This window comes from Pelmatolapia mariae, linkage group LG2 (genome assembly GCF_036321145.2).
Source record: "Pelmatolapia mariae isolate MD_Pm_ZW linkage group LG2, Pm_UMD_F_2, whole genome shotgun sequence".
NCBI lineage: Eukaryota > Metazoa > Chordata > Actinopteri > Cichliformes > Cichlidae > Pelmatolapia > Pelmatolapia mariae.
Genome location: NC_086228.1, coordinates 29,808,536 through 29,880,624, shown reverse-complemented (window position 1 = coordinate 29,880,624; position 72,089 = coordinate 29,808,536). Strand labels below are relative to the sequence as shown.

The following is a 72,089-nucleotide window of genomic DNA, read 5'->3' as shown; positions in this document are numbered from 1 at the left end:
GGCAAAAGGAGAATGGTTTAATATTCCAACAGCATATGTCACCCCTGAAATACAGACAACAATACCAGCAGCACTGAAGAACAGATCACTGGTTGTTTGTAGACTGTATAACCACTCTGGCCATAATACAATATCTGGGACTTAGTGTTGGTGGCACAGGATACTGTCAAGGTCACAGAAGTGAAAAAGCATGTGCCATAGGGTGTTTGGGTAGGTCAAAAAACCCCTTTTGGCTTCATCATCTGCCAATTTGTACACACATTTATTTGAATTCACTAACTATATATTTGCCTGGGCGCACAATCCCAATAACCAACCTAACATAGGTAGTGTTGCAATGACAAGATGGTGCTTAGAGGAGGATTTAGACCATGTGTAGCACCGACACTTTAGGTCCACTCTTCGTGAACAGTCCTAAATTTATTTTTAGAGTAGGGCTCTATTGTGCAAATAAGTCTTAATACAAGAGAACCAAGTAGAAAATTTATGCCAAATTACACAAGAACTAGGCTGAAATGTACTATTGTTTAATGTGGAACAGCCCAATTTTTCAGCATGAAAATCATCTCAAACACACTGCCAATGGAGAAAAAGTATGCCTGGATAGAAAAGCATGGAATGGAAAATTATCAATCATGGATTGCCCCCCAGAGAAACCGAGACCATCCTTAAGACTGGATGATAAAGGAAGGATAACATAAAGAGATGAAAATGGATGCCCTGCTGGAGTGACTGCAGGAGTAAGAAGAAGATTTTGGATAAGAAGATAAAGTCATAGCAACACATTAATATTCTGTGTAAAAACAAAAGGATGAATTTGCATGTCCTTCTTAACAATGCTGAGTAATCCAGATGTTTAAGACATCAAAGCATTTTAACACAGAGGTGTTTTACTGTGTTTATGCTGATGGATAGTTTAGCCTTTTTCACACAGGAGGCTGCTGTACAACAGGTCGTCCTGTCCAGCCTCCATCAGGACCTCAGTGGGGATGTGGCGAACAACACTGGAGGCCAACTTCAATCCAATACCAAGAGTCACCATCAAGTGCGAGATCTACCAAGGAGATGCTCTGTCCCCCTTTCTGAGCCGTATGTTAAAATATATCTGGACTGGTGGTTATCGTTTGCATTTTCCTTTCTTTTATTTAATTCTGCTGAAGGAACTGCAGAGTTAAATGTAGTTTGGAGGAAGGATGTATTTTAATATCAGTCTTATTAAACTTATTTTGAATTTTGTCTTGGAACACTGTGTCAGACTCAGAAGTTTGTCGTTGTGTCATGCTGCAAAACAGCAGTGGTACACAATAGGTGATCTAATATATGGTCTTCACAGCATACATATTATATGTCTCTGAAGAAGTAAACAGTGGAATGTTTACTTCTTCATGTCTATATCTACCTGCAGATGTAGATATAGAATAAAAACGAGAAATGAAGAAATATGTAAGGTGAAGAGTGGGGGGAGTAAACAATATATGTAGGAAATGCTGTGCAAAGTGCTTTTACTGAATAGAGTGTGCAAAGTTTTAATAGCCTGAGTAAATAAGTGTGTTATTGTAAGACACTAACTGAGCAGTGCCTGGGGTGAGTGGGCGCTGTGCCGTGAGCTGTTGGCTCTGATGGACTGCACCCTCCTGCCAGGCGGGAGTGCCACAAACACTTTATGCCCGGGGTGGGAGGAGTCGGCAGCAATTTTGCTTGCCTGTCTCAGTGTCCTGGAGTTATACAGGTCTTGTAGGGAAGGCAGACTGCAGCCAATCACCTGCTCGGCAGGAGCATAGCAGATGGTGACAGAGGAGGTGAGGATAAATTCAACAATGGAGGAGTAAAATATCACCATCACATTGGCAGGTTGTATTTCTTCAGCTGATGCAGGAAGTACATCCTCTCCTGTCCCATCTGGAGGAGGGAACTGATGTTAAAGCTCCCAGTTAGGTCCTGGGAGATGATGGTGCTGCCTGATTACTGTGGTGTCATCATCACTTAAGGAGTTTGATACGCTGGTGATTGGAGCTGTTGGTGATCCACCTCATGGTGGGAACAGTCACATTCAGCTGGGAGAGCTCGTTGTGCAGCAGAGCTGGGATTTATGGGCCCAAGCTCAAAAAAGGTCGAGATTAAACATGATTTTTTTCAGTTTTTAAAGTTTCAACACTTTGTTTTTATCCATTTTAGTGCATGTTTTACCGGACTGTTAGTATTCAAAGCAAGTGAAATCCGTAAGCTGTTGATTATCTTGTCTAATCAAAGAATGTAGCAGGCTTTAGCCCACATTATAGCTTTTGATATGCCTGAGCTGTAATTCCCAGCATGGTTGGAAATATATGTAATAACAGTGTTTATAAACACTGTTAATGTATAAACTATTAAAATTGTATAAAAAGTTGTTGGTTTAGTCGACAGAAATAATGATTAAAGTTCTGAAAATGAGAATCAGTCAGTTTGGATCCAACAGTCGTCTGTTAGAACAAATAAGAGAAACTTGCTGCTTGTTTCTGCTACTTTTGCCCATCTATTCACTTTTTAGTCAGTTTGTTAGAGTTTATGTTTTCTGTCTTGTAGAAAAAGTATTTTGGCAACTCCTCCTAAGTGAATTCAAGTTAAGTTCTCCACTTTGTGGCCTGTTTCATGCCTTTATACAAACTTCAGCCCAGCTTGGTTTTGGATGTAGAGCAGCTCTGGGACTGAATGATGCAGGCAGCTGACTCCAGATCAGAGAAACGGTGGTCAGCTCCAAACAAAAAGATGTTGATGTGGTGGAGTATGAGTATCCACAGTGACTGCAGGCTTAACACAGAAGCTCTGATGAGCAGGATGACTAGGCTCTGTTTCCTGCAGAAACTGTGATCCTTCACTTTGCTGGAGACTTTCTGTCAGTCCGCTGTAGTAAGCCCAGTGTCCTTTGCTGTGGAGAGTAATATTGGAGCTGGTAGCACTAACCGACTAAAGCAGGTGACAGAACAAAGTGCCAGCCATCATGCAGAGTCCTCTCCACCCTGTGCAACACTTACTGGACAAGCAGCAGAGCTTGTTCAGATCCTCTGTTGTACAACATGCAAGTGTTACTAAAAAAATCATCTACCCTGCAAAGAATTTATTTTTAAATGTTTTATTTGACTTCTCTTATAATACTATTGTTTTTTTATTACTGTTATTATTACAAGTATTACAAGTATTATTATTATTATTATTATTGTTGTTGTTGTTGTTGTTCCGTGTGCTGTGAGAGAGGAGTTTGCCGTGTATCGTGTCTTTTACATTTGAGTGAAGTGGACTCCTCAGTGGTTGGTTTCTGTATGAACTGAGGTGAAAGGATTTCATTGGCTCTGTGCTGTGAGGACATGCTGTATCCTCCTTGTTGGGACTGATGCTAACTTAAACAAGTATTACATCATGTGCCAGTTCCATGCTGCCTGTCACTGACGCTTTAATTCACCCGTTCACTGTGATACCTGCTGCTGTTGGTCACTGCACTGCTGCCCATGTATAATTCACAAGCTGCTCCATTTATTCATTTGCTTTGTTTATATGTTGCAGTGTTGTTAGGTTAGAGTTTTAGATATTTCCTAACGGTCCTGCTGTATGTCCTGTACACGCAGCAGATTGAAAGTCTTTGTCTTTCTCACATTTTCATTTGATTTTTTTCTTTTTTTCTAAATGAGATCAAATGGCTGCTTTAGACTTCAGTGTAGGTAAAAAGAGGAAGGAGATACTGAATGGAAACAGATAGATGCTCTGCTACCACACAGGCTGCGAGACACTGCTGTGTTGTGATTCGACACTGGGGCCCTTTCACATGTGCGCGTTTGCTCTGTCAGTTACCACTGAGCCTTTTGTCTATGGAAAGCTCCTCCACATCATGCAGCCTGTTTGCCACTGTGATTCACCGCCTCCTGCTGTGCTGCGCCAAACGCCGCTGCTCGTTTCTGGGTTCTGATGTGAAAACAGCCACCAACTCAGTGCAGCACAGGAACATCCGTTTGTGTGCCACCCACCAGCCTCAGCCTTCAACACGCAGCACACACACTGCCACTTAGCCATTAGGGAGGTAACTCAGCGAGAAATTGAATTTTGTGTCGTTATCTGGTGAATGCAAAGCGGCTCGTATGAAAGAAAGAAAACAGAAAGGAGAAGGGAGGAAGAGGGAAGTGGACCTGAAGAGCTGGAAATAGGCTGAGAGATGTGTGAGGACAGATAAGAAAGACAAGCAGAACAAAGAAGAGGAGGATATTGTGGAGTTGAGCCTCACCAGCATGATGAAGAGTGTGTGGCAGGCTAGCTGTTTGTCCTCCATGGCCGGCTCTGCGTCAGTCTCCCGGCACATCCCGAGTGTTTGTCTTTGAGTGAAAACGACGGTGAGATCTGTGACTCTTTAGCAGAGCTTTAAATGAATCAAAACTCCCGCATCAGCACTTGGTAAGCACAAAGAGACTGAGTTTGCATCGGTAAGACTGTGTCTGAGAAAGTGTGTGTGGACAGACATGTGCACAGGGACCATGTGCATTAACCTAAAATAGAAGGCAAGTTCTCCCAGGAAGGTTGTCCTCTAATTGACTGGATTCTGTGTGAGCAGCACTTTTAAACACCCTTTGTTGCCCATTTTGCGGTGATTAAACAAGCATTGCTTTTAATTAGCTCATCTTAGTATGAGCTGCTTTACTCAGCAGACAGGAAGAAGAGGCAGAGCACACGGAGAAGACTAAAGCCTGGCAGAGCTTCTCTTAAAGCAGCATGAGAACTTAGGTGAATCCTCAAATATGGATCTGAGGTAATGACCAGAGTTTTTAGACCTGCTGTCATCATTCAAATGGCAAATTAGGCAGCTTTGTTTACCTCATAAAAGCAAACTATTCACATCATATTTCCCATTATTTCAGTTCCTTTAAACACGCTGTTTCAGCCGTCCATAGTGTTGTGCTGCTTCATGTGGACATAATCAAAGCTCTGTCCACAGATAATAGAGCAGGATGGGTTTAGTCTCAGCTGTGGCCGGGCTGATAGCGAGTAAGAATGATGTTTAACAAAGTCATGAAATGAAACTGAAGGTAAAACATATCCACAGATTTCTACGTACCACAGACTTCTAAGGCGTCAGAAATCAAACTGTTACTTCAAACAACATCATTTGATTCAGCGGTCAAAGCTAATTATAGAACGATTCCTGACCTTCCCTTTGTTTCTAAAGTCTGCACAGACTAGGTGACAAACAGTTAACTGATGACTTTAGGCAGAATTGTTTATTTGAATAGTTTAAGTCTGACTCTGTTTGTCCTGCTAGATCTCAGTGAAGCATTTAAAAGCACTGATCTTTATTTAATTACACTAATTATAACACATCATTTGTATTAAGCGTACAGCGCTGCATCGGTTTGGCTCTTATTCAATCCATTTGTTGTCCTTCAGTGTGCATATTAAACAAATATGTAGGACTGTCTTCATTTATTTGTGCAACATTGTTACAATTCGAAACACCCTGTGTCAGAGTTATGCTAGAAACTCGAGTGCAGTTATTACTTTTATCCTAAACGTTCCCTGAAAAGCCTTCAGCTGTTCCCAAATGTCACAACAACAGTACTAACTGGGACAGGACAAACACAGCATTGCTCCCACTTTAGTCATATCCACATCTGAATTTAAAATGACATTCATTAAAAGCAGGCCCTGTTCTGTCTTAAAGACCTTGCAGCACTGTATTCTAATTGAGCTATTGGCTACAGTACAGTGGGAGTCTTCAGCTTCAGGCCTCTCTTCATTAAGTTTACAACTTTGCTTTTTGACAACACATATAGTTAAGGCTGGACCATGTGACCTTAGTTATACTGTAGGCTGCTGGGAACTTCCCATGATGCTCTCAGTGTTTCTGATTCACTTCTCTTCACTCTCTCTGTGTGACTATTTTATAGCATGCCTTTTGTCCTGTTGCCCACTCTCTGCCCCTCCCTGAGCCCGGTCCTGTTGGAGGTTTCTTGTTCTTAAAATTGAGTTTTTCTTCCAGGGTTTTGTCTAATTGTTGGGGTTTTCTTTCTAATGTTGTTGGGTCTAACCTATAGGACCTAAATCACCTTGAGGCTACAGTTGCTGTGATTGGGACACCCATTAACCTGACACGTATGTCTTTGGAAAGCTGGACCGGCCAGAGGAAAGTGGATAAAGTTCAGTGGAAGTCATCACTGCCCCCTGCATTTAGCTGGGCAGCACTGTCACCTCTCAGGCTGGCTGGAGTTTGCATGTTTTCTCTCTGCCTGTGTGGGTTCTCTTTGGGTACTCTGACTTTCTCCAACAGTCAGAAAGAATATATAGGTTAAGTGGTGGCCCTATGATGGACTTTTACCGCCCCCACACACTTCAAGGAATAAACATTCCTCCAGATTAACTTTGAGTTCTAAATCATTTCTTTCTTTCAGCAGGCAGCAAGGTGTCGGTGAGAAGGCCCGAGGAATCCAAGGAATGTGAGAGGAAGAGCGATGGAGGCGTGCAGGTGAGCTGTGAGTGGGCATGCTTCCCTTTGCAGGAGGTGACTGAGTGCTCATTGGGCACTTCTGCCAGTATGAGTATGAGGAATGGTTAAACCACTAAACCAAACGAGCGTGCACTGTCGTGACACACACTTGAATAAAGACATATTTTTCCAAAATAATACACTTATTTGTGTAACTTGTGATATTCAGTTCTAATTAGATGCACACAGTATAACAGCGTAGCAGTAGCTGAAACTATGTGGCGCTACAGACTGTGGTCCATCCTCAGTGAAGTGCTAATAACCCAGTTAAAACCATGACATCATGGGATTGTGTACACGCGCCAGAATAAATCATGTTTATGCATTTTAAGCTTTGCTTCTGTCATTTTACATGAGAAAAGGTCAGAAATCCAGAGAGACACTTTTGTGTTACATACTGTCCTTAGCAAAGCAGATGATGTCATGTGCAAAAACAGAGAAAAGCCTTAATATAAAAGAGAACGATTTGGTGCTTTGGCTTCATCTGTACTTTAATGTTTTGATGTACAAGAAAGCTGCCTGTAACCTGTTCACATGTGGATACATCCAGATAAAATAATAACACCACTGACCGTCTTTCAGCATGTTGGGATCTGTGTGATTTCAGTGTTGTAAATATCTCACTTTGGTGACAGTGGTCAGGGCTCAGTGCTCACTTCACCCACCAGAGTGTGAACTGTGTGTGTGTGTGTGTGTGTGTGTGTGTGTGTGTGTGTGTGTGTGTGTGTGTGTGTGTGTGTGTGTGTGTGTGTGTGTGTGACAGAGGACAGAAGCACTTGTCATACATTTAGCTGCCACCGAGTCCCATTTTCCCTTTTACATGCTCCTGTGTTTCAGCCTGGCAAACTGCTGTGAGGCCTGTGTGTAACCTTCAGACTGTCACAGGCTCTAAGAAGCTCACTGTGATAAAAGTTGTAACTAGATAAATTCAGTTGCGTGTTCCATGTGAAAGTAGCTTCATGATTCAGTACTCCATGCACATTCAAAATAAACGTCCCTGCTGACATTAATGAGAGAAAAGAGTAAGATTAGCACTGATTTAGTATCTTTGCTGGAGAACACATGGTGATGAGGAGATGCTTAATTCTGATGTGATAAATAATATTTCTCAGTGACTGACAGAATGTCAGATCATCAGACTAATGTATGCCAAACACTGCAGCCCCTCGTGTTTAGTCCTGCTGCAGTTTGCACATGCACTGCTTGTTATGTAGTCCATGCCTTTCAGGTTGTGCATGACCTGCTTCTTATGAAAATCACTTACCAGCAGCAAGTAAATTAAATTTGTAAAGAAAGAAAGCAAATAAACAAAAGCAGTGTTGTATAAATAAATATGTAAGTTTGCCTCATTTCAATATCAAAGTGGACTTAAAAACACATCATATAAAGATGCTTAAAACAACAGCTGTGTTTAGCAATTATATTGAAAGTTCAACAGTTAACAATCATTACACTTCATTTGTCAACATCAATGGCAAAAAGTAGACAAATGCTCTGTTATGTATCAATGTTACACAAAGAAAGACGCCCGTTCCCTCAAAACACACAAAGCTGACATTGAAATCTGAGCTTCAGTTGTTTCCCAGTTTAGAGTCATGTGATTTACATCTTTAATAGTGACATATCATTTTTGAAGGTACGTTAAAACAACATTTTATTTTGAGACACACGTAAATAAGCAGCGTGGGAATGTGACGTGTTGTCAGACTCTTGTAGTGACCCCTGCTGCTTCCACTGTTCAGGATAAGAAATCATCTGTCTGAGGAGATGATGCTGTCAGTTCCAGAAAGGTTAATGGGAACATCGTTCCTTCAGCCCACGTGTCTTTTCTTACTACATAAATTGATTATTAAGGAGATACGCCTAACATTTCTGTGTAGACACACACACACTGCCTGATAATGATAACTGGAGCTTCAGGAGGTTCTCAGAGGAGATGAGCTGTTAGTGTGGGTGGCTCCTCCATTCACCGTGACTTTGGTCAGCTCTAATTTGATCTGGCTATGCTGCAAAAATCAGACACTCAGCTGTACATCAGCCACCGTGTTTGGTAAATGCAAACATCTGTGTTGCAGCTTCAGTGTGCACGTTCTTGGATCTGGATTTATACTTTCCTGATTGGCATGCAGCCACGATGTGGAGGCTTCTCTGTATTATTGTTGGGATTGTTCCTTACAGTATCGGGCACCTGGAGGTAGCTGCTGTTGTGATTTGGTGCTATATAAATAAAATTCTAATTAATTGAATGACTGAGTCAATTGTAATTTAGTGTCCGTTTATGCTTCCATGCTGGCAACAGCAGTGACCAGAGGTTTTAAGGTAATCACTTTGTCCTTTTTCCAGTTTTGGCATAAACATTCACTTGGCCTCACAGATGAGACGGTTCAGTTTTGGTGCTCAGTCACGGGGACTGCATTCATGCATCAATTATCATCTTCACAGTGGCATCACAATCTTCTGAAAAAGTACCTGCTGTACAAGGATGGTCAATGCATTAAAAACAGGCATTGCTGCAAAGAGCTACGATGTGGTTTCACACACATAATATCTTCTGACACGGCTGCTACTTTCCAGCCACGATCTGAAACTCAGAAAGTCCCTGTCAGAAAGAAACAACCTGACACTTTAACATCACTCTGGTGTTTCCCAGTATGAGCTGGTACAGCATCTCTGCTCGGTCAACAAAATTCTGCCTGAAACCACAGACAGATTTTTGACATGTGAACAACAACCGAAGGCTGATTTATTTCAACAAGTATCTGATGAGTGGAGGAAACCCATTGTCAGAAAGCTGCTTCCATTCAAGGAAAAGGAGTTAACATGGTCAGTGCCACTGTTTTATTTTTCATTTCACTTTAATAAAGTGTGTATTTGATCCCCTATCACTCCCAGGTATTTTACAGAGGTAACGAGCTGACACTGGGAGCCTTCTCAACTCATTACCTGTATAAAAGACAGCTTTCTATAGAATCAGTCGGTCTATCCAGATTCCAAACTGTGCACCATGGCCAAGACCAAACAGCTCTCCAAGGATTTTAGGGACAAGACACAAGGCTGGAAGAAACATCTCCCTCAGTCTGGAGCTCCATGCAAGATCTCACCTCGTGGAGTTTCAATGATAATGGGAATGGTGAGGGACCAGCCCAGAACTATTTGGGAGGAAGTTGTCAATGATCTCACAGCAGGTGGGACCATAGTCGCTAAGAAAACAGTTGGTAACACACTACGCCGTAAAGGACTGAAATCCAGCCTGAAAGGCTGAAGCACATGTACAGGCCCAGTAGCGGTTTTTGATATGGGCGACATGGGCAGCTGCCAGGGCGGCATCGTGGTGGGGGCGGCATCGTAGCATTGGCAAAAAAAAAAGTTGCTCGCACCCATGCTGCCTCGACATCATGCCAGCACATTTTGGGGATTGCATGGGGACCAATTGGTTTTCTATTGCCCATTTACGGGGAGTAAAGGCGCGTTTGCAAGGTGCGCCTGCTGCTTGCTGCACAGGGAGGAGAGGGGTTTCTCTGGCTGGCTGGAGCAGCATCTAATAACCAGCTCGCAAAATAAAACTAAATAAAAACCAACAAACTGGGCTGTCAATGTTAACGCCGTCATCATGATTAATGCGATTAATGGAGCGCAGAAGGACTCAAAATCCCTGAAATGTCTCTGTCAACGCATTTCGGGCAGTTTGTCCAAAGTTTGTCTATTCTGCGCTCCAGATGGGTCGATTGCATTAAAAATTTGCACCGATGTGTTTTCTAAATTCTATCGCACACATATACGTGAAAAGTGAGCCGAGGGCCCTCGGTGCTGCTGCTGAAGTCTCACACACAACCTGTCCAAAGGAGAGGGGGCGGGCTGCTTCCAAATAGAGCACATTTCATTCATAATGTTGTCAGTCCAAGCTCGTTATGTATTAATGATTTTTCCTGGGTTGTGTGAAATCCCAGAAAAAAAACCCCTATATAAGGTTTATGGTTTATGTTGAGGGTTTGGGTGTTGATACTGGAGTGCAAACTGACCGATGGAAGATGGAGAAGAAAAGGTCAAAGCCATCAGGTCCTCAGTTTGGACAACAGAGAAAAGAAGAGGAGAAACGAGCAAAAGACTCAGGTAAGCAGATGTGTCTTTGGATAATGGCAGGTATTATGTATCCTGAAACAAGATAACATTCATTAGCAGGGATAGTGATACACTTCTGTTTACCTTTGTTAGCCACTTGGCTATGATAGTAAACAGTAGACAGACAGTAGACACTGATGTGGCTTATTGAATCTTTTGGACTGTGTTCAGCACAATACTAATTAGCCATTAGTTGGAAGAGCTGTGTTGCTGATTTCTCTGCTATTCTCAGTGTGTGATTAATTATAATGGCTGTTTGTTAGCTGTTAGCATACTCTCTCTCTCACTATATAAAATGTTTATCTGGTTACATTCAGTATGGTTCCAACAACAGTTTTCACAATAACATATGTTAATGTGCAATCCTCAATATGGTTTATGTGCACAGGCCGGTTTGAAGTTTGTCACTGAACATCTCAATGACTGAGAGGAGGACTTTGTGAAAGCGTTGTGGTCAAATGAGACCAAAATCCAGCTCTTTGGCATCAACTCAACTCGCTGTGTTTGGAGGAGGAAGGATGCTGCCTATGACTCAGAGAACACGTGGAAACGTCATGCTTTGGGGCTGTTTTTCTGCCAAATGTGGTTCCTGACTCTATGTATAATCTTCACTTAAACAAAATAAAAGCACCTTGAGCTAACTGTTTTATTTAACTGTGCCATATTAAAAAAGTAAAAAAATTAAACTGAAACATTTCTTCCTAATTTCATACAGTTGGGTATGTGTGTGAAAAATCATTTTAGCATAACTATGGTGTTTTCTAAACCAAACTAAGTTAAGTGTTAAACCAGGTCAGTGAATACAATCGATGATAAAAAGTGGGTGGATAAAGACAAATCGCAAAACCTAGAAGTTCAAATCCAAATCATGGTCTCCTGGCTGATAAACTTACACCCCTACCCACCCATAGATTTCATGAAGATATGTGCATTTATGTTTGTAACCGAATAAGTAGTTAAACTAATTAACATGTTACCTTAAAGCATGTTAAAAACAAACCAAATTGGATGGAAAGGTACATTATGACATTTTGTAAGTTGTCAATGACAAAACAAGTACAAAAAGCGATAGCATTGTCAGTCGTGAACTTGCTTCTGCTGCCCTCAAATGGTCCAAAAAAGGTAATTGTTGTAGATTTTAGCACATGTGGAGTAGATGCGATCAAATAGAAGATTTACTGTATGACAAGGTGGTAACAATGAAAAATGAGAGGTGTTTATCAGGCACCAACTGTATCATTATTTTCCATATATTATCATTTCTATGGTCTCTGTGTTTGTGTTTCTGGGCAGAATTCAAATTCAAAATTTACATTGAGTTGTGGCTTTTTAAATAGATCTGAGTTCATCTGGTTTGATTGTGGCCTGCAGGCTGGATAGCAGCAGAGCGTGTCCATTGCTATCAAAGGAGAAAACATCAGAGAAGCAAACACAGCTTCCATCATTTGTTTTGTAAGTCAAATTGACTGCACTGCGCTGATTCATTGCTGCCTGCAAGGTGATTCAAGGTACGTTGGAGAATCCACACAAAGCTCTCTGACTTTAATCCAGGTCCTACTTTCACTCCCAACTCAGTGTTCAAGAGGTACTGTCATCCTTGACCTAAATTCCATGCCCCCCTTCCCTCCTATCACCCACCACCTTTCTCTGTGATTTCATCTCAGGCTCTGCTGGGTTTTGCCTCTCTAAGAAGAGGAAAAAGCTGTCGGTTACAGGCTAGCATGCCGTAGAGGGTAAGGAGGGGAATATGAGCTAATGAAGTCTGCCCTGAGTGAGAACAGCAGTGCCTTTTTTCTGAACTTCACTTCAACTTGTTAACATGACATGTTAGACCTCTGCAGCTGCTCTTCTCTCTTCACTTGCCATCTTTCCATTTTGGCGTTCATTATCAATCAGTCCCCAGCCAGTGCCTCCCATTTTCTCCCTTTCCTCCCCATGCCCTGCAGTGCTGTTTTGCTTTCTCCCTCTCCCCTTCCTCCAACACTCCCTGTCATCTCATATATACATCTATCCCCATTAATACAGCAACTGAAAGGGCCCGAAGGTGACACTGTGACAGGCAAATCAAGCTCTTGTTTTCTGGCATCACTCACACCCGTCAGTGAGTTTAATATGATTTCAGAGGCCATTTGCATTCCATTTGTGGCTATTGAAAGTTATCAATCTGCCTTGTTTCCCCTGGTGATGTTGACTGACTACCAAAAATCAGCACAAACAAAAAGAAAATCAGGAAAGAGAAAATGAGCACCCACAGTCTGATCCGAAAAGTCAGTCTAGGGTGGAAATAGCGAATATGTGAAGTGTAGTCACAGAAGTTATTAAGGTTTATTACAATATGACACTCTGAGCGATATGAAGAAAAAAAGATTCTTAAGCAAATTATTCTCAGATTTGGTGAACCACCCATTTACGTTAACCTTCTTTCCTCCAATATCTTCTCTATAAAAACTGTCAGAGCCTTGCAGTAACCCTTTCCCATGATCAGGATTGTTCTGCCACATGTTAGCCAGTCCACATGAGTAACTGCTGTTAGCATCCCCTTTTATTTGTGCTGCCAGACAACCATGAACTGCTGTTAGCTTCTTCACCCAGTAGGTGTGGATCATACCAAGTCTTTGTGCTGTCCAACCGTTAATACTGGAGAATCATTGCTGGATGTCTTTGTCATGTTGACTGCTCTGCGTGGTCTGCACTTAGGTCTATTATTCCTTTTGTGTTCAGAGTACACCATGGATGGATCTTTGGAGAGTAGGCCATTAACTCTCTTCAGTCTAATGGCCAGAGCTTAACCAACATACATCCAGGTTGGCGTCAAAACCAAAGATTCAAGATTCTTTATTTGTCACATGCATAATTTTACAAGTACAACATGCAGTGAAATGTATCCTGGCACGCTCCTCGACTATGCAAAAAGAGAGAGAACTTTATATACATTAGTGAATATATACAGGAGGACATTATGTGCAGTAAGTGAATTATGTACATTAAACTGATTAAATAAAATAGTCAATCTGGAATTTTCAAATGTAAAATCTAAAAAATGTACATCGCGCAAGTGGGTGTTAAAGTGTCAGTCAGGCTGAGATGTGTTAGGAGTAAGTCCTGTCTTAGTCACTTATGGATGCTGTGAGAGGGTGGCGGGGGGGGGGGGGGGGGGGGGGGGGGGGGGGGGGGGGTGTTCTGGTTTAGGGGTAGAAGCTCCTCTTGAGAAATGAACCGTCTCTAATGTTATGGTAGTTTCATCTCAGACAGACCTCAGTCATATAGAAAATCCACTGATGGAGCTGAAGCTTTGAGTTTCTGTAGAGAGGAGTGTGTTGGAGCTCCTCCTTCTGTGGCTGGGTGCAGGGTTAGTCAGATCAATGTATAACCTTCTGTAACGTATTTTTGCAGTTTTATCCTGCCTTTTTTTTTTTTCAAATTAAGAAGCCAAAACAATTGAGCGCACACTCTGCAATTATTAAATGATTGTTTCTTAACAAACAGAACTTAGCAGATTTAAAGTCAGTAACACTCTGTCTTATCTCCTTTGCTGTTTCTCTGCCTTCCCCAACTTCTATGTAATGTGGATTGGCAAAAAGTTCCCGTAGAGCTTATTTGGAGCTTGGACTGGTTTCCATGTTCCACCCAGTATCACTGGTAAGTCATTATACAGCAACTGAGCTTCTCCAACTTTGACTTCATTCATCTGAGCCACCACAGGCCATCACTGTATCATCACCTGGATATTTCATGTTGGGTGGCTGCAGCTCAGGTGGCAGAGCAGGTCAGCCACTAATCAGAAGGTCGGTGGTTTGATCCCAGGCTGCCTCCTGGCTGCATGCCATATTATCCTTGGGCAAGATACTAACCCCATGTTTGCCCACCGGTGGCGCCAGTGTCCGGCAGCCTCGCCTCTGTCAGTGCGCCCCAGGGCAGCTGTGGCTACAATGTAGCTTGCCGTCACCAGTGTGTGAATGACTGAATGTAGTGCTGAAGCGCTTTGGGGGTCCATAGGGACTAAGGCTACGTTCACACTGCAGGCAAAAGCGCATCAAATCCGACTTTTCTGACCCTATGCGACCCGTATCCGATCATGGTATGACAGTGTGAACGGCACAAATCCGATATTTTCAAATCTGATCTGGGTCACTTTCGTATGTGGTCCTGAATCCGATACATATCTGATGTTTTAGAAAGCGACTGCTGTTTGAATGGTCATGTCGCATTAAATCCGTCTTTTACGTCACTGACACAAGACAGACGGCAACTATCAGCTCCGGAGAAGACACCGTGAATGCTTCCTGGCCATCCAGTGAAACTGTTGGGAAGACAGCGTTGGAGAAACCTGAACATTTTATTTGTACTGTATAATCTGCAGATTCTGACAGAAATCTGCAACTATCCTTCAAGCACCGCTCCTCTAAAACAGCAATAAGGATCATTATTAGGCCATATGTAAATAACAAAATAACTTTATAACTTAAAGCAAAATTGGGAAACGTAAAGTCCGAAGTCTTTATATTAAGGGCCGTCAGTCAAACAATACTGTTTGGTCTGGGTCTAAACAGAGCGTGTTGTGTGTGACGTCTTCTTTTGCGCATGCGGGCCGCTTTGAGGGTTCACACTAGAGCGCGTTTGCTGTCGCATTTTATTTGTAGTGTGAACAAGCAGACAAAAAAATCGGATTTGATCAAAAAATCGGAATTGAGCATTAAGACCTGCAGTGTGAACGTAGCCTAAGTAAAGCGCTATACAAAGACAGGCCATTTACCATGTCATCCCCGTCAGAAATACACTCACCGGGGATCTCAATGGAACTAACACCTAACATCAAAATCCAATACAATCAATTCTTCAACCTTCATGGAGATCTGGACAGACAGCTGATGTCAAACAAACTCTCCGTCAGGCTATTTAACGTCGGTTCACTTACCAGTAAGGGTCTCCAAGGAGAAATGAAAGTATCATCTAAAACCATGCCTCAGTATGTTTCATTCGACTCACTGTCTTACAGATCAGTGGTCCTACTCTCACTGTATTTGCTACAGTGTATTTCCCTCCCAAGCTAAATGAGGATTTTTGTTGTTCCGTGTCCTGTCATGTTATTTTGCTGGGTGACTTTAATATACATGTGGACAATGTCACTAATACTCTTATGAGGGATTTCTCCTCATGTCTTTGGTCTACAGCAGTGTTGATTTTCTCTGGCGTTACTCCTCAGAACTGTCAGCATCAAATCAGGAGATGGTAACCTTTGAAGTCCAGTTAATATTGTCTAAGTTCAACTCTTTTCACTCTATAATATTAAAAACATTGTCAGTTCCATGGGAGAAGGCAGTTATGTCAGTCTGCCTAGTAGAGACAATTTATCTACTCCTGATGAACCTGCGTCTCACTACAGTGATGGACTACACAGACTTGCTCCCTGGTTCACCCCAGAGTTACCCCAACTTAAAGGTAAAGGTCATCGCTTGGAACGCCTTTGCAGAAAGACTGGTCTTGCTGTTCATAACAGTCCGTATAACCAACAGATGTGTCACTATAAGGATGCTGCATCTGCAGCCAAATCTGAATCCTCTCCAACATTAATCAGGTGTAGTAAAGGCAACTCTTTTCTCTACTGTAAACCAAATTCTTTGGCCACCTTTCCACCTCAGTTTTACTGCACTCAGCAATCTAATGTTTGTATGGCCCTTTTCAATATTCAATTCAATTCAATTCAATTTTATTTACACAGCAACAAATCACAACAACAGTCGCCTCAAGGCGCTTTATATTGTACAGCAGACCCTACAATAACACATACAGAGAAAAACTCAACAATCATATGACCCCCTATGAGCAAGCACTTTGGTGACAGTGGGAAGGAAAAACTCCCTTTTAACAGGAAGAAACCTCCAGCAGAACCAGGCTCAGGGAGGGGCGGGGCCATCTGCTGTGATTGGTTGGGGTGAGAGAAGGAAGACAGGATAAAGACATGCTGTGGAAGAGAGACAGAGATTAATAACAGATATGATTCAATGCAGAGAGGTCTATTAACACATAGTGAGTGAGAAAGAAACACTCAGTGCATCATGGGAATCCCCCCGCCAGTCTACACCTATTGCAGCATAACTAAGGGAGGATCCAGGGTCACCTGATCCAGCCCTAACTATATGCTTTAGCAAAAAGGAAAGTTTGAAGCCTAATCTTAATAATACTAAGATGGTAATATCCATCATCAGCTCTATAGAATTCCAAATAAGGCACACTGTTTCACTCTGCCAACTACTGAAGAAATATTTGGATTTATGAAGAAATCTAAACTTTCTGGCCTTGACACACTTTCCAGTCAGGTGCAAAAACCCTGTTTATCCTCTCCTTTAATAACTGATAGTATTCACTATTCCCTAATCTCTGGCTTTTCCCTCTACCTCTTGAAAGAGTTGTGATAACTCCAACTGTCCAATTGCTAATTTATCTTTTCCTTCAAAAATCCTTGACAAAACAGTTGCTGTACAGATTTCTTCTCAGCTTAATAACAATTACAGTCTGTCATGATATTCTTTAAAATGCCTTGCCTGGTAGTGATCAGTATGTAAAGTGTGCAAGCCTGGCCAGACCGCAGGGCTCTCTCTTTAGTCACCTTCTATTTATTATTATCTTTTAGCCTTTGGTCACATTTTTAGGAAATTTGGGGTACATCTTCATCCTTATGTTTATGACACACATGTCCATGAAGCCTAAATCGAGCATCACACTGTCTTTTCTGACTCACATGTGATAATCAATCAGGTTTTCTGCGAATTTCCTTAAATGAAACAAAGAGAGGTTTTTCTGGAAGGAAAAGATTAGGCAATTCTCAGATTTCACCCCCATCCCAGGTTCATTATATATATATATATATATATATATATATATATATATATATATATATATATATATATATATATATATTAGTGATGTCAATAGATTTAAAAAAAAAAAACTCATTAACCGCACAATTTCTGTAATTAATCGTGATTAATCGCAATTACTTGATCAATAACCTGGTTGCAATTAAATTTTTTTCAAATTTATATTTAAGCTTGTAACTGACATTTATGCAATATAATTGAAGTAAATGGAGAATAAACAAAGAATGTTAAATGCTTAAACTCAAAGAGAATTTGAATAGTTTTCTTCAGTCTTTTAACACAGGTTCTCTCCTGTGAAATACAACTTTTTTAAAAAAAAAACCTATATACTAATAGGTAATTATACACTATATATTAGTGCTGTCAAACAATTAAAATGTTTAATCAGATTGATCACAGGGTTACTGTGGATTGATTTTGATTAATCACAATTAAATATCATTCATTTTTATTCTATATTAATCACATTTCATTTTGCATGAGCAAACAGACTTGAGAAAAAAAGTTAAAATATACGAACTTAACATGTTTATTGAACATCTTGAACCTTCATGTTAACAAAAAACTGTAAACATGTATCCAATCTCTCTGTCACTCTTGGGGAGGCTTCAAGTCCTTGAAACGAGGAACCAAAGCGATGTAAAGCGCATGTTCTCAACGATATTAACAGGTCTGCAGTTTGTTGCAATCCACTTGGCGTCAGTCAGTATGTCCGAGGTAGACTCACTGAGTCCCCGATGCTCCGTGAGTGGTTTGTCGCAAGCTGGGCGACGCGTTAGCCAAAGTGCTAGCAGCATGCCCGACTAACGTATGCTTCACGTCAATGTGATATTTTAAGCTGGAAGTGCTTCGGTGAAAAGAAAATTCCTTCTTGCACAACGTGCATAATATGTCATAATATTGCATAATATTTGTTTTTTATGTCGGTCGACTGTTCCGTCTTGTTATTTTTTTAATGCTCAAATTTCCCATCGAGAGGGCTGATGTGCGTTTATCATCTTCCATATTGAGTTGATTGGTTCAGCTGCCCGTCACTACCAGATCAACTGCCCATTTGCGCATGTGCGAAGGTGACTCTGCTTGGACAAACTGCCCGAAATGCAGACAGAAACATTTCAGGGATTTTGAGTCATTCTGCAGCCCAGATGCCTTAATTGCGTTAAAAATTTTAATCGCATTGACTGTGATGGCGTAATTTGTGTTAATGCGTTAATTTTGACAGCACTAATTCATATCCTTATATTTTGCAACATATCAAGCAATAAATAATAATTACTGATGATCTGAAATGTATCTATGAATAATATCACTTAGTCTGCATATGTCCAGCTGCATAATGAAACCAGTCTGAAAACACGCTTATTCAGTTTAATTTTATGACATGTTGACCTTTAATTCGATGGTGTTGCCCTACTTTTATTTTATCTTTGCTTGTAAGGTGTCCTCGAGTGTCTTGAAAGGCACCTAAAAATAAAATGTTAATTATTATTATTACTACCAGTTGGATTTTCCATGTTGACAAAGGTACACGTTACTTCATGAACAGGGCTCCAGCTGATCAAATTTCAAACTTAAAAGAATCACATGTGAACACATTCATGAGATCTTTTGTGTGCCATGTTTGCATGTTGTGATCTCGTCTTCACCTCAGTGGCTCCTCTCCCTGGAGTGAGGCACTCTGCACTGCTTCATGTGATTAGAGCCAGCTCCGTCCATTGGCTGTCCTGTTTGTGCACGGATCATCAGAAATGTTTGCGCAAACTCAAACTGTGTCTCCTTCACCCGATGCTGGCCCGTCTCTAGCTCCCTCCTGCCAGGCGCTATCAGATCTGGAATGCTGAAACACTTTTAAACATGGCTACTGGAACCATCCGGGTAATTGCCTTGGCACTGGAACGGGCACCCCACCACCCATGCATAAATTACTATGGCCAGGATGAATATGGTTTCTTTAAGAAGAGTGCCGGGGAAAAGGAAGGGAAGATAAAGGGGAGTAAGAGACTGTCTGAGGACGAGACATCCACAGTGGCAGTAAATTGGACCGAGATCTATTGCCAACCCAAGTGTGGGAGGGAGGCATTAAAAATTCAATCATTTTCAAACGTGGCCATCACTTTGGAGAGATAATGAGTGTCCTCAACACTGGATGACAAACCCACCCCCGACCTGCTCTTTTCTTCCCTTTGCCCACATGAAAGATAACACTTCATTTAACTACAGAGTCGGAGACGCGAGTGATGAGGAGAATTCCCAGCAATGGCTTTCTTCTAAAATGCTCATCCTAATTAGCTCAATGCGTCACTGGGCTGGATAAACCAAATATGCCCCCTTAGTCCTCTCACAAAGGAGCCCTTTGATCTGCACATTGAGATTAATGGCAGTTTCACCTCTGTGTGCTTTAGAAAGCGCTGCCAAATGTTCACAATGCCGCAGCGTGACTTCTTACTGTTCACAAAATTAACACCTTAGTGTACTTCTTTAATTAAGCACTTGACCGCTGCACTCAGAAGAAGCATAATCGAAACATGTGAATGAACCCTGAAAGATCCACCGTCATGGTCCCCGAGTGTCCTGCACCGACCCGCCTTCTGTTTTTGTTTTTCTGTGTTTTTTCCCTGTGTGTGTGCTTAATTACGTCAGGGCTTCATCACACCGGGTTACTGTATGTACATGTATAAAATAACTAATAAGGAATAAGAAGATTTATTCAAGTATGACATCTGTGCATTTTTGCTCTAAGAGTAAATATGCAAAAACATCTCAACATTTCAGTAATGTAATAAAGCAACCTCTATTTAGGAATAAGGAAAAACTGCAACCCCCCCTCCAGCTACATAATATAGAATATTCATGGTGAGAGCAAAAGCCTGTAGTTGGTGCAAATTGTCACAGTGTGACAGAGTTGCTTTGCTGCCTAATAACTTTTTAATCAAAGGTGTTATTATGATGAAAGTGGTCCCAGTTTCCACCCAGGACATTAAGCCTTCTCTTGATCTAGATCTTTCTCTCAGTAGATAAATACACTTAGAGAACGTTATAAAAGTACAAAGTGTGCCAACTAGCTGCTTATAGGCTGATTTCTGTTTCCCGTGGTTGTTGTGAATGTTCACAGGCACAGCTTTTCGACGACATGTTGCTCCCAACATGTCAAAACTCTACAAGTTTAGAGTTGTTCCACAAACAGGGCTAATGCAGTCGGAGCTGACAAATATCCTGCTAGCACGGGAGCACTTTGTCTCGGAGTTATTGAGAGTACTTGTATTTTCCATTTTGATTAGCAACAGAAGAAGAGACAATACGAGGCATGCTGCCTGTAAACTGTCGAGTGTCACGCCCTTCTAATGAGGTTCCAGTGTAGTCAATCCCATCTAGAAAGATGAGAGCTCGTCTCCACAAAGACTTGCATTATTCCTCCATCTCCCTACACCATTACATCAGGTACGATATTTTTGGTCTAAGGTGATGGATCCACCTCATATGATCTTTACTGACAGATGTAAGTGCAGGCACACGCTACATTTCTCCTTTCAGTTCCCTTTGCTTAGCAGCGAGGACACAGAGTGTTACAAATACATTAGCCTGGAATCCAACAGGAAGGAGATCAGGCTCGCAGTATAAGGGGGAAGGATGTAACAGCTAAAGGATGTTGGAAAAAAAGCAACCAATCCTTTGTAGTGACACATGGAACAAGATGTTTCACTAAAGAAAAATGCAAATTACTATCAACGGGAACAAAATGTAACAGTATCAAACGCTCTTGACAATGAGAACTCACACAAGACATGTCCTAATGAGGAGGAACAAAAACAAGGAACCTCAGACATTTTAATCTTTTAAAACCCTGGCAGGCGGTACATTGTTAGACAAACCGCGTGTCAGTGTGTTGATTTTTCTCTCCACACTCCTCTCCCTTTTTCTGCAAGCTTTATTTATTCCCTTCGAGCCCCTGTGGAGTGTTTTAACAAGGTTGTCGCTCTTTGAAGACTTGGGCCTGCACATGTGATTGAGGGCATGCACAGGCTGGAAGAACATGCTCGCTGACAGGCAGGTGTCAAATACATACATGAATAAGTACAAAGTCTATGTGTATGGGATCAGAATGATGCCACCTGAAAATGAAACTGAAAAAAATATTGTAACTGAAACAAATGTGCTGAAAAATCTTGGATTGAAAGTGAAAAATAATTGATAGTGAAAAACGATTAATTGAAACTGTAAATATTTTGTTTTCGTCCGGGGGCGCGATTGAGGGGCGGGGATTCCGACCCACATGTATTTGCATACATTATAGAGGCCAAGCTGCCATGTTTCTCTCTTCCCCTCTTTCAATGGCTGCTTCAATTTCAGCTTGACCCTCTAAACCACAGGTAAGTAATTGTTCTTTTTGTCATCTTTCCTTGCTGTCCCACTGGACTGGACATTAGTTTAGTTTTTTTTAGCTACATCTGGTGAAGTTGTGGTAAAATGCTGGTATTAGCCTATTCGTCGTAGCAAGCTAGCCTGAAGCTAATATTTGCTAAACTTAGGGATACCCGTGTCTCTTTAGGAGGTGGAGGCCGGTGTTTTAGGAGCGGCACAAGATCTCATCAACAGGCAGTGTTGGGGAGTAACGTACATACATGTACCTTCGTTACGTATTTAAAATACAAAATATGAGTAACTGTATTCTGTTACAGTTACCGTTTAAAAAGGTGGTATTCAGAATACAGTTACTTTGTTGAAATAAATGGATTACACAGCAGTCTTTTCCTGTTTCATATGTTAGGCTGTCCCCTCCCTATTATTGGTAATTCCACGGCGGTGGAAACCCAAACAAATAAGGTTCTAATGCCTGTGTCTCAATCTCGCGGCCCATGTCACCCCTACTTACGGCCTGTGAGTGAAGAAATATTTTTAAAAATTATTTTACTAAAAATTATTTAAAATGAAGGCAATAGAGATTGAAAATGTGACATCATTTCCAGGGTAAAACCACAAAGGATTGTAGGTACAAGTGGCTAGTGCGCACGGGCTATTACAAGGCAACAGTCACGCAGAGATAAACAGAGACACAAAGAATGCCAAGAAGCTGTTGTATTATTAACTGCTATAGCCGGTCGCATGACAGCCATGGGAAGCAGACGGCTAAAGAGATCGTTTTTTTTCTGATTCCTTTGTGGAAGAAAAACTGTTCAAGTTATGTTTCCGAAGTCACGAAGAGGCGACGGAGGGCTTGGATTGCGGGGTAAGTCCCCAAACATGCGGTGGTACAAGAAATCCCTTTCACTGGAAAGAACAGTGACTGTCGCTGCCCCCTCTCTCTTCCAGTACTCCGGAGCAAAGAGACAGACAGGACGGCCGGGGACGTCGCCGGCTTTTCTTTGCCCCGCTCCAATTTTAATGCTGTGGCTGACGCCACTGGACTTTGTTTTTATGTTTTTACTGTGTGTTCTCCCTGGCCAGGGGTGTTTTTACCTGTTTTAAATCTTTTTTGTGAAAGGAATTATATTTTAGCAATCGAGTTTTATATTGTTTTATTGCCTTGGCTACTCCACTGCTCTGTTTGTTTTTTGAAGGGTTGCCCTTCACTAAGAATAAAACCTGGTGTCCACCTACGTATCTGGCTGTGTCATGTGTAACATGTCAGTGTCCTGTAACCATCTGTCGGTAAACTGGCCCTGGGCTTGTTGCAGGGATCTGAAGTTACCAAACACTTCATGAGTGTATGCACTCACACTTAAGACCATATAATTAAAAATATGTGCGTGATGAAAGTTGGGCAGCATGCTAACGTCCTTACTCCACTGTGTATGCTCGTATGGGTCTGACTCTTTCACCCCTTTGATTTTTTCCACGTACCTTTTTTTTTTTTGCCTTTTCGTCAACTCTGTCTTTGTACGGACCTGCAGTGTTCTCCTTCGTTTTGTACATAACTGTTTTTGGGCCAAATAAAATGCAAGTAGGGATTAAAACCGCAGAATTAATGGTTACCGGTGCTGGAAATGCCAGCGCTTGATGCAGTGTTTTGATTTTGCTGCCACTCGTACCTACAATGCAATGTGCGGAAGTCACCTGGTCTGTCGATCTCTATCGGCAGAGTGTTACAGGCATCGCCCTAAAGCATGTAGCCTGATGGGCAGTGTAGTCTGTGCTGCAGGGAGAATGGACTGCCATACCCGTTATGTGTCTGTGAGCGAGGGAGGGAGAGAAAGGAAAAGTACGAGCTGTCGCCGAGCAGAAACGGGAGCTGGAAGCATGTAAATATAATAATAACCACTGCAGCCAAAAAGTTTTCGGCTACGGTCCTGACACATAACCCAACGCATTAGCCAGCGGTCCCTTTACTACGGTTCAGAGCCGTGGACCTGCTTTATATATCTTTATCTATAAACAGCTGCAGCTTTCACTGACAGCACATGTGGCACTTTAACCTTTGTACTGTTTTCATCAGTAAATGTTGCAGTTAACATGTGAACATGTTGGATGATCTGTCTGCTGTCACTGGGTGGTGCTGAGATTTTTTTATTTCTATATGATTATTCTGCATTATTAAGCAATAAGAACAAGTAGTCTGATGTCCTGTAATCATTATAAAGCTATATTATTACAATTGCATAATACAATTATATATTGCATTATGAAATACAATGAAACATTAAGTTTTTGTACACAGTGTCGGTATTGGATCAGTATCGTCGATACCACCTTGAATTTTATTTGGTATCGGATCGGAAAGGAAATCAGTGGTATCGCACATCACTAATTCAAAGTACGCATCAAGCCGAGAACGCGAAAAAGTCTCGGATGTGTTCTCGCTCCGCCTGTTTTATCGAGCATGCATCGGTGGTGACTTGTGTGGACTTGGTACAGCTAAATATCCCAGAATGTATTTCGTCCAAAACTCAAACGCGGTAATGGCGGACGAGCACGGCTAAAAAGTTTTAAATATTACTCTTTCTGGGTCACAAAATAAACTTTTAAGTTATTTTCAAGCGAGAATGTAGCTGTGTAATACTGTGTTAATACGTGGAGATTCTGAAGGCTGCTTCAAAATAATCAGATTATATTTTAAATATTTGTTCAGTTCTCTTCCAAACCCCAGCAGCTGCCTATTGTAATTTTTGAGTGTCCACTAAAATAAAAATAAAGGCGTTCTAACATCTCACCTGTTTGTTTTTATTAAGACATACATGTACACTATTTTTATTAATTGAGATTTCGCTCCTGAGGTTAAACATGATATATAAGTCACTTAGATCACTTCTAAATGTTAATGTTTGGTTTATTTCAGTGTTTTATTTGTTCCTGAGTAAATCAGTTTGGCTGAGATTAAAGTTAAGCTTCATAACATGTTACTCACAGTTAAATTAGGAGGGGGTGGCAGTAAAAACTCCGGACCTGTGACATCATCAAGTACGCTGGTGTTCCAATTGTACAAATCGTGAGTGCGTGCTCGCGTTCTCGGCAAGGCCGACTCGCGTACTTGAGAATTGAGAAAGGGCCACAGAGTCAGTGCTAAAAAAAATAATCAGTGGAAAAATTAAACACTGGTGGTGGTCAGAGGGCCCGGTGGCGCCAGTGTCCGGCAGCCTCGCCTCTGTCAGTGCGCCCCAGGGCAGCTGTGGCTACAATGTAGCTTGCCATCACCAGTGTGTGAATGTGTGTGTGAATGGGTGAATGACTGAATGTAGTTTAAAGCGCTTTGAGGTACTTAGGGACTGAGTAAAGCGCTATACAAATGCAGGCCATTTACCATTTTAACTTAGGCTGCCAAGCAGAAGTAGTTGGTTTCAGTACATAAATATCGGGCTTTGCTATTTAATCCGTAGCTACTGACTAATGAAGGATTAATGAAGTGCCAGCGTTTAAAGTTGGTGTTACTGTCTTTACAGATGTGGAGACAGAAAACATGCTGCTGTTTGCACATATTTAATAATCAGCTCTGCACAGGAGCAGAAGCAGAGTCCAGCCTGTTGCTCTTACAGTATAATACTCATAATAAAAGTACAGTAACCATGGTTAGTGACTGAGCAGCCTGGCGCGTTTCTGTTGATTTCTTTAGTCAGGGTAAATTCATTCACCTGCACGGGTTAGCTAAACGAACTTTACAAAACAAGTTTCCCAACAGCCGAGTGCTCATCTTAGCTAGCTAGGTAGCTAGCTAAGGACCTAAGTTACGAATTACCGTCAGGTCCATAAATATTGGGACATCGACACAATTCTAACATTTTTGGCTCTATACACCACCACAGTGGATTCCAAATGAAACGAACAAGACATGCTTTAACTGCAGAGTGTCAGCTTTTATTTGAGGGTATTTACATCCAAATCAGGTGAACGGTGTAGGAATTACAACAGTTTGCAAATGTGCCTCCCACTTCTTGAGGGACCAAAAGTAATGGGACAGAATAAGAACCATAAATCAAACATTCATTTTTTAATACTTGGTTGCAAATCCTTTGCAGTCAATCACAGCCTGAAGTCTGGAACACATAGACATCACCAGACGCCGGGTTTCATCCCTGGTGATGCTCTGCCAGGCCTCTACTGCAGCAGTCTTCAGTTCCTGCTTGTTCTTGGGGCATTTTCCCTTCAGTTTTGTCTTCAGCAAGTGAAATACATGCTCAATCGGATTCAGGTCAGGTGATTGACTTGGCCATTGCAAAACAGTCCACTTCTTTCCCTTCAAAAACTCTTTGGTTGCTTTTGCAGTATGCTTTTGGTCGTTGTCCACCTGCACTGTGAAGCGCCGTCCAATGAGTTTTGAAGCATTTGTCTGAATATGAGCAGATAATATTGCACGAAACACTTCAGAATTCATTGTGCTGCTTTTGTCAGCAGTCACATCATCAATAAATACAAGAGAACAAGTTCCACTGGCAGCCATACATGCCCACGCCATGACACTTCCACCACAATGCTTCACTGATGAGGTGGTATGCTTAGGATCATGAGCAGTTCCTTTCCTTCTCCATACTCTTCTCTTCCCATCACTCTGGTACAAGTTGATGTTGGTCTCATCTGTCCATAGGATGTTGTTCCAGAACTGCGACGGCTTTTTCAGATGTCGTTTGGCAAACTCTAATCTGGCCTGCCTGTTTTTGGGGCTCACCAAAGGTTTACATCTTGTGGTGAACCCTCTGTATTCACACTGGTGGAGTCTTCTCTTGATTGTTGACTCTGACGCACATACACCTGCCTCCTAGAGAGTGTTCTTGATCTGGCCAACTGTTGTGAAGGGTGTTTTCTTCACCAGGGAAAGGATTCTTTGGTCATCCACCACAGTTGTGTCCCGTGGTCTTCCTAGTTTTTTGGTGTTGCTGAGCTCACCAGTGTGTTCCTTCTTTTTGGGAATGTTCTAAACAGTTGTTTTGGCCACGCCTGATGTTTTTGCAATCTCTCTGATGGGTTTGTTTTGTTTTTTTCAGCCTAATGATGGCTTGCTTCACTGGTAGTGACAGCTCTTTGGATCTCATCCTGGCAGTTGACAGCAACAGGTTCACAAAGCAAACAGCACACTTGAAATGAACTCTGGACCTTTTATTTGTTCATTGTAATTGGGGTAATGAGGGAATAACACACACCTGGCCATGGAACAGCTGAGAAGCCAATTGTCCCATTACTTTTGGTCCCTTAAGAAGTGGGAGGCACATATACAAACTGTCATAATTCCTATACTGTTCACCTGATTTGGATGTAAATACCCTCAAATAAAAGCTGACAGTCTGCAGTTAAAGCACATCTTGTTCGTTTCATTTGGAATCCATTGTGGTTGTGTATAGAGCCAAAAATGTTAGAATTGTGTCGATGTCCCAATATTTATGGACCTGACTGTAGCTTACAAACACATTTAACTTACCGCAAATATTGCGGTGGGGCCTCAGGTCCTGCTGTCCGGTAGTCCAATTTACTGAAGAACACCTCAGGCTGTCACTTTGAAATAATTGGTAATGTAAATGCTGGACCTCTCAGCATCTGCCATTCCTGAACAGACACATGCAAGTTTGTCCATGACCGCAGCCGCGTCATCCATGTTTTCTACAGTCATTGGTCAGCACTATAATCTATGCAAATACGTGCAGGTCGGAATCCCCGCCCCTCCAGCTCAACCCCGGACGCTAAAACAGTGCCAGCAGAGTGAAACTGAAAAATGGATTGAAACTGGAAAGAAAAATTGTAAGCGAAAACAAAAAATTTACAGTTTCAATTAATCGTTTTTCACTATCAATTTTTTTTTCACTTTCAATACAAGATTTTTCAATGCATTTGTTTCACTTTCAATATTTTTTTCAGTTTCATTTTAAGGTGGCATCGTTCTAATCCCATAAAAGACTGGTGAATATGGTAGTGGGAGTAGTTTGCCTCCACAGATTTCCAGCACATGCTTTGCCTGTGAATAATTGTCTTTTATCCAAACTTTTACATGAAACTAAACAAACAGTGACTGAAAACCAATAAATCACTAAAAATGTGAAAAGAAAAAGTCAACATTATGTTTTGATTGAATAAGTGACCACCTGCTGTTAAGACAGTATTTATGAGCTATGATCAATTTTTAAGAGGAACATACAGCATGGCTTTGGCTGTATTAAAAGTAAAGGAATGCATCATCCATCTCACCTTCTAAACTTACAGAAATAAGGCCATTTGTGTTTGATTATTTTTGCTATTACAATGCTTCTTGGCAATAAATCTTATACCCCTGGAAAACCTGTTCACTTCCCTTTGAACGGTCCCACTCTTGTCAGGGAAATACATTTGAGCACTGTGACCATGATTCACCTTACAAACCGATAGAGGAGTGTTACAAAATGATCACTGCTCTTTAGTTTTTATTCCTATTAGCAGATAGATTGCCTCTAATTGCCCGTCTATAAAACAAAATATTTAATGGCCTCATTCGATACGTGACCCCAGTTCTCTTATTTTTAAGTCTTAAGGTCCTATCAACTTTTACTGGATGCTACTTTAATAAGTCAAATATGTGTGTGGCATCTTCAGTAACAAAAAGGATCAGTTACCAGGTGAGATCATCTAGGATTTTCATCCCCCCATTTTTTGTCCCTCAGCTCTTTCAGCAGCTCACAGGATCAACTCAGCAATAAATGTTGGAGAAACCAGTCAAACAAAAGTGATGAAAAACAGGATAAACCAGCAGGATTATGAAAGCAAGAAGGAAAAATGTGATCCTCACGTAGCCTCTTCATGCCGAAGTGGAGGAAACTTACCAACCAGTACTTTCTGTCCACAGTGCTCACATACGAACTGATTTTAAAGGTCACTCAGATCTAATGAGGTCATCCTGACACTGGTTAACATTCCTCTCTAAAAAGTCTTCCAGCAGCTTCATGTAAGAGAAAGCTGCTCATTAGACCTCCTTGATTAGGACACATCTGACCCCACAAGGTGGCCAATGGCACAGTCATCCTGACACTTTCAAGGGTTAAGTCAAGGACCGTTTGTGTCATATAACACGTCTTACAACTGAAATGTCTACACTTCGTCTACGAAGAGTATTTCTCTTGGATCTTTACTTTTATTTTATAAGATTTAAATGACTGAACTGTATATACTCCTGACAGGTAACGTGTTTCTGTCCTTAAAATCACAAGGATAATATAGCTGTTAAACTATAAATAAACCATGAGTGTCAAGGTCCCCTGTTGTTCTATTAATGGGTATGATTACACCAATCTTTAAAATAATTCACACTCTAAACAAGAGAATGTAATGATCTGCATTTTGTGCAAACTTTTCTGTAATTCTGCTCAAATACATTATAACATTATACAGTTTGCAATAAGTCCTACAACCCCCGAGTAATGTCTGCTATAGCTGAGCAGATGTGTGTAAATCAGTTTATCTAAAGGTGAAATTAGACTCAGGTGATTTTTTTTAGTACTATGAAACGATCACGTGTGCGTGGGCACCTGGTTATTTGTGAAGAGCAGGGACTGATCAAAGTGTGAGTGTGGAAGTAAATAATAAATATTTGTTCTGGCCATATCATCTGTGCAGTGCTGCTACAACTTAGTCGGGTGAGGACTGAAACCATAAAACCTGTTGTCATGGACTGGTACTGATGCTAGAAACCTTTAGGTAGTAGGAAGTAGCTGCAGCTCATAGAGCATGGTTTAAGCTGTCCCTCACCAGTCGCTCTGTAAGAATATTTAGCAGTTTGATTTAATTTGGTCTTGTATTCTTTAAAGACACCCAATGGGAAAAAACGCAAACAGACATGATTTCACAGTTGTGTTCGACTCCACCATCGGGCCGGGTCCTTCCTGTGTGGGGTTTGCATCTTTCTGGCTTCTGCTCCGTGGCTACTGGGTGACCCCTCGTCTGGGGATCTCCTCAGCCCTTCCCAGGAGGGTGGCACGGATGCCCCTCCGGTGGTACTCCTTGGGCTCTCGCACTCTGGGTGCTTAAAGAATGGAGAACAAAAACTTTGTCTAAAAAACCTCTCATGTTTAGCTGTTTTCCACTTTTTCTTTGGTCATTTTAGCCTTTTTGGCCAGGGTGAAGGGAGTATCTGCCATCAAACAAGAAGACAGCCGCATGTAACTATGACGGTGTTTGCTAGTTCATCTTACATGCATTATTTTAATAACGTAGTTAGCCTACTCAACGTAAATTACACACGAACAATATTAAGCTACTCGCCCAGAGACGAAAGGCGGCTGCTGCCATCATCATCTGTCATCATTTCTTTTCTTTTTTTTTCTTTTTTTTTTTGTCTGTCCCATTTGGATCTTTAGCCATCAGAATTGTTGTCTGAAGACCAACAAGGATACCAAATGAATTTATTTTGCCAAATGGATCATCATGGCATTGCCGTATTGGTCCATTTGATCAACCTTTGTTGTTATTATTTATTTTATTTTCAGTTGTTACAGACGGAACAGACATGACTGGGGGATAGGAAAGGGAGAAAGAAAGAGAGGAAGGAAAAGAAAAACAGAAGGGAAGAGGGACAGTGAGAAAGGGCACTTACAAAGACAAAGAAAAAAAATCTCCTGGATCACCTGTTGAGAGAAAAAGAAGAGAAAACAAGCAAAAAAAAACAAAGCAACATACTAAACACAACACCATCACGTTAATCTAGCTAAGTGTAAACAGCAGTAAATACTAAATATTGAATGTTGTTGTGCAGCACAGACAGCGCACAATGTGCTTTGAAGTAGCAGCTAAGAAAGGTGTAGTTTATGTCTACGAACAGTGAACACCCGTGTGCACACCTGTGTGGATCAGCGCGCTTGTATACAAAAGGTTTCCCCATGTAACAGTCTGCTAGAGGGTGTGGAGGGCCATAGCCCCGTCCCCCAGGGCATGAAGCAGGCATGGAGGAGATCCAGGCTCCAGACATCCAGAGGCCCCAGAGTGCGAGAGCCCAGGGTGTACCACCGGAGGGGCATCCGTGCCACCCTCCTGGGAAGGGCTGAGGAGATCCCCAGACGAGGGGTCACCCAGTAGCCACGGAGCAGAAGCCAGAGGGCTGCACTGGCGTGCCCGCCGGCTGTGCCGGCAGCCAGCTGTGCCAGAGTGAACCGAGCCGCAGGCCCCGAGGCCGGAGGCCCGAGGGCCCCCTTTGCCCCGGAAGAGGCCTGACCGAGCGACAGGCAGGTGCACTACATACACTTTGGATTCTAGCCAATCATTTTACCTTTCCAAGGATAGTAGGCGGGGCCCAGGTACATACGTTCTTTTAGAGCAGAGCTACAGATTAAAAATGCCCAAGGCAAAGTGGTCAAAAGTCTGGCTGTACTTCACAGCAAAAGATGCAAACTCAGCAGCCTGCAACAAGTGCTTTAAGGTGATACTATGCAAAGGAGGTAACACCTCGAATGTGATGAAACACCTGGCGACGTATAGCATTTTGTTAAAAGCCAAGAAATGCGCCGTATTTGATAGCTTGCTGCGAGACCTCACACCGAGCACATCTACTGCGGGTGTGGTGCCTGTTATCGGACCCGGAGTTAGCAACATCCCCCAAAAACCCGAAGAGTAGAGTCCTGGCCCCTAGCCCTGCCAGTGTAGCAGAAATGATGGCGGATGATGATGGCAGCAGCAGCCGTTCTTCTCTGCGTGAGTAGCTTAATGTTGTTCGTGTGTAATTTACGTTGAGTAGGCTAACCACGTTATTACATTAATGTATGTAAGGTGAACTAGCAAACACCGTCGTAGTTACATGCAGCTGTCTTCTTGTTTGATGGCAGATACTCCCTTCACCCTGGCCAAAAAGGCTAAAATGACCAAAGAAAAAGTGGAAAACAGCTAAACATGAGAGGTTTTTGGACAAAGTTTGTGTTTTTTTCCATTGTTTAAGCACTGCTTCCAGCCAAGAGTGATACCATAAATCGCCTATAGCTGCAGAAAAGGCTAACATTGTTATCTTTTTTACAAAAAAACAGCTGAACATGAGAGGTTTTTGGACCAATTTTGTGTTCTCCATTCTTTAAGCACCGTTTCGAGCACCGTTTAAGCACCGGCACAGTTTCAAAAGTACCGGTTTGGTACTGGTATCGGATAAAACCTAAACGATACCCATCCCTACTGGTAGGTTGTTCCAAACATCTTGAAGAACTAAGCACAGATCTTCTGTGGATGTAGGCTTTCACAGCCTTCTGTCTCTTCATGTAATCCCAGACACACTCCGTGATGTTGAGATCAGGGTTCTGTGGGGGCCGGACCATCACTTCCAGTACTTCTTGTTCTTCTTTACGCTGAAGGTAGTTCTTCATGAGTTTGGCTGTGTTTAGGGTCGTTGTCCTGCTGCAGAATACATTTGGGGCCAGTAAACAATCATTTATATTTCTGAAAACTTTCTTTGTTTACTGTACAGGGTGGGCCATTTATATGGATACACCGTAATAACATGGGAAAGGTTGGTTATATTAAAGTCCTGTTTGTGGCACATTAGTATATGTGAGGGGGCAAACTCCTCAAGATGGGTGGTGACCATGGTGGCCATTTAGAAGTCGGCCATCTTGGATACAACTTTTGTTTTTTCCATAGGAAAGGGCCATGTGACACATCAAACTTATTGGTAATGTCACAAGAAAAACAATGGTGTGCTTGGTTTCAACGTAACTTTATTCTTTCTTGAGTTATTTACACGTTTCTGACCACTTATAAAATGTCAATGTGCTGCCCATTGTGTTGGATTGTCAATGCAACCCTCTTCTCCCACTCTTCACACACTGATAGCAACACCGCAGGAGAAATGCCAGCACAGGTATCCAGTATCCGTAGTTTCAGGTGCTGCACATCTCGTATCTTCACACCATAGACAATTGCCTTCAGATGACCCCAAAGATAAAAGTCTAAGGGGGTCAGATCGGGAGACCTTGGGGGCCATTCAACTGGCCCACGACGACCAATCCACTTTCCAGGAAACTGTACATCTAGGAATGCTCGGACCTGGCACCCATAATGTGGTGGTGCACCATCTTGCTGGAAAAACTCAGGGAACGTGCCAGCTTCAGTGCATAAAGAGGGAAACACATCATCATGTAGCAATTTCAAATATCCAGTGGCCTTGAGGTTTCCATTGATGAAGAATGGACCCACTATCGTTGTACCCCATATACCACACCAAACCATCACTTTTGTTGTTCCAACAGTCTTGGAGGGATCCATCCAATGTGGCTTAGTGTCAGACCAATAGCGGTGGTTTTGTTTGTTAACTTCACCATTCACATAAAAGTTTGCCTCATCACTGAACAAAATCTTCTGCGTGAACTGAGGGTCCTGTTCCAATTTTTGTTTTGCCCATTCTGCAAATTCTGTGCACCGATCTGGGTCATCCTCGTTGAGATGCTGCAGTAGCTGGAGTTTGTAAGGGTGCCATTTGTGAGTAGCTAATATCCGCCGAAGGGATGTTCGACTAATGCCACTCTCCAGTGACATGCGGCGAGTGCTACGCTGTGGGCTCTTGCTGAATGAAGCTAGGACAGCCACTGATGTTTCTTCATTAGTGACAGTTTTCTTGCGTCCACATTTTGGCAAATCCAACACTGAACCAGTTTCACAAAACTTAGCAAGCAGTTTGCTGACTGTAGCATGGGAGATGGGTGATCTCGTAGGGTGTCTTGCATTGAAATCTGCTCCAATGACCCGGTTACTGCGTTCACCAGATATCAACACAATTTCGATCCGCTCCTCACGTGTTAACCTCTTCGACATGTCAATGGCTGTGAACAAAGAGAAACTTGTAAATAACTCATGTAAGAATAAAGTTACGTTGAAACCAAGCACACCATTGTTTTTCTTGTGACATTACCAATAAGTTTGATGTGTCACATGGCCCTCTTCCTATTGAAAAAACAAAAGTTGTATCCAAGATGGCCGACTTCTAAATGGCCACCATGGTCACCACCCATCTTGGGGAGTTTGCCCCCTCACATATACTAATGTGCCACAAGCAGGACTTTAATATCACCAACCATTCCCATGTTATTACGGTGTATCCATATAAATGGCCCACCCTGTATATTATGGAAAACATCACATTTCAGGTGAGATGAAGAGGAGACAACACCCCCCCCCCCAAAAGTCAATACTTACATTTAAAAATACTCAACTTTCAATTCAAAAACAAAGACACAATTCATTTTCTAAAATTCAGCAAGGGTGCTACATGTCGCAAACATGTCCACATTTTATTCTTCTGAAATTAATATTTCAGTATCGGCCTGGACAGTACTACAAGAAGGGTAACTTGGAGACGGGCCTAAAGTTTGACAAAGCAGAAGGGTCAATGCAAGAGTTTATCACCAAGGGTTGCACAACAGCAAGTTTTGGGACCACAGTAGAGGTCAAACTACTGTTAATAATGACAAGAAAAAAGTGTTAGGAAAAACCTCTTTAAGGAGTCGAGTGAGAACATCAAAGGGGGATCCTGACGGCTTCATACTGGAAACCAGCTCTCTAAAAAGGAGCAGGAGACAGGCTCAAAGTGATCAAAGAAAGCTGAAGGTGGATGAATCATAAGAGGGTAGTAAAATGAGGGTCCTGCTCCAAAAAGAAGTGAAGAAATATATCACAACCTTCATGGGAGCGTTATGAGCAGGTTTATGAGTATTAAGAACAGAACTCAGTGTGTTAAAAAGAACACACAGAGTTAGAGACGATGATATCACAGAGGAATTTTGACCTAGTGGCTTTTACAGGTTTTTGATAACAGAACTGACTTTTTCTCAACATTTCAAAAAAACTGCAACCTGTCATTTTTCTACCACAGTTCAGCTCTCCTGCACTTCTGTCAAATGGCCCAGGTGTTGTCATTTAACCAAGGCTCTGATCTGGGTTTGGTTGCCTGATAGAGTCCAGAACAGTTTGGCAAGTAGAATTAAATTGAAGGTAGCTCTTTCATATGGAAAACACAGAGAGCTGTGAGGTCACTTTGGTCCTGCTCTGCTGTTAACTACAAACAGTAGTTTAACAGCATGGGAGCATGCACCAGAGTCCACGAGTTCTGGAGATTTGTTCCTTGCTGGTGTAGGGTGGAGAGGGTAGCGGTGCTGAAGTGGAACCACCTGATCTGAGCCACCAATGGGTAAAAGCCAGGAGTCCACAGGGTCCAGACATTGCCACAAAGCAAAGAAGTGGTGAGCCGATGCCTTTTGGGCCAAGAAAACAGGTCTCTACCAGGTGCCTGTCCCACATGTCATTAGCTAGAGCAGGGGTGTCGAACTCCAGGCCTCGAGGGCTGGTGTCCTGCAGGTTTTAGATCTCACCCTGGGTCAACACACCTAAATCAGAAGATTAGTTCATTCCCAGGCCTCTGGAGAACTTCAAGACATGTTGAGGAGGTCATTTAGCCATTTAAATCAGCTGTGTTGGATCAAGGACACCTGCAGGACTCCGGCCCTCCAGGCCTGGAGTTCGACACCTATGACCTAGAGCATTACCTAGTGAAACAGACATATCATGATGAACTATGGTACTACATGATGAAGTCAGGGGTGACAGATTAATATGTGCCAGTGGTGCTGGACATGTACTGAGACAGTGAGACAGTGGCGAGGTGTGTGGTAGAAGTGACAGTGACAAGGTGGGGGTGGGACGACATCAGGGATCTGCTTTAAGCCCCTTCTTGTTTCTTGTTTGTGATAGCGTCAAGAAGGGGTCTCCGTGGGTTATGTTGGGATTGGAGTGCCTGCAGCTCTGGAGGCAGAGCAGCTCATCTGCTAATCAGAAGCTGTGAAGTTCAGTCTTTGGCTGCTTCATTCTCCACTCTCTATGCCTAAGTATCCTTGGGGAACATACTGAAGCCCAGGTTGCTCTCTGTTGCCTGCATCAGTGTGCTTGTGTGAACGGGTTTGGACGGGTCAACGAGGCATGTTGTATGAAGTGCTTTGACGATTCAAGTAGAAAAGTGCTACAGATACAGCCACTAATCAGTGACAGGACCACGATGCATGACGGGAATCCTGACTGACTGCCGGTTGAAGGATGTCCCCGCCCGGTACGTAGACGATGCAACCATGAGCAGTAACGCCCCTAAGTAGTAATTAGGAAAACTGTTGGAAATGTCTAAAAAAATCAAAATTTTAAAAGTATACAGTTCAGAGTATATCACAAACTGTCATTAATACATCTGCAAACTTTGCGACATGATGTTGAATTTATAACAGAGTGTGTTTGTGGCTTGGCCTTATACTCTAAAGCTGGACCCAGGCTGACTCGTTGAAATGCAAAATGGATTTCTTTAGTTTAGCTTGCATTATGTGAGAGTGACTGACACAGTCTCTCAAACACACATGCAAAGAAAGGTGAGCTAAGTTAGTGGCCACCTTGACATGGAGATTATAAAACCTTTCGGCATGACAAACCCCATCTGATCTCTCTCCACGGTGAGATGATTAAATCTTGAACAGTGTAAAAAGCTAACAGAATATTTCCCCATCAAATAAAAGATTCATGGCTAATTTCAAAATGTAAAGCTGCACTATGACATCCACAGAGTCAGAGCTGGTGAAGCCTGTTCTCATGCATGGATGGAGAACAATTATTAGGATGCTCTGACCTGGAGGTACACTGTAAAACAAAATGGTAACAATTTACATTAAGACACAGTTTAACTATAATTATTTAGAACAGAGCTATGCATGTAATTTTCTAAATTTTATTTAATAATATAGGCTGCCAATTGAATTACAGCACTTGCAGTACTTTAATGATTTACTAAGTGTAAGTGTTATGCGTCTCCAGATTGGTTGTATCACGGTAACTAATGATGTTGGTTTGATGTCCTATGGTTCCCTGAAAAAACAGGAGAAACTGGCAACACCGCAAAGCACACTGGTCAGTTGGTTCTGTTTCCATCATTAACTAACAATAACCTTCTGGTTTACAAAGGGTTATGATTAATTACTTTGGCCCTATATCTGTCTATCCTATTATTTACCCTTTACCATTCCCTCCAGTAACAGTGTGAGGAATCTTGAGGTAATTTGTGGCCAACACATGCCCTTCAGTGAGCATGCTAAGCAAATATATAATGCTTTCATTCATTTGCACAGTATGACTAAAATTAGAAACATCATGTCTCAGAATGAATCTGTAAAACTCCCTGAAAAGCTTTCAGTTGAATTAGAACACTGCAGCAAGAGTACTGACAGGGACGAGAAACAGTATTGGCTTCTCTTCACTGGCTCTCTGTTAAATTCAGAATTGAATTTAAATCTTTCTTCTCACATATAATTTGAATAATCAGGCCATAGCTTATCTTAAAGACCTCATAGTACCACATCACCCCAATAGAGCACTTCCCTGTCAGACTTCTGGCTTCTAAGACATTTAAAAGTAAAACGGGTGGCAGAGCAACCTTCAGCTTTAGACAGTTTTCTGTGAAACCAGCTCCTAGTTTGGAGACAGGCACCCTCTCTACTTTTAAGATTAGGCTTAAAATTGTCCTTTCTGATAAAGCATTTAATTAGGGCTGGATCAGGTGACCTTGAATCCTCCCATAGTTACATTGCAGTAGACCTAGGCTGCTTGGGGATTCCCAGGAGTGTTTTGTCTTGACTCGTATCTTTTCACCCCATAACTCTGTCACCAATCCAAGTATAAACAATTAATAAACTCTGGCACTTTCTCTCATAGGTTGCCTTCTGTCCTCTCCTCTCTCTCACCGGTCATAGCAGATGGCTGCCCCTCCCTGAACCTGGTTCTGCCAGGTGTTTTTCATCCTACTGTGGACAGAAAGAAACCCCAGTAATCACATTTGATGAATCCTATGAACAAGCACTCTAATATTATAGGGTCTTTAACCTACAGTACCTTCAGATGGTGTCGTTGTGATTTGGTATTTCTCCCTGGCCCTTCCACAAAGCAGGAGAAGAGTTTATTTTCATAAATAAAAATGACAGCTAACCCCAAGTTTCTCACTAAGTATGTCTTAATGCATGCTCAATTACCCAGGTAGGGTTAGGGTTACGGTTAGTGACGGAACGTTTCTCCCACTGAAAACGCTACATCGAGAACAGAATCAACTTTTTGGGGCTGCTCACTAAGTACTTTAACCAAACAGCAAAACCAACTAGGACCCACAAAGGTGCCACCTGTATCTTCCAATAATAATCAAAGCAAAACAGCACTAACACAGCAGGCACACACCTCCCAGCACTCAGTAGCCTAAAGGGGAGCAAGTGCTCCTGCTCCCCTTTCCACAAGCGAGCTTGATGCTGTTAAACTGTGACTAACTGGTGTGGTCATCAGGAACAGAGAGGGAGGTAAGGAGACCAGCTCTCTTCCAGGAAGAGGGAAAAAGGTCAGTGAACATAACCACCTCCCCCATGAAGGTAAACCCAGCACAAAAAATTACTTGACAGGAATACAGATACATTCAGTCCACCTGAACAGCTTCACTCGGGACAATGAGCCGTTATGTTATCGATATCCTTCTCGTGTCTGATGTCAGGATTGTAGTCTTGAGCTAACAAGGCCCAGCGCATCAACCTCTGGCTGTGATTGTACATGTGATTCGTGAACACCAAGGACTTATGGTCGGTATACACTATAACTCTGATGGCATTTAAACTTGGCAGAAACGTAAGACAGAAAGGAGGCCCATCTGCTCCTTTTAGTAGCAGTACTAGTCCCATCTTCATCACAGTGCTCCCACCTCCAACTTGAAAGGTTTGGTGAAGTCAGGGGCTTTAAGTACAGGAGACTTGACACTGTCCAAGCCATGTTGATATTCACTAGTCCACACAAACAGGTGAGTGGAGCTACTACAACTGAGAAGTTGCAACACAAACACCTTTAACACCAGCACAGTGCATGTTTTGTTGTTGTTAGAGTCCCAAAGGGTTGCTGCTGCGCCTGTTTTTGTGCTTGCACCTGTTCTGTCAGAGGAGACCAACTCGAGCTGATGAATTCTAATAGCAGTCTCCACTTCAATCTTACGCCAATTAAACTCAAGCTCTCTTTAAGTGCTCTAAGCGTTGCTTCAGTGTCGAGGCAGGCCAGACACACTTTCAAGTGGGCATGAAAATTGGACAATTAATAACAATTCATTTGAAATATTGCTCTACATTTACTTTCAAATATAAAACTATGAGTCTGAACAATTATCAGCTCTCAATTTCTAGAGAAACAAGAACAATATCAAATATTAAAGATTAAAGCTTTCAGTTTCTTTTCACAGAAGAAAAAGAAACAGTTCAAATATGTTTTTCTTTCTTTTCTCTAAACTGTATGGGGAATGGAAAATCTTTACTTTGAGATTGTTAGTCACACCTGGTGGGTTTGCTACCAGCACTCACAGAGAGCAACTGAGAGATATGAAGCTATGAAGCTCTGATCCAGTCCAAATGAATGAACCTTCCATGTCATTCAAGTCTTTGCTAGCTGCATCGCCCTGACGTGTGGTTACATTTCTTGGAGGTGCATGTCAGGTTAAACTTGATTTAGACTTCTGTGGGAAATCTACATCCAAAGTGACACTGTGAGTGGAAACTCCTTTTATTCTTACTCGGCAACTTTCCACACCAATTAAATCTTTACAGGCTGCATCGACCCGACGTGTAGTTACAGGATGTGTACATCAGGTTACGGGAAAGGTTATCGTACAGGGTTAAAAGGAGTTTAAGTTACACCAGTGATTTCCCACAGAAGGCTAAATCAAGGTTTGCTCTGTGTTCAAAGAGTACGGGTAGTGAACCAACTACCAGTAACCCACCAGGACAAAAATATTTTAGTTTGAGCTTTGCCTGCACACTCAGCATTGCACTGTACAGGACTGTGTTGAGACTCCTGAGGGCATCAATATAAAACATGAGAAATGTAATAGTAATAAAAATGCAGTAGTAGAGTGGTAGTAGCAATGAGTGGTAAAAATGACTGTCCTAATGTTTGAGCTTTGAGGGCACATAAGCCAGCTACAACCGTGGCAGTGTTGTGTGTGTCTGGAGGAAAGCTAGATGTTAAGAATGTGGTTTGATGTCCCCATGGGTGAGGTTAGATATCGTCTCTGATGTCCAATGGGAGAGCAGGGAGAAATGGTTCTTCCCTCTTGTCTCCTGCCAGATGAGGAGTCCAGGAGATTAAACTAAGAGGTTCGCAGTTGGAAATTGCAGCAGAGACTCTGGAGGGAAAACCACAGCCCGACCTTTGAACCTGCAAATTGGTTTTTGTATTTTTGGCTTTTCATCTGCTCATTTGTGCCCTGTTACATGGTTAATTCAGAGGTTTTCATTAACATCATACTTCCACTGAATGCCCAGCTGCTTTCCTGCAATTAAAGTCTAAATGGTGGACATTGACTTTTTAGCTCAGTAGAGGTAAAAGTCTGAGTAGTATTCTTGATTAGTGCAAATAGCTCTTATAGGTTTCCTAGCCTATTAAAACGACCTTCCCTTGGGGCGGTCCAGGCCTCTAAAGTTAAGCCCAGAAATTACAAGTTCCATGATCAGTAGGGAAGCTACCATTAAGAAGTAGGGGAGACACCTGGACGATTTCGAGTGAGTTAATACTGGGTGAGTCCCCTCACCCACATTGGCTGACCTCTGTACACCTACTGGGCAAGACACATACATATTCAATCTAACTGGAATAATGTGCAGAAAATAATTTTGCAAATAAGTTTGGTACGTAGTCTCTGAGCACTTCACTCAACGCAAATATGTTACATGTATACAGTACACTGTTAAATACCTTTATTAGACCATCTGTCGTAAAAACACATTGAGCTGGTAAACTGGAATCAAAGTAAATAACTGCATTTTGGCATCTTGATCAAAAGAACATGTGCCTTATTATTTTTGGTTTTATTGTAAAAATGAAATTGAAGACATCTGTGTATAGCAGGACTAGATTTGCTCCTTGAGTGGAAGAATAGTAACATTCACTTATTACTTCTTCCTGACAAGAACTCTTAACTGAGACAGCAGCATTAGTCCTTCCACTTGAGTGAAGGAAGACTTTTTCAGGCTGAATCATTTATCATTGAGGCTTGCCTTGAGCCCAGCACTGCTCATGGGGACATTCATAAACACTAACTACAGTAATGCTGCTTTAAGCAGCTGTGATTACATTTCTCACTGTAGTAACATTACCCAGCATGAACCCAACAAAGTTCATACTGAATCAGGACAGAGGAGTCTGACGCTTGAGCCAATGAGTGGCCCAAACTGCAGATGCTGTGAAAAACTACAGTGGAGTTCTGGCATCAGCACTTTCAGCTATTTCCGACTGTAAGGGTATTTTCATCCAATAAGGCTTTGTCTCTGCTTGGTTCCCTTTTCCCACTGTGATGAATAGCGCTCCTCAAGGTCAACTGAGCCTTTGGCTGCATCCAGGCCTCATTCACACACACACACACACACACACACACACACACACACACACACACACACACACACACACACACACACACACTTATTCACATACATATACAATATGTCATCCAGAGACTGATGACTGACCATCTGATGACACAACAGCAAATCCATTAGTACATGTACATGCACATTTACTATGTATACAGTGCTGTGTAATATACTGGCCTGTACACTATTCAGAGCAGGGCTGAAAAAAAAAACTCGTCCTGCACATAAACACATGACTGATAGAGAAAAACTGACATGATCAATGGATTTCACTAGGCTACGTTTGCACAATTTGTATTTAAATCTCAAATATTTCTGAAGAATAAAGTTCTGCACACTACCCCAATAATCTCACAGTACAGCCTGCTGACATATTAAAAGAAAAAATAAATGCATTGCAGGTGCAGTGCAAAACAGTGCATGGTCCTTTAGTACTAGAGTGATTTCTACATTTTAATCTATGGCAGAAAAAACCTCTGACCATAATGCGTATGCATCAGTGTGATAAGAAAGAACAGAAGAGCAACTCTTCAGAAACAAATTTCTGTGGTTTGATGAAGCAAAGATTGAACTTGTATCAGTCATGACCAATACCATTCCAACAGGTGGTGACAGCTAGACCTGGGAGACCAGTCAGGGTCGAGGGAAAGATGAATGCAGCAACAGGCAGAGACCTCCTTGATGATAACCTGTTTCAGAGTGCTCTGGACCTCTGACTGTGCTGGTATACCCCCGGTATATCCACCTTCATGAGCTCCAATTTTTGCTCACCTTTCCACTGCAGAGTCCCAGTGTCGATGATGAAACCAGTGAAAGAGGAACTGATGAGTTTTGCAGACAGACAAATAATAGCACCAGTGGAATGTAGCACTGATTGGATCAGTGGGATGGTGACAGTGCAGAAGCCAAATGGCAAACCCAGGATATGAATTGACCTGAGACCGCTCAACAAAGCTTGGAAGCGTAGTCATTTCCCGTTACCAACAATAGATGACATCTTGCCGGATGTGTCAAAAGCTAAAGTTTTCACATTGTGTGATGTGAAACATGGCTTTTGGCATGTGAAGCTTACAGAGGCGTCAAGCCATCTCACGACATTCGCAACACCATTTGGTCGCTTTCGTTGGCTGAGAATGCCGATGGGGATTAGCCCAGTGCCAGAGGTCTTTTAGCGCAAACTGATGCAAGCGTTAAAGAACCTGCCAGGCACATACATCATTGCTGATGACATCCTGATCACTGGAAAAGGAGAGACAACTGAGTTAGCAGAAATGGATCATGACAGAAACCTGAGACTTTTCCTTTTATCAAAGTTCTACAAGCATCTGTCAGACGACTGTGAGCCTCTCAGACAACTGACACACAGAGACAGCCTATGGGAGTGGACAGACGTGCAGGAAGATGCATTTAAAAGACTGAAAGAAAAACTAACACAAGTCCCAGTTTTGAAATATTACAGCCCTGAAGAAGAGCTGACACTGCAGTGTGATGCCAGCAAGAAGGGACTGGGAGCAGCTCTGACTCAACATGGAAAACCAGTGGCATTTGCAAGTCGTGCACTGACGCTCACTGAAAGAGGTTATGCACAAATTGAAAAGGAATGTTTAGCTATTGTGTTTGGGATGGAGAAATTCCACCAATATACCTATGGTGGTCTTGTGAGAGTGCAATCAGACCACAAGCCACTCGAGACCATTATTAAAAAGCCGCTGTTACATGCACCTAAGAGACTGCAAAGGATGTTATTAAGGCTGCAAAAATATGACATAAGCATAACATATGTTGTTATGCTACATGATACGCTGAGTAGAGCCTACCTGCAAGAGAGCATCACAAGCCAGACGGAGTTGGAGACAGAATGTGTCAACATCGTGGATTATGTACCTGTTTCAACAGAAAGCATGCACAGAATACGAGCAGGGACAAGAACCGACCACACACTACAAACGCTGATAAAAACAATACAAAAGGGGTGGCCGGCCTGTAAGAAAGATGTACCTGTTGAAATAACCCAGTTCCAATCTTTGCAGGATGAACTGAGCACACAGGATGGATTGGTCTTCAAGGGAGAGAGAGTGGTGATTCCAGAAGCACTCCAGTCAGATATAACCCAGCGAATTCACTCAACATACATCGAACAGAAGGGTGCCTCAGGACAGCTAGAGACTGTGTCTACTGGCACGGTATGAAAAACCACATCAAAAAGTACATCGCTACATGTGACATATGTCGGTCTGTAGATGCGAAACAACAGACAGAGACACTAAAACCGCATGAGCCAACCACCAGACCATGGACCAAAGTTGGGACAGATTTATTCAACTTTGAGGGTAGGGACTACCTAATAACTGTTGATTATTACTCCAACTTTTGGGAGATAGATTATCTACCTGATACCAAGTCGAGTACTGTGATTAGAAAACTAAAGACTCATTTCGCACGTCAGGGAATACCAAAGATTGTTTTTTCTGACAACGGGCCCCAGTACAGCTCAACAGAGTTTGCCAACTTCAGCCGGAAATGGGAATTTCAACACCATACCTCATCGCCTGGCTATCCGCAGAGCAACGGCAAAGCAGAGTCTGCTGTTAAAACCGCCTAACGACTCATGAAAAAGGCGAAATTGGGTGGACAAGATCCATATCTGGCCTTATTGGACCACAGAAACACCCCAATACAAGGTTTGACTACCAGCCCTGCACAGAGACTCTTAAGCAGGAGGACGAGGACACTCCTTCCAATAGGAGACAGATTGTTGCAACCCAAAGTGACTGATAACAAATTAGCACTGATGAAAAACAGAGAGAGACAAACAAAGTACTACAACAGGATGGCGACATAGACACATTAAACCCAGGGGACTTGGTGTGAGTCCAACCTTTTGAACAACACACCTTATGGACCAAGGCTAGAGTGTGTAACACTCTGGGAAACAGATCCTATGATGTGGAGTTAGACAACGGCAGAGTCCTCAGAAGGAATCGGTGCCATCTGAGGCAAGCTGTGGAGGTCAAAAAAGACATGTCGGCACATCCCCAGCCTGAGGGACAGAACATTACACTGTAGACACAGAACAAAGAGAACACACAAAACAGCACTACCAGGTCAGGACGGGTGGTACAACGACCTGGCTATCTGAAGGACTATCGTCTTGATGCATGCTCAATCATCCAGGTAAGTAAATCTCCAAAAGTTGATTCTGTTCATCTGGACGTAGCGTTTTGTGACTTCTTCAGTCTCAGCTAGCTGCAGGTTTCCCCAACCTTATAAACAGTACATTTGCATAATGACTGAAACCAGCCCACTGACGGAACAATGGGCTGGGAGGTCAGTTCCTTAATCATAATTATGCAAATTCTCATGACCATTGATCAACAACCACTGACCAAAACCCACTGATCAATGTCCATGAGTTCCATTCACAGAGAGTTGGGGAATGGCTGCAATCACAGCATTGTAAGATGGTGACAGATGTACCCTACGTCCAGATGAACAGAATCAACTTTTGGAGATCTGAAGGACTATGTATGCAAATGTAATCTGTGAGTGAAGGGGTTGATAAGTCTTAAAAAAAAAAACGTGTGATGATGTTTTGAGTTATATGTTGTGATTTGTTTACTGGTTGGAGGACAGAACAAAACATCTGTGATAATATTTTGAGTCATAGTTTTGTGATCTGTTGACTTGTTGAAAAAGAAGAAAAGAAAAAACAAAACAAAAATAAATAAATACAAAAATAATAATAATAAAAGAAAATGGAAAGAAAGCTACAAAGTTCAGTGGAAGGAAGAAATTTTTTATTTTTGAAGAAAATGGTGACCAACAAAGAAATGTCATGTCTAAGTTTTGTTCCAGTTGCAAACTGAGTTCTCAACCTATGAATAGTTCAAATGGAAGAACCCATTGTCTTTGCAAAAGAAAAGGGATGTAGCAATGGGAATTGCTTTTACGTGTGTGTTCCGCCTGGAGTCTATGGAGTGTAACACAGGAAGATGAGAAGAAGACACTCATGACTGTTTATTAAGAGTTTAATAAAGTTCACCTCGGAGGAGGGAAATTTCAACCGAGCATCTTGTGGAGTTTATAAAGAGAACAAGATGAAACAGCAATGGAAGGCGAACCCTCCCAGTCATACTGTTCACAAACGTTCAGTCTCTGGAAAATAAAATGGACGAGCTCCACGCTCGGATTTCCACGCCTGACTGGGTCTACTAACCTCTCTATATTAATGGATTTACAACATTTCTGTATTTCTCTGTTAATATCATAGCTAACCAACACCTCCTCATCACCTCTGTTCACTTCACCTACATGTCCAATGAAGTCTGCACTGCAAATTCCTTGTAGCTTGACAAGATTTATTGTCTTAAATTTAGCCAAATTATCTTGTCCATCTTGTTTTGAACATTACAAGCTAGTTTCCAGTCTCATGTGTTAGATGATTAAACTTGTTTCAAGTATATATTACTTTTTTTTTTTCTTATTTAGTCTGTATATCTAAAAATGAACCATTTTACATTCATTTCAAGCAAAAATAGCTTTTAGATAGAGTGTAAAACAAAAATTATCTCAAAATAAGAAACATTCACCTTTTTCCTTGAAATAAGAAAGTCACTCATTGGAAGGTATTTATTTCAGGTTTTTAAAGAAAGGACATCTTCAAGGTTATATTTTGTCATAACATAGACACTGTTTCTGAAATTGACTGGGTAATATGACGTAAAATCAAGTAGGTTTTCAACATCAGTCAGTTCAGTTGCTTGGGCAAGGTTGGGAATTGCAATTTCATAGGCAAGAAAGTCTTTGTTGAAACCCAAGGTTTCATACACCTGGTATTCAAAACAATAAAGTACACTATAAACAATAAAAATCTTTTTTACAAGTCCAAAGATAGGGTTTAAACCATTTGCTGAAATGAGTATAAGAGACCTGTCACAGATGTATTTGTTTCCATGTAAAATAAGCCACTTTACTCTAACGGCATGATGTATAGCATCTTCAATCCCCAAAAAATCTACAACCTTTGATTGCAAATGGTCCATATTAGCAACCTCTGATATAGGACCTAGTTCTTTCTCATTTACAAATAACGGATGCTCAGTTCCTGCTTCACTTTGGCAACACTCCAGCAGCTGATTGTGGTTTACAAGAGACTTGCACACATTCTTAAAGTTTAATTTGGATGACCATTGTTTAAAAAAACTGTGTTTAGACTCGAATCTCATGCACATATGACGTATTACAGGTCCCAGGGCAATAATTTGAGAGGGAAGATGCAGCATGTAATGTTGCTTTGGGATTACATTTTTTTCTGGGAACAGTTGCCTGAATTGTTTAAGATGATCTTCTATCATTTTTTTTAGTTTGGACACAGTTTGTAAAGACACAACTGGGGCAAAAAGTATTTTAACAATTTCAATTAAATCCAAAATAAACTGAATAAGGGGATTTTTCTCTACAACACTGTACAATAAGAATGGCAAAATCTTGATCAATATAAGCATTTGTCCAGAGGATTGTTTGAGTCTGTTGTCACTTGAAGCTAAAGTAGCAATACTAATTGGTGAAGGCTTGTCACGTATGTCCGCTGATGAAAAAGGAAAGTTCTGCATGGCAGAATTAAACAAGTCCAATTCCAAATTTCCAGATAAAACAAGGTATTTCAACACACACTTAATTTCCATTGGTGCCACTCCTTCAAGAATTACATGCATAATATCCTGTGGCATCTGCTCTATGAGATTAAAACCTGGGAAATCAACTAATTTGCTTTGCCAAAAGTCGTTTTGAGCGAGGATTTCAAAAATTCAGTAGTTGCCCTTTCTATTTCAATGCACTGCCTAATGTGTCCGTCTGGTGAAACTATGTTCATTGAAATTTTCTTGCATTTCATCAAAAGTACACTCACAATGACGACATTTGCTATACGCACAACCAACTCCTTCCTTAAATCCTGCAAGCTCATGCTGGGCAAGAGTGTCTCCGCAGCTAGTTTGGGAAATACCAAGTTCATGGGGGGAGGGGGGTATTACAAACTGTAGCTGTAAAAACAAAAAATGGTCACAAATAAGGTAAAATGAAATAACACCTATAAGAGTTTATTTTAAATCAATGAAGAAGAAATTTACCTATCATACTGACTGTGTTTTATGAACGTACAAACCACTAAATTGTATATAGAAGCAAAAATTGAGATGTCCACCCCCTTCATGTTCTATGTTAGTTGTTACCTAACTCCGTTTGAATTTGGAGTCACAGGAATCTTCTGCACTTGAGCGTTGAAAGACAAAATGTAAGAGAAAACTTCGTCAAGGAAGAGAGGTAAGCAATTTTAATTTTTCGAATGTAAGTAGTGTGTAGTCTAATCACTGTTTTAAAGTCAAGCGGACAGAGTAATAAATTTAATTTGAGCGTGGGAAGGAGTAATGTAGCATGCTAACGGATGCTAGTGTTAGCTTAGCAGCCCTCGCATGTGGTTCAGAAAACAGTTAGTGAAGTATCTACTGTAATGTTGTGAGAATTCCTAGCTATGCTATTTATAATGGGCAATGTCAGCCGTTTGTATTAACTTAAGTTAATAGGCACATTGAGAATTTCTTTCAATTAGGAAGAGAGCTAATTAACCACATTCACTATCACAGAAACCTGAAACAACTTCTTCACCCTGGGTAGTTGCTACAGGCCCTCCAACTGCTGATGTTAATGTAGGCCAGCTGAAAACCTTGCAGCTCCCCAGTCCTCCGGAATATGTTGTGTACACCGACAGTGAGTTGGAGCAATGCCGAAAGAGTTACCTGGAGTTGGCCTGCTCCGGCAGGGAACAAGCATGCGTCATGTCAAAAGAACTGAGATGCAGATTGGTGAGAAATACAATCACAAGTATGGTGTCCCTTTTGAGAGCAAGCCAAGGCCAAATGGAGCGATACCCCTCTAAGACCGAAATCACTGCAATGGCTAAAAAAGTTGTGGAATATTATCCTATGCTGCAGGATAATGATGCAAGCATAAAACACGTAAGTTCTTGTATTTGTGTCTCATATATAAATCATTTTGTTTTGTTCAGGGGGCATGATATATATGTATTTTTCACCAGGAGAGCATTAATGCCAAGTTACAAAAAAGGCTGCAAAATATGAAAACCCCAGTAAAAAGGCAAGGACCAACACCGGAGAGGGGACGGCCCAAGAGAAGGCTCACTGACCTCTCCCCAAGGGATGAAGAAGCTGATGATGAAGATGCTGATCGCAGTTCTTCCAGTGGTGCATCTACTCTGTTATCACCTGTCAGAAATTCTGACGATGCCTCCACTTCATGTGAGTACATACATGTAATTTTGTAAAATGGTTATCAACACACAGCCAGTAGTAGCTAATGTTTTGTGGAAGTCTACTTCAGTAACAATGAAAAACCAAAATGCTCTTGTACTTCTCGCCATCTTAGCTGACAAGGATAGTCGGCAAATACAAGCAAGACATTACAAAACATTACAAGAAATGTGCAAGAAGGCAAAACCAAACCAAGAAGATGTGTCCCAGCTATTAGACCTCGAGTTTGAAGCCAGAAGATCCTTCATTGACTCAGACACCATGAAAGAGGAGAACAGAGCTCGCCTCATCTTGGATGCATATCCATGCTTTAAAGAATTGCATCATGTAAGTTTTTGGAAGAGTTAATCAATAATCACTTTAATTTCAAATATATTTGGTGTGGTAGTAAAGTTATTTTGATTTTATTTGTTTACTTATTTTTTTAAACCTATTGTAGGCATTGGGTGAGCTTCGCAGAATTTTGGATCCCCACAACAAGTTCATCAGTCAAATAAAACTGAGATGGGAAGAATTCTGCTCCAGGGTAGAGTTCTACGGTGTGTCAAAGAAGGCAATGAATCCACCAATGACCATGGACAAAAGTAAGTTTTACCATTTGAATACAAAGTTCTCATCCTTTAAAATTTATGTTTATGAAGGTTTGTTTTTGCTTTGTTCAGCTGAAGCCCACCTTGCACTGATGAAGGCTCTTCCAACGCTCTTTCCCACACCTGCCCATCCACCAAAAAAGATGGGGAATGCTTCTGAAGCATTTCTACATGTCCTGAAGGTAAGTTTTGTAAAATTTGCTTATAAAGATCTACAGAAAATTTGGCAAACAAAATTTTTCGGTCAAATATGACTCCAAAATGCTTTTTCGGTTTCAGCCGAAAGACTTAAATCTATAATTTATTGTTTTCATTAATTTATAACGTATTTAATGTACACGAGTGTGGTCACATAAGGAGCCGCTTGACACTGATAAACCATAAGTCATAACTACTATAAAATGTGTGTAACCAACAAAGAACAAGATAATGACGTCTCCGGCGTTATGACCAAATCCCAGCAAAAAAACATACAATTAACATAAGATGTTAACTGTCATGTCTTTTGTGTCTTGCAGCCTACAGAAGATCCAGATGCTGTCCTCCAGAAACGAAGCTTGTCATGTCCAGTAGTGATGTTCGATGGCTGCAAGTGTGTCATTGCTGTTGGTAATTTACCAGTTACAACATTTGACAAAGAAAAACTTGGTGAGGCTATGATATATGTGATGGCATACTTTTATGCACTCCATCTGACTTACCCCAAATGCGTGGCAATCCTGCTGTCTGTCATTCAGACAGAAGTTCTCCAGGATGCCATTCATGAGCATGACACTACATCATCTTACAGAAAAGCCCTGGCAGAATGGCATGCATTTATTGGAAAGTAGTGTGTAAATTTCAGATAAGATTATGAGAGGGCACTTTTGTTTTGTTTTTTGTTTTTTCAATCTGGGTCTTATTTCTAAAATGGAAAATGTTCATTTACTCACCCAGACAAGATTTGTGGTATTTGGTGTCATTCGAAAGAAATTTGAATCTTTGTGGTCTTCCTATGTCACTCGTCAATTTTAATGGGGCAATGGCGAAACCTCTAAGGCTGTTGAAATGTTGAAACCACTTAAACAAACTCATAATGTTGGACCTGTACTGTTCAATTGTATCTTTATTATCTGCAGGTTATTGTTAAAGTGGACAAATAAAGATGGACACTTTTGCTCTGTTTCAGTTTTGTTTTGTCCTTAATCAGCAATATAATCTTAAAGTAGTGTTTAGCTAAATTTAAAAAGAAGAAATATCTTTAAAATGATTTAATGTACTAGTTTTTAGATTATTTGCCTTGATTTGTTCGTTAGAATAAGTGTTTTATGCCTATTTTCAGATTTAATTTCTTCAACATTTTACTTAGAACAAGTGGTTTAAGCTTATTTTTAGGTTTCAAGCCATGATTGGTTGCCTGGAATAAGTGTAAAAGTCTTATTTTTAGCTTTATTATCTTTATTTGTGGCCTACAATAAGTGGTTAAAGCTTATTTTAAGTTTCAATTGTTCTGATTTGTTGCCTGGAATAAGTGTAAGAGACTTATTTTTAGCTTTATTATCTTATTTGTGGCCTACAATAAGTGGTTAAAGCTTATTTTAAGTTTCAATTGTTCTGATTTGTTGCCTGGAATAAGTGTAAAAGACTTATTTTTAGCTTTATTTAAATCTAGATATTGTTCTTATTTCAAGAAATCTTGTTAAGAAAAAAACACTTACCCCATGGGCAGATAATTTCACTTGTTTTAAGCAAATCTTCACCAAAAATAAGTGTATTTTTCTAGTATTAAGGAGGTGGGTTTTTGCAGTGTGCTTCAATCACCAAAACCTCTGGACACGCTCTCTACTACTTCATCTGGGTTACTCTAGAATTCATCTCGCTCCTGTCACTGACAACCAGTCTGTGCAGCGTATGCACAACATTCAACATCAGCCCTCTGATTTCCAGTTTGTAACTCATGATCCTGTCTCACACTGTCTTCACTCCCACAACACTTCACAGACTCTTCCTTCAAGATTATCCCTACCTCATTTCTCTTCTGTTTATACACCACTCTGCATTTAATTATGAGTTATTATTCATCTCTGGCTCTCTGTCACAGCATGTCTTTTGTCCCTCCCTGCACCCTTAACAGTCGTGGCAGATGGCCCCGCCCCTCCCTGAGCCTGGTTCTGCTTGAGGTTTCTTCCTGTAAAAAGGGAGTTTTTTCTCCACACTGTTGGCAAAGTGCTTTCTCATAGGGGTCACATGATTGTTGGGTTTTCTCTGTATTATTGTAGGGTCTTTACCTTACAATACAAAGCACCTTGAGGTGACTGTTGTGATTTTAATTATATAAATAAAATATAATTAAATGAACCTTTCCTGTTTCTCTTTGTTTCTACTGTCATCCTGCTGGCCAGTTACAATGGAGGCAGTTGTTGCTGACCTGGGGCTCGCCTGATGTGGTGTGGAAACGTCATTCTTGATGATCTGCATGTTTGAATTTGGCCAGACACTCTTCCTGGCACATCCCTCCACATTTATCTGTCTTAGTATTAGCTGTCATTCTCCCTTGCAGACCATTTTGCTCAAGCCTCCATCTTCATATCCACCTCCAGCGTCTAGACTCTGATGGGTCCTGCGCTAATTCCTGTCACCTCTGGGATTCAATTCTGATGTGATGGACCATAAGGGATAATCACCAAATAGCTCAGTTGAATTCTGTATATCAATAAATCATGTTCAGTTCCCTCCTTTTTAAAATACCCGTGTCTGATTTAGACGTGCGGGTACATTTCTTACTCTTGTTTGGCTGAACAGGTTTAAGCAAATACGTCAGAAAACATCTCCTGTAAAGATCACAATATCCACTCTCAAAGTATGCCTCCATTAGTAATTCATGCAGAGTATGAGGAGATGATACAGTGCAAAACACCATCACAGATTCATACAGCGCTAGACACACCCACACACTCTGCACGTTTTTATAAATTAAGCATGGTCACTTATAAACATTTACATAATATACTCAAAATAGTCTCACACAAGTTCATTTGCTGGATGAACTTATGTGCTCATGTCTATGTGGTGCACGCTTCATGGCAATAACAGGAACACATGTAAGACAAAATGTGGCATCTCCTTCCATCCGTGTATGTCCAACCAATGGGCACCAGGACAAAATATGGCTCAGAGGGACAGATGGACAGAGCAAAATCGTGTCTGTCACCACTCTTTTGACCAACTTTCTTAAGCTGCCACTAATCAGCAAAAAGACTGTTGGGGTTGGAGCCCAGGGGGAGCCTCCAGCTATTTTCCAATTAGTGTCACCAGAGAGACAAATAAGAATTCTGTGCAGCACACTTAGAGAAGAGAGAACGAAAACAAGAAGAAGAGAGGAGGTGACTGCTTTGCTGAGGAGCACACTGCAAGGACAAAGAGAGAGAGGGAGGATGAGGAGGCAGGCCAAGAGAACAGTTAAAGATGTTGAGGCGGGTATCTCTTTTCTCTGGGGTGACCAGATTAAATGATTGTGACAGCAATTTAGCCAAAACATTTGTAGCTCAGACAGACAGACAAACAGTCCAAGGCCTGTCTCAGAGAAGAGTCATTCATTATGGCAGCCACTGGAAGGGATGGCAGAGAGAGACGAGGCTCCAGCTCAGCAGTATCAATTAACTGCAGCTTGCTTTTCATGCCGAGGCACTCAGCAGCGCTCCGCTGAGTCCTCTGCTTTTTAAGATGCAAGCCCTTTCTATCAAGCATGCTCTCACAGGCCTAAGACCTTGCAGGGCTCCTTCAGCAGTAGCACCTGCATATAAAAAACAGAAAAAGGCACAGTGATTCAGCTAGTTCATTTAGAGGTGTGAGAGCTACTGTGGGGGTAAAATGAAGGTCACAGTGTTATGCACAATGATGCCGCTTTCCTCCCTACACTTTACAACACCTGTTTCTGATGATTATGCTTCATCAGCACAATGCTCTATTACACTACTGCCACTCTGTGCAGCAATAGAAACAAATAGGAGCAAATGAATTATTAAATTAGTAGAGCCATAACTAACAAATCACAGGTTGAGAACATTACATGTGGCTCAGTGTGGGTCTCAGAACAAGGAGCAAAATATATGGATGCATTACTGGATCACAGTTATGGTCACACAGCTGGGGCGGAGCCTGGTGCTGAAAAACTAACCCAGTGTGGATGCATCAAGAACGGCACTTCCTCCGGTGGCCATTCAAGGTTGCCTCCAAATGGGAGTCAGTCTTACTATATTTAACACATTTAATAAAATGCAATAAAAAGCATTTTTACAGCAAGTTTCCTGTTCCTGAGAATTGTACATGGTGGTTTAAAAAACACAAAAAGCACCATTTTAAGGCTTAAAGTTAGGAGCTTGCTGTTAAGACTGACAGCTGTGCCGACACAGACACTGTCCTCGAGGTGTCATTAGGAGCGTGGAAAGGAGAAACATTCATTTAAAATTATTACATGTAAGGGAGTTTGAAAGCTTCACTGTGTTGGTCAAAGTTAGAGAGTCTTTCCACCGAGTTTGAATCTTATCGGCTCATTAAGTCACTATTATCATTTGTAATCAACACCTACAGAGATAATGGATCATAGTCTCACTCCTGCAACTACTAGCAGAAAGACTAAACATACATTTGGATCAGTGAAACAGAAAAGAAACCACATTACAAACAATGCTGTGTGAATGTTAAATCTCTGCTGTTGTCTCCAGTCTATTTAATTCAGTTCAGTTTTATTTATATCTTTCCAAATCACAACAACATTTGCCTTAGGATACTTTACATTGTAAATACCCTACAATAATACAGAGAAAACAGGATACCGTGTCTGTGTTGTTTCTGTCTCGATTAGCTATTAAAAATGAAGTAAATTTAACTGTTGCCCGAAGTCTGAGCAAGTTGTTTCATTACCTGCTTTGAGTCATATGAGCAATGGAGCTCTAGCACCCTTATATGAGATGAGAACAGCCTACCAGCAGGAACAGGATGGTGCATAATTGTGATAACTGCTAATAATTGCTAATGGATGGATAACATGTGAAGCAGGTGGCCTGAGACCATGGCTGAAATATGGTTAACACTGATTGTGTTGATGTTCTTATACTGCAATCCTAATAGATGGATGATACTCCCTTAGGCAGCATCATCAGAAGACATAGCATACAGCTCTATCTGTCCATGAAGCCAGGTAACACACACCAATTAGTTAAACTGCAGGAATGTCTTAAAGACATAAAGACCTGGATGGCCGCTAACTTTCTGCTTCTTAATTCAGATCAAACTGAGGTTATTGTACTCGGCCCTGACAATCTTAGAAATATGGTATCTAACCAGATTCTTACTCTGGATGGCATTACCTTGGCCTCCAGTAATGCTGTGAGGAACCTTGGAGTCATTTTTGACCAGGACATGTCCTTCAATGCACATATTAAACAAATATGTAAGACTGCTTTCTTCCATTTGTGCAACATCTCTAAAGTTAGAAATATCCTGTCTCAGAGTGACGCTGAAAAACTAGTTCATGCATTTATTAATTCCAGGCTGGACTACTGTAATTCATTATTATCAGGAAGTCCTAAAAACTCCCTGAAAAGCCTTCAGTTAATCCAAAATGCTGCAGCAAGACTCCTGACAGGAACTAGAAAGAGAGAGCAGATTTCTATTAAGCATGAAGTCTAATCTTAAAAGCAAATGGGGAGCTGGTTCCATAGAAGAGGGGCCTGAAAACTGAAGGCTCTGCCTCCCATTCTACTTTTAAATACTCTAGGAACATTGTTATATTATTATTGTACAATCTACTGTACAATATAAAGCACCTTGAGGTGACTGCTGTTGTGATTTGGCGCTATGTAAATAAAATTGAATTGAATTGAATTGAACTTGAACAACAAGTAAGCCTGCAGTGTGAGAGCGAAGTGCTCTAATATGGTGATATGGTACTACAAGGTCATTAAGATAAGATGGGGCCTGATTATTTAAGACCTTGTATGTGAGGAGCAGGATTTTGAATTATGGATTTAACAGGAAGCCAATGAAGGGAAGCCAATACAGGAGAAATCTGCTCTCTCTTTCTAGTCCATGGATACATGGACATGTATAAACATGTTATCAGACAGTCATTTCTGTTTAAATGATGGCAATGATTAGACAGCATTTTGTTAGGTTTTAAGAAACCTACCTTTTTTCTTAGTATTCCTGCTCAGAATGTCCTCTGCTTCTTCTTAGTGTTTATTAACAAGAGTCAATTGGTGGTCGGCAAATAGGAAAATGGTACATTACCATCACAAACTGTATGTATGGTATAGACCAGAATGTTATTCAAAGAAAGTGAATCTTTCTTATAAAACTGAATAGGTAGGACTTGATAACATTGGTTCTTCTCTCAGTAAGATCCAGTTCGATTTCTAGTTCTCCACAACCATCACATTTCCTTGTATAGCCTTTCCTTATCACCAATATTATGCCAGTAAATAAGACAGTGCGGGCCCCCAGGGGGCTGTGTGGGTAAAATGTGGGGCTGTATGGTCAGGACAAACCCACACAGAACCTGTAGCCCTTCAGGGATAAAATGAAAATGTGCATTTGCATGTGGCAACCCACAAAGGCCCATACATAGGTTTTCTGTGAGTATTCCCACTGTAGGCTACCCATGGAATTCCCTCCTGGGGAATCAAAATGGTAAGATTGCCATGGCTCCTAACATGGTCTAGTCTATGTGGGCTCTCTGTGTGCAAGCCAACTGTGGGCTGTCTATGAAATTCATTCTTTGGATGCTCAAAAGGGCAGAACTGCTGTGAGCTCTGTGTGGGAAGAAGACATTTGGGGCCTACTTGGGATAAGTGTGGGTTTGCATCTTTAATACACACAATCAAATCTTTTAATAAGTTGCAATGAAGGCAACAACCCACATAGCAAAATCGGTATGGCCCGGATCTGGCCCACACAATGTACTTACACATGGCCCACATACCGCAAAGAATGATGTGATGCCAGATGTGGCCCACACATGGGCCAGCACATGGCCAGTTGCAGACACACTGGTGGTCCTGTGCTGGCCCATGTGTGGATTACCTCTGGCAAACCTGATCTGGGCCACCAAAGGGCCGTCATTCTTTGAGGTATGTAGGCCATGTGTAAGTTGTGTGCAGCCATGGGCCAGTTGCAGACACACTGGTGGCCCTTTGCTGGCCCATGTGTGGATTACCTCTGGCAAACCTGATCTGGGCCACCAAAGGGCCGTCATTCTTTGAGGTATGTAGGCCATGTGTAAGTTGTGTGCAGCCACGGGCCAGTTGTAGACACACTGCTGGCCCAGAACAGTTTGAGCTCTGGCCCCAGATGTCAGCCTAATGTGTACCTTAATCAAGCCATGTAATAACAACATGTGCCAGAACATAATAGTGCAAAAGTAACATGACAAAACTCTGTTCAGACAGTGTACACACACAAACCTGTCAAACCTGCATTTGAAACGTTGGCTACCATAGCAGTATAGTATTGCAACATGGCATTTGGGTCTAACTAAAATAGGACAATAGGAACATAAACAGTGCCATCATTGCCAGACCTGGCCCACATCTGGTTGACATACACCCTGCCATGACACCAGTCAGTCAGAAGTGCCAGCTTGATGCCAGATCTGGGCCAGACCTGTTTTCTATGAGCCTGGGCCACATAAACCAAACTACAATCGAGCCAGATATGGCATACCATCACATAAACAGTGGCATCTATGCCAGGCCTGGCCCATATCTGGATGACATACATCTTATCATGCCAGAAGTCAGCCAGCAGTGTCGGCTTGATACCGGATCCGGGCCAGACCTGCTTGCTATGTGGGAAAATCTTAATCTACAAAATCTTAACTTGACAAGGCCAAGGCAGGTTAATTTGTCATTAATGATCATTTGTTTGACTGCACTTGTTGGATTGACCAATGGTAAGAACAATGGAAATATGAAAACTGCTAGCTGCATCATTGTCCACACTGAAGCAAGTTTTGCATCGCCATGAACTGAGAGGGTGGTGACCAACAAAGAAATCCCTGCCTTCAAGCTTTACTGAAATTTTACAGCTGAGCCAAATGAGAGGAATGTGACTTGACTAATGAAAAGTGTGGACGTGATGCTCCAACAGGACAATGATCCCAAACAAACATCAAAACTGGCTTTTGAAATGGATAAAGCAGACCAATGTTTAACTAATGGAAGGGCCTTTCCAAAGTCTATACCAAAATAATTTTGCACTATGCTTAAAAGTCAGGTCTGTGCCATAAACCAGCCAATTTAAATGAACTCTACCAATTCACAGCTAGAATTATGTCAGATGCTTGTGAATGGCTAAAAGCTGAAGGCTAGAAGCATTTGGTCAAGGTGCAACTTGTTTTTTCTATCGACATACTAAACCGAGAAACCGCTGGAGATGTTTTCGAGAGGTGAGTGGTGGTCACTCCTTGACAGCTCGAACCTTAGCTGGGTCCGTCTTCACCTGCCCTCCTGTCAAAATAAATCCTAGGAAAGAGACAGATGGAAGAGTGAAACTCACATTTCTCTGCTTTGACATATAACCTATTCTCCAGGAGGTACTGGAGGACGGAATGGACATGGACCTGATGCTCTGCCAGCAACTTGGAGAAGATGAGTGCATCATCTAAGTTCACAAAAACAAATATGTTCAAAAAATAATTGACTAGCGTCTGAAAAACAGCGGGAGCAGTGATTAGACCAAATGGCATCAGAAGGTATTCAAAGTGTCCTCCATTCATCACCTTTTCTGATGCAGACCAGAAGCATAAGCGTTGCAAAGGTCTAGTTTGGTGAATATTGTAGCGCCGTGCAGTGGCTCAAAAGCAGTTTATCAAAGGCAAGGGACATTTGTTCCTGATCCTGATTTCGTTAGGCCCAGGTAATCAATACATGGAGGAAGGTTCCCGTCCTTCTTTCCAACAGAAAAAAACAACAACCCTCACCTAACAAAGAGGAAGACGGATGGATGAAACCAGCTGCAAAGGACTCCTTCATGTATTTCTCCATGGCTTCTCAATCGTGTTTCGATAAGTTATACAACTGGCTGGTAGGCAAAGGTGCTTCCGAGAGGAGGTCAATAGCGAAGTCATAGGGCCAGTTGGGTGGCAGAGATAGTGCCTTCTGCTTGCTAAAAAACTCCTGCAGATCATAGTACTCCTGGGAAACTGAGGAAAGGTCCAGTGTAGTGTTTTCAACGGGGGCTGACTCAGTGGATGCTGAGGGAAGGGCTGAGGTAAGAGGCATGGAAAAATGCTTCATTTACTGAGAGTAGTCGAGAATTATTGGGGTGTCCGGAGACTTAAAAGTGAAAAATGAGAGAATCTCCTGGTGATCGCCTGATGCAAGGTTATGGGCTCAGACTGATGGGTGATATGTGCAAATACCTGGTTGTTCAAAGCTGTAGCGGGAATAGGGGATTTGCAAATTTAAAAACTCATAAATATTGTGTTTTACATCTGATTGCTTCGAGGCCTTATGACATCCTCCACACTATGTACTTGAATATATAAAAGTAATGAGCACCTCTTTCGTTGAATTTTGAGTGTTTCAGTGTGTTTCTGATGGACCGCGGAACCGGGCCAAACGTTCTGTGAAGACGCTAGAGTTTTTTCCTGAACCTCACTGACAGCTTTACACAAGGTAACAAGAACTGTCCCTGTTTGGAGATGACAGCCCGGGTTGGATCTGCTGGGTCTGTTTTTTATTTGGCCAGTTTGTACAGTCACAGTGGGGCCCAGAGGCCAGAGCGTGGACATGGACCCACAAGCAGTTTCAATCGCAGGTGGCAGGGTTACAGTTCTCACACAAGTTTTGTTGTAAAACATCAAATGAAACAATGGCAAAGGTTGCACAGTGTGGAAGTTTAAACAAAGGCACAAGGAGAAACTACTAAGCATGGAGGTGAACAGAGGGAACAGAGGGAGAGAGATATAACAGGAGGCGCAGTGAGGAGAAGGCTAGGGAGATAGTGGAAGGTCTGTACCTTATTGCTTACTTGGCAGGTGGAGTGGAGGGAGCTTCGGGGAGAAGTGCTGTTGGCTAGGAGAGTGTCCAGAGAGATGAGAGCATGAAGGGAGTCCAACCTGATGTGTCCAGTGATCCAGAGTGGGGAAGGCAGGTGGTGTGTGGCCCAGAGAACCTGAAGCGGCTTGGGGTTTCAAAAGGATGTACAGCATCCAGGTAGCGATGCAAACTGTAGGCGGTGAGAATGATTTGAGGAACTGCTGTGAGCACAAGGAGAATGAGGTAAGTAAATCACAGACATAAAGACAGCCTGTTAATAACATAGGTTAGCTGACAAACTCGCGAGGAACAGGTGAGGATGCTGGTCTTAAAAACTGCCTGTTTTTAGTCTTGGATCAGTGACAAGTGCAGTGACGAGGCTCCGCCCAGAGGTGTGAACATGGAAAAGTACAGCCAACTTACCTGGACCGTGACAATTTGGTAAAGGACGTTTAACCAAATATTAATTCAATTCAATTCAATTCAATTTTATTTATATAGCGCCAAATCACAGCAAAAGTCGCCTCAAGGCGCTTTATATTGTACAGTAGATCGCACAATAATAAATACAGAGAAAAACCCAACAATCATATGACCCCCTATGAGCAAGCACTTTGGCGACAGTGGGAAGGAAAAACTCCCTTTTAACAGGAAGAAACCTCCGGCAGAACCAGGCTCAGGGAGGGGCGGGGCCATCTGCTGCGACCGGTTGGGGTGAGAGAAGGAAAACAGGACAAAGACATGCTGTGGAAGAGAGACAGAGATTAATAACAGATATGATTCAATGCAGAGAGGTCTATTAACACATAGTGAGTGAGAAAGGTGACTGGAAAGGAAAAACTCAATGCATCATGGGAATCCCCGGCAGCCTATTGCAGCATAACTAAGGGAGGATTCAGGGTCACCTGGTCCAGCCCTAACTATATGCTTTAGCAAAAAGGAAAGTTTTAAGCCTAATCGTGAAAGTAGAGATAGTGTCTGTCTCCTGAATCCAAACTGGAAGCTGGTTCCACAGAAGAGGGGCCTGAAAACTGAAGGCTCTGCCTCCCATTCTACTTTTAAATACTCTAGGAACAGCAAGTAAGCCTGCAGAGCGAGAGCGAAGTGCTCTAATATGGTGATATGGCACTACAAGGTCATTAAGATAAGATGGGGCCTGATTATTTAAGACCTTGTATGTGAGGAGCAGGATTTTGAATTCAATTCTGGATTTAACAGGAAGCCAATGAAGGGAAGCCAAAACAGGAGAAATCTGCTCTCTCTTTCTAGTCCCTGTCAGGACTCTTGCTGCAGCATTTTTGGATTAGCTGCAGGCTTTTCAGGGAGTTTTTAGGACATCCTGATAATAATGAATTACAGTAGTCCAGCCTGGAAGTAATAAATGCATGAACTAGTTTTTCAGCATCACTCTGAGACAGGATATTTCTAATTTTAGAGATGTTGCACAAATGGAAGAAAGCAGTCTTACATATTTGTTTAATATGTGCGTTGAAGGACATGTCCTGGTCAAAAATGACTCCAAGGTTCCTCACAGTGTTACTGGAGGCCAAGGTAATGCCATCCAGAGAAAGAATCTGGTTAGATACCATATTTCTAAGATTTTCAGGGCCGAGTACAATAACCTCAGTTTTATCTGAATTAAGAAGCAGAAAGTTAGCGGCCATCCAGGTCTTTATGTCTTTAAGACATTCCTGCAGTTTAACTAATTGGTGTGTGTTACCTGGCTTCATGGATAGATAGAGCTACGTGTCATCTGCATAGCAGTGAAAATTCATGCTATGTCTTCTAATGATGCTGCCTAGGGGAAGCATGTATAATGTAAACAGAATTGGTCCTAGCACTGAACCCTGAGGAACACCATAATAGACCTTAGTGGGTGAAGAGGACTCTCCATTTACATGTACAAATTGGAGTCTATTAGATAGATATGATACAAACCGCTGCAGTGCAGTACCTGTAATACCTACAGCGTGCTCTAATCGCGCTAATAGGATATTATGGTCGACAGTATGGAACGCTGCACTGAGGTCTAGCAGGACAAGCACAGAGATGAGTCCACTGTCAGAGGCCATAAGAAGTTCATTTGTAACCTTCACTAAAGCTGTTTCTGTGCTGTGATGAGCTCTGAAACCTGACTGAATATATTAGGGAGCGGATATGCATATACTGTATTTACACTGAAATGAAGTCGGTTAATTGACCGTCACTATATGTTAAAGTACCCAGACCTACACTAAAAGTTCTTGAAACTGAGAATATATATATATATGTACATATATATATATATATATATATATATATATAAAATGTAACTGCTTGGTAAAATTTCTGCAGGCATCATGTGTTCTGGTTATGAGGGAAAACATGTTACATAGCAACCACTGCTATGCAATTAAGAATTTAGATCCACCTCTGAAAATACTTAGAAAGCTGTGGTAAATGTCACTGAACAGATGATGGAGATGTTCCAAATATTTTTGCACCCATGGCTGTAACTGTCTCATGAATTGCATATTTGGACTAGGACAAATATTATTATGATAAGGAATATAATAATTTGTCCTCAGTTGAGAAGCATGTCCCAGATTACTTAATATATTAATAATGAGTTTCTTATATTTCACTACATTAGCCTACAAGCCTATCACATAGCAAAAGAACACAATTATATTATAATTGTGTGGTTTCACATGAACACAAGGCCGTGTTGTGCAAATATATTGCTTATTTCTGGAAATTGTTATTTTGTTAATTAAACAATAATTTTAGGGGCAGCTTAATTACAAGAATATGGTAAATATGGTGAACAAGCAAAATAAAAATTTCTCAGTGAAGTTTATTCTTATTTGTTCCTGCACTTCACCAGTAGCTGGTCTTAATAAAGATAATCTGAAAGTTCGTTAAGAGCTTCTTATCTTAAACCCTTTTTATTTAAAGCATCTATACCAACAATCTCTAGTCCTTTAAATCTTGGAGACAAAGCTAACCTGACAGGCTGAGTGCAGAGGGGAGCACTGTGTAGTGTAGACGGGATGAGAGAAGAAAATAGAGATGGGAACTGGAGGATTGGTGAAGCTGCTGAGAACCCCTCCCCTGCCTCTTCTGATCCCATCATCATGCCATGCATTAGTCAAGCCTTGTGGCCCTTCTGATGTCTGCAGAGAATATGTGAGCAAAAAAGGAATCCATCAAGAGTAATGGTATTGCTGTATGCCCCGAGGGCAGCCATCTTTAATCCTTACCCATCATGCCTCAGCCATAAACTATGCGATCATGGCCCAGTTTGTGAGCAAAAGCCAGGTCCCGTGGTCTTCATGCTCTATTTAAGAAAAAGTGAGGTTTTACTTTGGATTGCTCTTCCTTTGCTTCCTGTTTTTTCTTCTACCTTAACCAGATGTGTCAGGTCCCCAGCTTCTGCTCCGTTCTCTCAGTCTGTTCTCCTCTCACGGCAGCTGCTCCGTCACATCGTCTGCCATCGCTTGTTCTGCATTTTTAGTGCTATGTCTTCACTTGCTCTTGACTGAGTTTTCAACACTGTCTCCATTTTTTGGGAGCACTACAGGACAGAAACAATATTATTATTACACAAAATCTTTATATACTCTGCTGCTCTGAACAACAACCGTTTGTAAATTATACTGAGGCTTCCTCATAAATGAGAAGTGTATCTACTAGATGTTGATTAGAGTAGAGACATTTCTTTATTGTGATTCAAAACATTGAGATCGCAGCAACAACACTTTACAGTAAAGCTGACATGCTGTATGTAACATAACAGCAATAATGAACTCAAAGAGAATGAGCAACAACTTGTCTTCTTAATATTTCAGTGTAATATTCAATCCTCATACAGTTGTTAGAAGGAAAACAACCCTTTGTATTTACATATTCAGTGACGTGATCATAGAACAATGCTTTGTTACTTATGTTGTTCTCTGTTATTAAAAGACAACAGTTTGAAAAATCTCTGTAAGGTAACTTTCCTCAGTTTGGGCTTCTGATCATCTCTTGTGATATAATAATAAGTAATAACTGCATGGAGGTGCAGTGGTTAGCACTGTTGCCTCATAGCAAGCAGGTCCACAATGTGTGGAGTTTGGACTGTGGGAGGACATACAGTTAGTGGGGTTAGGTGTGACTGGTTGTCTATGTCCCTGTGTCAGCCCTGCATCACTCACAGTATTGTTTCACAGTATTTTAATGAGTCGTAGTGTGAAAGTTAAGACGCACACTAATCTTACAAAAAAGGCTTTTACAGATGGACATATTCAAAAACTAAACTTTAAACATTCACCTGATTTTTAAGACCTCGAGCATCCACAGTATGAGTATCAGTAACATAAATGTAAACAGTTATACTCAGTTACATGTTTTATTAAAGCAGGACACCATGTTTTTGATTGTTTGATTGTGTTTCTGATAATGTTTTCAGGGACAATATTAATGACCAAAGCTACAGTTCACTGAAAACATCCTTTGAAAAGGTTTTCATTTTTTGGTCACAGTAAGTTATTAGTACTCATATGTATATATATATGTATGTATTCATAATAATATCCAACATTGTTTGTGCGTAACATTTCAGATGACATTTGTGTAGTAAAATAAAAGTTTTGTTTTTCCACCGTCTGCACATTGATCATAACCACAGCTGTAAGCAGAGTAAATTAGAGTGGACGCTGTATGAAATTCATTTTTCTTTAATAAACGTCCTCTAAAGTGCAGCATTTAATGAATATATGAATGCATTTGGAAAGCAGCACTGGTGTGCACAGCTGAATCTCTGCACTCAGCAGACAGCCTCTCGCTACTATATCTCTAATTCATTGACCCCATTCTGTCATGTAAACGTGCTTCTTTAGAGTGGACGTTTATTACATGCTGTTTTGTTTCCAGTTAGTGTTAATCACGTTCAATTAGACTCAGGTCCACGTTCCTCCTCTTCAGAGAAAAGCTCACGTACGTGTGCCGTGACAAAATACTCAAGCAAACAAGGGCAGCGCTCCGAGAGCTGCTCGAAGGCGATGCCATTACGTGTGTGACAGCAGCATTTCATTACAGCTCACAGTTACAGTTACACGTGTGCTGCTTTATTTGGTCTTTTTAATCTTAAAGTTCATCATGTGTTTACTTCAACTTTTTTATTGCTCTTCTGTTGCTGGCCATATTAGCAATAACAATAAATGAGATATGTGGACGTGGGACTGTGGTGTATACAATCTTTCTTCTTGTGCTTCATTCTAAAAGTTACACCATGATTTTTGAGAAAGGTCAAGCTGATATTACATTTTTCTATTTACTGAATTTGATTCGATAACCATCGTTCTCTGTGATCACATGATGTGAAAAATCTGTACCCAAAATAAGCACATTTATATTTCTGTGGGTGATTCAAACTATGAGAAGCTTCTCTGCTGACAGAATACTGTTAGGCCAGTGTGCTTATACATGTCTCATTCAGAGGCATGTATGATGGCACAGTGATGATGTTTTTATTAAATAATTTCCCTTTTTCGACCCGCCGTTCTGCCCAGTGGGCTCAGCAGCAGCCTGGTCGGTGCTCAGATCCTGTACTGCATTTGGAAACCTGAGACTTTCTGAGTTTAAAGCAGCTACTTTAAATGTTTAACTTTACAGTTATTCTCATAAATATCGCTGTGTAAGGGATAAGATGATGACACACTGAACACAGTTTTAGGCAGAAGTTCACACTAATGATTGGTGTGGATGTCATGAATGTTTTTCTTTTTGTTTTTTCCCAGTGGAATATTTGTACAGCAAACATCTTCAATGAAAAACAATATCTGGTACACAATTTGGAATTCATTTGCAGTAGGATTTTCTTTAATCAGCACATTTTAAAAAGTATACATACAAACGCAATACGTGTAAACACCCCAGTAATTTTTGCACCTCGACACTTTTGGTACAACAAGAAGCTCCTAGCATGATCTGATTGGATATCTGACTGTCAAGAATGCTAATGTTAGCCTGATTTATCCATTCCTAAACCAGTTTTGATGTGTCTTTGTCCAGTTCAAACTTTCAGCCATCTAGGGAGGTAGTAGGTTCCCTTTTCTGCAATGTGCCAGTAGCAGTCACAGCAAAATAACCAAACAACATTCTTTTTGGATCGGTCAACCTGGGGACTTGCATGCACTCAGTACTAGGGCAAGAAAAGTAGGAGGCGTTGGCATTTCATGGAGACATCTGTGGCCAACAGAAGAGGAACTCCCCTCTGCTCATCCTCTTAATTGTCTTGTGCCACTGAGATAACTATGGTTTTATCTGAAATGTCTTCATGTAAAAGAAAAAGAATGCAGAAGTGCAAAAAAGATGGTTTGCAGTTTAGCATCACAAGTAAGTTGTTGGCACACCAACAAGAGATTCTCATCAAACTAATTCATGTTTTACTTGGGAATCAAATCCTTATTTTACTCAATGATGTGCAAATGATTCGTGAGATTCTTTCTTATTAAACTGAAACTACCATAAAAATGTATTTTATTTCTTTGTAAATGAGCAAACATATAACATCAGAAGAAAGCTGATGTTAGGTGAAAGAGAGGAGAGACAGGATGAACTAAAGCCCTGTATATAATAAAGAGATTTTAAAAGAGTAAACTAGGTCCCTTTGAAGAGCTTTAGAAAACTGGCTGCAATCTTCATTTCATGAATGCCAGTGAAATCAATGAAATTGATATTTTCATTTATTCTCTGTTTGAATTAACGGAATTAGTGGTTACTAGGTGATGTACTTACTTCTCCAGCGCCATAATAAGACTGAAACTTCAGTGAATGTCCCGACACTCACTGCATGGATGGCTAAGACATTTGTACATCTACTCATCATGTCCACAATCATGGCTGTAACAAACAGTACCCATTAAACATTCACCACTGTGAGGATCATCTGATGGTGTATTTGAAAGATGCAATTTTCTGAGCCGCAGTGAGAGTTCTAGGTTATTAAATTAGGACAAACTTCACTGTGTGTGTGTGTGTGTGTGTGTGTGTGTGTGTGTGTGTGTGTGTGTGTGTGTGTGTGTGTGTGTGTGTGAGACTACTGTTGCTGCAGGGTTTGATTCAGGATGTAAAGCCTGACATACTGAATAACTTTCCACTGAGCATAAATTTCCAACATGCCCAAATGGCTTTGCTACACAGTGTACAGTAATAATCATGCAGTGTTAATTTGATGAAGTGGCGTACATTATTTTTAATGAGGTAAACATAATATGTGAGTCCTTTCACTGCAAACTCTAGAGCTTCTGTCATTTTCCTTGAGAACTTATTGCCTTCAGGCCACGTCATCCATCTTTTATACGCTCTGTCCAGTCATCCATCCATCCAGCTTTCCAATCCATGAGAGTTATATTAACATTTCCAGCCATATTCCGTGTTCTGTCATGTTAGCGTTTTTACGTCCTGCTTTTGCAGACCCACAGTCAATCACACGGGCCTCGTTTCTGTAGATAAAGCCATATTTCACAATGACTAGGCCTAATGTGATTGGCTGGTCAAAGTCCTCACGTTTCTGAGCTCAAGCAACCTGCTCATGCAAGAATATTTTGATAAAAGAGGGCGAGGACCTTTAGTGATCAGCCGGTTGCCAGATTGACTTCTTCATCTGGCTTAATTATGGGCTGGATGATCTCAGCTGGATGATCTCTGAGGCTGAGCATTTTAATTTCATCTTGTGGATACTGAGCCACATGAGTTTTTTCCCCTCATTTATCTGTGAGATAATGAAGAGATTTAAATGTGGAAAGTGTTTCCCCTCTCTGTTTTAAACCATATATTTAATACTTACTGTGTATAGGTGCTTTGTTTGTGGCTAACCACTGTTTAACATTGGAGTATGTGTAAAGTATTGACTGCCACCCCAAACATGACATAACACCATGGCACAACATGTGCTAAAAGAGAAATAATAACTAAAACTCGCCTATGTTGAGGGTTAGCTGTGGCAGTTTGTCTTGGATCAACAGTAATCTTCATATCTGGACTTCTCAAAATAGAATTTTAACTTTAATCTTGAAATTTTGACACTAAAATGATAAATGATAGTTTTTTTCTTATCGTGGCCGTAATGCTCCTCTGTTTTTTTCTTTCTGGTATTTTCATCCACCGTTGGTTGTGATACATCGTGCTCAGGAACACAACAGCCATTCCTTTCTTTCAGACATAGCTGACCATGATAAGGCTGCATTGAATCCAAACTCTGTGCTGTAAACCTCCCAGAGGCCTTCTTCAAAGGTAGGATGTCTGCCTTGTCCTGTTGTAGAGAGCCCACAGTAGTGTCTCCAGGAGTCACTGTAGAAGAAACAAAAGTAATCTGTGGTGATGTTGTCTCTTGTCTTTCTGAATCTACTGCACAACTGCTGGACTGTTTCCCACAGATTCGTCTGAACTCCTTCCCCTGTTTGTCTCCCTGTGGAAACCCTTCCAGATATTGCATTGGTGTTTATGCCATACTTGATGCTAGTTTGGCATGCACTGTAGAATCTGGAGCCTCCCCCTGTATGGCACAGGCTGTTTGTCAGTGACACAATCACTGAATGCTAAATGTCTGTTTCTATAAAATTGCAGAGGAAATGACTGTGGGTCATTTATGCACCAGTTAGGTGGATGTTTGGGGTAATAATACAAAAATTTTGTAAGAATTTGTAATAGCTAACTTAAAATTTTAAATGACATGGTAATAAAAACGTGTTTTTTAAAGAATAGCTGGAACATGAAATGATAAAACCTTTTCATTAATTAGATATTGCAATTGACCCACTTATGCACGCAAGGCTTAAACAAATATCTGTAAATGTTACTCCCTAATTTTCAAAACAGGCTTGTTAATTTTGCTTCAACACATTTGAAGGAGTTAGTATTTCACGTCACTGTGGGCATGAAATTATTTGAAATACTTGACATCCTTTTTTCTTTGGCTCAAAAAAGAACGACTGCAGATGTCCATAAGTTGTTCAGCATCTAGCTAGCCTTAAAAAACATTACTGCCTTTATGCTCACTGCTCTTTTCTATCAGTTCAACAAACATCAGCAAACACACAAACTGTGTGATCATTTTGCTGCACAGTGTGTTGCAGCTAAAAGTCCAGCTGAGGATTTCAGAGGGAGAGAAAAGAAAGAGAGTTAACTTCGAGCTAACACTCAGAGATGGAGAAAGATAAGAAAGAGGACAGGAGAGGAAGAAGAGAGGTTTAAAGGGAAGGACGGCTCAGTAGGTTGATAAAGTATTGATAACCTGGAAATTTGAAGCTCACATGTAAGTCCTCAGTTTGGTTTGCAGCATGTTTCACTATATGAAACGTTATACAGACCCAATATCTAACTGTGTTATTTAAAGACTACATGAAAATCCTCTGCAGATTAAGATAAACAGGTTAGTTTGTTGCACTGTGATGGGTTTAGAATAAAGAACAGTGTGTGACTGGTGCACAGTGGCTGTGGGTTCATGGTTTGAGTTGGGCTACATTAAGTATAGCAGAGATTAATTTGAAGCTAAGCTGATGATGTTTAGATCCATTCACTGAATTCCACCTTCATATCAACTTCATACTGTTCAGTATAAAGACAGCATACACAGCGTACAGTCAGTGTAGAGGATGGAAATCAGCCAGGACAGCACATGAAACCAAGCCACCTCTGATCTGTGGTTCCCCCACTGCACAGCCAGCCACCCGCCTGGTTCTGTATGCGCTGCGTCACGCACTCGCCCGCTCTGATCGGCTATTGTGCCAGGACGTTAACGCCTGCCAAAAAGTGATTTCTGGTATTTATGTGTGTTTGTGTTGTTGTTTTTTGACATTTTCATGTGTAACATCTTTGCTTGTGGTCAACAGAAGTTATTAAGGGGTTAGCCTACATGTGAAACAAAGAAATGACCTCTTCAAGTATCTTTATAACACTTGTTACTGTACCTACGGTGTGTTCTACATTATAATCAATCCTATGCAAGCATTTACACCTGGATACATGGAGGATATATAAAAGATGAAGCATTCACAGCTGACATGTTTGGCAGATTATAGGACAGCAAGTCAGTTACAGTAGTGTAAATACTTTCACATGACCCCTTCACGCCTGCAGTAGCCCAGTTATTCATCTTTTATCAAGCTACAGTCCCGTGTATATTTTGTTTATCACATAGCACACTTATGCTACAGCAGTGTTCATAAACAATAAATGCTGCTAGGCAACCCAGCATGCCACAATAGTAGTTTGGCATTAATGTTTACAGGGTCAGAAGGACCCTTTTGGTGGTTCTAGTGTTAAACATTGCATTAATAAATTAACAGTTGAAAATGTTGAAACACTTTCATGTTTAATAATGATTCATTTTGAAATTTGTGGCTGCTATAATTACAGCTGACAGCTGGATGTCACTGCTAGGATCTGCCTTTGAGGCTTTGAAGCTTCAAATCCATATTTCACTACAATCAGAAAGAAGCCTCAAAAGCTTCATCAAGGCTTCATCACCCATATCTAAAACACAGCTTGTGACTTGCAATCACACAGGAAACACTCAGAGCTACTAGCAAAACATGGGCTGGTTGGTGGGTTGGGGGGAGATGAAGAGGGGTGCGAGATGGCTGTTAGCTGGTGGCTAAGTGATCCAATCCAGAGACAGGAATCTAATCCTATTTCTAAATTCCAAAGTTCATCCTGCAAAAGGTCCCATTCTGCATGCACTTCCTAACATGGTAACAGTTTATATTGATGGCCTATCCTATCCTTCATGTGTGGAGGACTAAATGACAGTTCAGTTTTAGTAGCACTCTGGTTTACAGACAGTAATACTCATCATTACTCACATCCTTTACACTTCATACACTTACATCCACCAACACACACACCCAGCACCGAACCTTGGACTCTGTGGGATGAGGGGCTGCTCTGCTGGGTGTCAGGCTGCTCTTTGGCACCTTGAGCCCCGTTTTGTTCATGCTGGGAGAGCCAGTCTCTGGTTGGTTTGGGTTTAGACTTCCATTCTCTGCCACAGTGAGGTCTCCGTGTCTCTGGGGCTTTGCTCCTTCTGTGTGGGGGTGGGTGTTTGGTTGTGATGGAGATGCGTGGCTCGGGGGCTTCAGGACTATTGGGTGGATTACAAATGGTCCAGGTCTCTTGAGTCTCTCTCCATCTGCCTCTGGCTCCTGGGGGCTTTTTTTGTTTAGTTGGTTATTTATTTCACCGTCCTTATCCAGTACGTTTCATGACACACACTCAACACAAGATTGCAGATTTGTGTATCTGTGTTTTTGCTGTTTTCTCTTCCAGTTGCTTTGTTTTTGTTTGTTGGTTTTTTGCATTTTATTTCTCAGAGTTGCACCAGTTGGTGACCCATTGTGTTTTTCTACTTGAGCTCTGTCCTGTTAATCTCATGTTTTCTTCTATTTTCGCCTTTTTTCCTCCCTGTCAGCTATGGCATTTCTATATTACACATGTACTCATATACTGTGAATATTAATGGAAATGAATAAATAGATCAAATAAAAATAATAACATGAGGACAACAGAGTTTATGTGCATTCAGATCATGACTGACAATCAAGGCAGGTTAAAAAAAAGTAACTAAAAGTAAAGTAACTACAAATCAACAACAAATCATAACTCTTATAAATCAGATGACGTGATAATTTTTGTGCTTCTGGCTTTGGAATAAGTTTTTAGTTATTATTTTGTAATATTATAGTATTTGGTTGTGTATATCATGTATGCCCTGTTCACCAGGTTAAAGCAGCTGATTGTGTGCAGTTACACTGATGGGTGTTTTGTCTAATGGTTGTGTTGTCTCTGCCTTATATGGATTTGTCAGCATACCTGATTTAATTTTGCTAAGTAAAAGTTGGCTGCAGTTTTTCCATGTCAGTGTCCCCAGTGTGGATTTATGGCGTGGGCAGTGCCCTGGGCAGAGCTGGTGACTGATTTCTGGGTTTCAGTTCTGGACTCGTCACACATGAAATAACCAGCCGTGTACGCTTTGACTGCTTGGCTTAATTGTGACGTTTACAGCTCAGACGCATTTGTCAGTGAGGCGGCAGCACCTCCCAGCTAACTCTTTCAAAGCATGAAGAGCGTCTCACAACATTTGCTTGATGTATGGAACGGAGATAAAACACATGCTCCACCAAAAAAGCTAGACTATCTTCACTTTGTTATTTCAATATCCTCTTCATTTATTTTATAGTGCCAGTGTGATAGTATCATTAGTCATTTACACACGTCTGTTGGAGTCAAAGAATGATTGCTCTCGCCTGACATCATCTCAGGCTGCTATTTGAAGCAGAGAGTCTGGTTTTATCGGAATTTAAGAGACTGGCTGAAAAATAACAAACGAGGGACTGCTTTCTCTCCCCTCTGCTGGAGATAATCTTGTTTTTGACTTGAGTGATAGGCAAGGATTTCACAGGCACTCCATCTGCTTCTGACAGCTTTGCCTTTGTGCCAAAATTGGATTTCTTAATCTAATAGCGGTGGTTCTAAACTTGCATCTTTTGCTTGTGTCTATCTTCTCACAGACTGCTTGGTGTTCCTGTAGCCCTTTACAAAATACCGGCTCTGATCTGCCAAAAAGAGGCAGCCCTCAATTACTATAATGGCAGAGTGAAGGAGCACAATGCAAACTGTGCAAATTATATGATATAAGATATTATGCAAATCCAACTTAAACCCTGGTTGGGAGCGACACACCCTACAAGCCAGCCCCAAATAATTTCCCCTGACAGCTGTGGGATGAATTGAGCGACGAGATGGATTGGGCAACCAGATCAGGTGGGCTCAAGTTTTGTGTCAGCCAGGATTAAAGGTACGATGTGCGTCCCTGATGTT

The 72,089-nt window shown here is 41.4% G+C and overlaps 1 long non-coding RNA gene across 1 annotated transcript; it reads left to right on the top strand.

Annotated features, from left to right (window-relative positions):
* Positions 1 to 49,120: 49,120 nt before the first annotated feature.
* LOC135932237 (uncharacterized) lies at positions 49,121 to 49,870 on the top strand. The gene is made up of 3 exons (XR_010573353.1): positions 49,121 to 49,221; positions 49,300 to 49,409; positions 49,746 to 49,870. It is a non-coding gene; the product is annotated as an uncharacterized LOC135932237 (long non-coding RNA).
* Positions 49,871 to 72,089: the final 22,219 nt, after the last annotated feature.